Source organism: Dasypus novemcinctus, chromosome 4 (genome assembly GCF_030445035.2).
Source record: "Dasypus novemcinctus isolate mDasNov1 chromosome 4, mDasNov1.1.hap2, whole genome shotgun sequence".
NCBI lineage: Eukaryota > Metazoa > Chordata > Mammalia > Cingulata > Dasypodidae > Dasypus > Dasypus novemcinctus.
The window spans coordinates 99,397,380-99,469,468 of NC_080676.1; the positions used below are offsets into that span (position 1 = coordinate 99,397,380).

At 34.9% G+C, this 72,089-nt stretch overlaps 1 non-coding gene across 1 annotated transcript; it reads right to left on the reverse strand.

Moving 5' to 3' along the window:
• Window positions 1–39,829: 39,829 nt before the first annotated feature.
• On the reverse strand, window positions 39,830–39,992 carry LOC111766318 (U1 spliceosomal RNA). Its single transcript, XR_002798399.2, has one exon. It is a non-coding gene; the product is annotated as a U1 spliceosomal RNA (small nuclear RNA).
• Window positions 39,993–72,089: the final 32,097 nt, after the last annotated feature.

A 72,089-nucleotide genomic window follows, 5' to 3' on the forward strand; every position in this document is an offset into this window, starting at 1 on the left:
ATCCAGAAAAGATGTGGGCTCCACCAGAATCTTCCCGACAAAAATCGAGGGCAATGGAAGGTCTGAAGAGAAAGATTCTGGGAACGAAAAAGAACTCCGAACATGGAAGAAGGTAAGACTCCCCGGGTGAGCACAGTCTGGAAGGCCCTAGCTTTAATTGCTAGGAAGGAGAGGCTGATCACCTCCTGAGAGAACCCTAGTAGCCCCAGAAGGCTGGGGGGAAGCCATTCTCTCTAGGCTTGGGAAAAGGAGGAAAACCGGGGAAAAGCCCTGGTGTTTTGGGTTTGTCTAACTGCATGTTAGAATCTGGTACTGGTCTTATGTCCACTAAAGGAGTGGAGTCTCGATTCTAATAGGAAGGGCTATTTATAGGTTCAAGTCCTAATGTCCTGGAAATTGGTCTAGATTAAGGGAAACAAAACTTGGTTACAGGAAAATGGATCGGCTTTTCTGGTGGAGCTTGGTCTGGGTGTAAAGTTTAAACAGTGGAAAAGTCTAGCTGAAATCTTTTGTTATGGTGCTAATTTGTGAATGAATTCACTTTATACCAAATGTTAAGTGTTCTGAGGTTTGTGATGGCTGTGGGGGCAGCCATGGTGAAAATAAATATATAAACTTGTGGGTCAGATTAGTGACCTTTGTGCTTCTGTCTGTGTCAGCTCAAGGCTAGTGTTGGAGTTGTGTCCTTATGTAAAGTGGAATTACAGCTGAGCTGGAGCCCTCCCTTGCCATTGGCAAGGGAGTGAAATGATTCTGGGGCAAAAGCTGAGGAGTCTGGATGTTTGCGGAGTCTAGATGTTTGTGCATGCTCTGCTGTCTTGTCTCTGGTCTGGCCCTTTGCTGGGGCTTGGAGGCCATCTGTGTCCGTGCCACACACCCAAGTTTGTTGGGGATGTCCCAGTCAGGGTGGCTGGGTTCCTGGGAGAGTTGCCAAATTTGAGTAGGTTCTGTCTGCCCATTTTGGCTGAAAGCTGGAAAGGGGGGAGCGGCTTGCCCCTTTCCAGTAAGTCCACCCTTCTATTCATAAGCTGCATTCCTGTTTGTTGTGTGCCTGACTGCCTGGAAGGGGGGGGAAGTGAAGAGGGTGAAAAGCAGAATCAGAATAAATGTGGTAAAGTTCCCTCCTTAGGGTGTCAAAGCCAAAATACCTTTGCATTCTGCCCAGGTTCTTAGAAGGTATTGTAGTTAACTTTAAGTAAGAGAATGTGTTCTGTGAAGGTAAAATTTGTCTTAAGGGTATAAATAATTATAAAAGTTTTACAAAGCATTGTTTAAATTAAGGTATTTAAATGGCTAATTGCAGAAGGTCATTATTTAACAAAAACTGAATTAATAATAATAATAATAAAAGGCAATTTTATAACAAACTTATTCGGCAGCCAATCTCCCCTGCCAACTTGCTTCCAAAAAAACTGTTTCTGGTATTACATGCTACTAAGTATTTAAAGTGAAGAAAAGTTCATTATTTTAACAAGCTTGTTTAGTATTAATGGCAATTATATGTTGTAAGAAGTCTGCCTGGTAACTTAGTATGTGGGATATATGGAGTGTGTTTTTATTGTTAAGGAAACAGAAGATGATTTTGTCCTAAGATAAAATGATTGATTATTGGAAAGAGTAGAGTGTGGGACAGAACCTGAATGAATACTGAAAGTGTAGAAGGTTTGTGGAAGGAAAATTTTTATGATTAAAATTGAGTAAGATCAATATACAAAGAAAATCTTTACAAAATAGCTTCTTGTGCTTTAACCTCATCATTTCGTCAGTGTTTGAAGAAGAGTCTTACTTCTTTTAAAAGAACATTTTATGTTCTAGAAATCAAATCCTGAAAAGTAGCCTTTTATTTCAAACTAACTGCAAGAGATTTATTCTTTTACTTTAAAGGAAAAATTAAAGTAATGGTTAAGTTCATTTAATATGTTATAAGTTGAATGAAAGGTATTTAAAGATGTTATAAAATTAATAGGTTTAAAAAAATTAATAAAAACTGTAACTAAGAGTTAAAATCATTTATAAATGCATTTATATTATAAAACAGTGGAAAGACAATAACTGAGATTATAGCTGGGTGAATTTAGCCTGAAACTATTATTTAAGTGTAAATTCTACACTAACCTTTCCTTAGTTTATGGTTACTTCAAGTCTAACCTCACCCCTTGCCTTTGCCTATGGTTATTTCATAATAGCTTCTGCCCCTATAGGCCAGAGAAGAGCTGGGATATCACTGTCTCCTCTCCTGGTATTAGTAACCCTTTCTCTCATGAATTCAAGTGTAAACTAAATAAATTGCTGCCTGATAGAATAAGGTTAAATGGCCACTGGAGTTTTATTATCTCCAAAACCAAAAAGGGGGGCGGAGGGGGAGAAGTCTCCTGCCTTGACGGTCAGTGTTCCTAAGAGTGGCAATTCATGAGAGAAAGCAGTCTGTCTCCCTGAGGCTTCAAATAGCCTCAGTAAATATATATAAAATTAATCTTGTTGCTTATCCAAAATTCTGCTAATTTCAAAGTAAAATATAAAGTTCTAAAACAAAATGGTGCTAAGGCATTGAGAACATTTTGGTTATTACAATCCATTAAGTAAGAAAGAAAATTCTTGTGGTAAACTGCATGGTCATAGTGCAAATTAAGAAGAGTTTCAAAAGTCTTTGAAAAGTTTAAAGTAACTAAAGTCATGTTGTTGTGTCAAACTATTCATGTCTGCCTATTTGCTCAAATAGTTGAGGTTAAATATGCAGTTATATAAGTAATATGTATTTCTGGACCCCTAATTAATTAAGCTAAACAGTATATAAAATAATGCAAATTATAAGTAATATCAATGAGTTGTGTTTGTGTCTAACTCTTTGTGTCTGTCCATTTAAAAAAAAAAGCTCAATGTATGTCTTCATACATCAGGATAATATCAAATTAACAAATAAAAATTCTTAAAAGAGGTCTATTCAAATTGTTAAAAATTAAATATGCAATTATATTTATAAATATTCTTAAAGCCCAAATTAAACTAAGCAGGATGAAAAAGTCATAGAAATCTGATTATGGAAACAATTGGAAAAGGGCCTCCTCTTTGCAAGAGCTTTTAAGGCAAGGCTAGGTGTGGCAGATTAAACCTATCTACTAGGCTAGGGAATTAAGAATCAGTTTGCCTGGTAATTTCCCAGTTTAAACCTTTGTCAGCCATAAATTGCAAAAAAAAAAAAAAAAAAAAAACAAACAAACATTAGGTTAATTTTCACATAAGAAAAATGTTGATGTAACCCGGCGGCCTGCTGCCTCAGTCTCCCACTCCCGGGTTTGACAGCAGTGGAGGAGACCAGTTTAGGCCAGTCCTATGGGCAGTGGAAGGATGCCCAAGAAGGAGCTAAGTTGGTGCCATTTCAGCACTAAATTCTATTCCTTATTTGACAAAGGGGCGAGCAGGTAAAAACTAAAATGGTTGGAAAGTGATAGAAGAAGCAGTTAAATCAAACTTTTGCGTGGGAAAGTTAAATCTCAGATAAACTGTAACTTCTGAAGTATCCAATCTATGGAAAAACAGGAAGAGCTTGCATGCTGGACTTAGGGGTATAAATTGTGTCATTTTTCTTTGTTCGTGGCACCAGCCATATCTGGCTCTGCACCCCTTCTTGCAAGATTGAGAATAAATTATTTTCTTCTCCACAATCTGGTGAGCCTTAATTTCTTCCAGAAGATTTCTTTCCAACGAAATAAAGGTAATTAGTGGCTCTATTAACAAATTTCAGTAAGTAAAGGAAAGTCCATAAAAACTATGGAGAGATCTTTCCTGGGTTATGATTTTAAAAAAATTAAGTAATTGTGTAATGTGTTTTAAAACCTGGTAGTCAGTATGCTTTTAATTTAATAATTTTCATAACTTAAAGAAAAGTAGTTTTTAGCTTCCTATAAGGGAAAAAGAGAACATTCCTTGCATAAACTATTATGGTTTCAATTTTATTTAACTTGAGTGTAATCTTCCATAGTTAACTTATAAACTAAATTAACATTATGTACGAAATCTTTAGAGTAATGAAAATTGTAAGTTCACATTAGTGAAATTAGGCTAAAGGAAAAAGATTGTAGATATGCTCTCTTAAATAAAGAGTAAATTTCTTTCATTGGTAATTGTAATTTAGTAAGTTTATTTAAACATGAGGTGGCTAGTCAATGTGGTTATAGTCAATTATAAAGAGTTTGTAAAACATCTTCCAAACTGAAAATGTTTAAATAGTTCTAGTTGTAGAAGTCATTGTTAACTAAAGAAACTTAGATTGGTATTGGTAGCAGAAATAACTTCATGATAATAAACCTGTCTGAAGGCCACTGCAAAATACACATTTAAGTAAATGGTAATAAAAAGTTGTCTTGATTCTATTGGAAATATTCTGTTTTCATTCTAACAATGAAAAATAATATTTTTCTTCTATTACTAAAGTAAAGTACCTACTGTTATCTTCATAGTAAAATTGTGTAAGTAAATAGTCATTTGATATATGTATTGCATTAAGTTGTTTAAAATATATATAAAACAAGGAATAAACTTTAACATTGTCAAACTCTTGTGCATTCGAACCAGGCCTTGTATACATTACAGGTGGCCTCTCCATGTGAGTTATTGGCTAGGCTGGTCACTGACCCCTCAATTAAAAATATGTGCTATATCAGTCTCTGGTTCTGCTCCTAAAGTTGATGGAAACTATATTGCAGTTTCAAGCTCCTGCAGCCAATAATGACTCGGTACAGCCAAGTGTACAATGGATATCGCTTCCAGACTGGCACTGTTCCATGGTGCCAGAGAGCACTATGCACCAGGCTAGTAGAATACTGGAAAATCTCTCTAAGATGAAGGATGCTGCAACTTGCTCACTGCGTTGAAGAACATGCTAAGTGGAGCCATGATACCAGGATACTGTAAGTAAAACTTAAACACAATTGGCATTATGGCCTGCTCTCATGGAGAGATAACATGTAAAGTATTACAAACCTGAAACTCAAAACTAATAATTGCAACTCTGAATCCTTATGCATTAAGTAATACATTAGTTAATATTAAGTGCTGCACTTTTATCCTGTACTAAATATATGCCTAATAATTGTAATGTTATCTTTTCTATTTTGGATCAAGTGCAGAAGTATATTAGACATGTTAAATTCCTGGTAAAATCATTTTCTAAACAGTTAATAACATGTCTATAGAATAAGGTGGCAGTCTCAGCCAGTCTCAGTTAGCAAAAGTGAGGCTTGCTTGCTGATGGTGAGTCACCTATTGAACAAGTCAAAATTGCTAGAAATTGTACAATGAAAACCAAGGTGTAAAAATCTTTATTCTGTAGTTCTGATCACTCCCACAGGTGAAAACTAAGAGTATTTCCAAATTAGTGTTCTAATCCTGAGTGAAGCCAGTTGCCCAAGGAGTGCCAGTTCACCAGGAGCATCTGACAGAGCGAATGAGTGTCAATCATTGAACAGCTTGGAATGTGTCTTCAGACAAAGCTAAGTGTCTGTTGCAATTTCTCTCTAAAGATGGATAACTTAAAAAAGAATATATATGCTGTTCCCACCAGCTTTTAAGGAATGCCATCTTTATAGGCACCTAACCTTGTCTACCTCTGTAATCCAATGTGTCCTCTTTTAAAAACAGGTATTCCAAATTTTTAATTAAGTTTGTTTCTTTCAGAGTGAACATCTTATTAACCATATGAAAACTTCATCCAACTTCGTACAGAATGCCAGATCCATCTTCCTCCAGTTAGAATAAATTAAAGAGTTTTACACCTTATTAGGCAATGACTACAGCCCATGGCCAGCAGGAAGCAGTTACAGAAAAGAGATCGTCTCCCTTCAGCACCCCTTTTAAATTAAAGGTGTAAACTCTTTAAGAGTAAAATAAAAGTAATAGATGGATCTGGAACCTGACTGGAAATCCACGTGAGTGCCAGTGGCAGCAGAATAACTGCGGGAGGCCCCTGCCCAAGATTCTGCTGTCCAGAATGAAAAGTTCTAAACTTCTAAAAACAGTCCTGGATGCTAAACTAAAGACTGATAAATAATCAATCAAGACAACAAACAGCCATCCACCTCATAGCTCCAACAATAATTATGCCAAAGCTTCGCAAGTAAACTTTGGCAAAAGGGGGGGAATGATGTGGGCTATGGGTGGAAGGCTCTTTGTCTCTTCAGAGATAACTAAGTTGTTTGACTTGTGAGTTTTCGAACGGTAAGAGGCTGCAGTCCTGCCCTTAGGGAAAATGGCAACAGGCTCCAGTCCCAGGAAATGTTTAACAATGCAAGGGCTATAAACTTTAAGTATTTAGGGGAAATGCAAAAAGTAAATATGCTAAAAGCTTATCTAGAATATCTGGAGTCCATGCTAAAAGCTTACCTAAGATGTGGAAGATATATGCTAATTGAAGCCTATTGAGAACTGAAACAAAGGGACCATTTGGCCTTTCCTCTCTGTATAAAAGATGTTTGAAAATCTTGTTCAGGGCTCGGGATTCAAACTGAAAGCTCCCGAGTCCGGCCGGCCGTCAATAAACCATTTTTCCTTCTCAAAATCATTCCTGAGTCCTGGCCTCTCTATACTCAAATAATTGAACTTCTCTTAAATTCCACAACAATAATTAAGCTGTTGTTTTAATTATCATATTTATTAAAAATAGAATATATTACCTAGAGGATTAGACTTTCACTTTATTGCTCTCATTTGGTAGTTCTCAATACTATTCTTACTTATTTGGTTTTTCTTCATTTTCTTCTCATTGATTTATTTTAAATCAGTTATTGTTTTTGAATGTTGATTGATTTAGTCTTGTATGTTTATTCGGTTCAGGAAAAACAGACATTTTCCCGAAAGAGGAATTTCATAAATTTCAAAAGTAAAGCAAAACTTCTTTTATTACATTCATATTCAAACGGATGTAGCTAATTTCATATTCATGCCACTGTTGAACAGCCGTGATAACTATATATCTATAATAATACAAGTTATAATAATGGATTTTTGAGAGAAAATGAACAGGAGTGGATAAAAAATAGAGTATCTACTTACAATTTTGTAATACATAGAAATCTATGTGAGTTGCAAACTGATGTAATTTTTCTTTTTTTAAAAAATATTAAGCATTGCATGTCAGCCATTTCCTGTCCCCTGCTTCTTTCAGCTGTGTGCCTGATATGTCATTTAAAAATAATCATTCTGGTTTTTAGTGATATAGCTGTCTGGAATTGTAAGATGGTTATTCTTGTTATTAAGATTTGCTGTTTGTTTTCTTTAGGAGAAATGAATGAAGTAATCTGTAATTTGCTTAATGGATAAAACACTCTTCTCAAATTTGAATAATTCTCTAGGATTTGGAAGGTAGGCCTGCTTCCTATTAAAAGTTAATGTAAAGGCATCAAACAAATTATATTTGGTGCCTCGTCATTTTTGCCTAATCATAACTTTCTCTTTGAGTGACCACCCAGCTGGTCCTGCCCTGGGAGTGGCCATAACTAGCAGGGCTTTTACCTTCATAAGGTTTGGATGATAAGAGCCACACTTAGCTTCTCCAAATGCCTCCTGCTGCTGCTTCTCTGAATGGGTCACTACTGCTTCTTCTCTGAACCGGTCTTTGCCCTTTTGTGCTACATAATTTACTAGTGAAGCCTATATTTCCGCATGGCTTGGAAGATAAGAAGCTGGCTTCAGCTTCTCTAAATGGCCCTTGCCCCTTCTGCTTTTCATGCTGTATAGTTTGAAACTTCCAATCTCCTGTATTAGTGGGAAAGCCCTTCTCCTCCCATCTGGATCCATCTGGATCCTCCCATCTGGTCCCACATCTGCTCTCTCCTCAGACCCTTTCAAGAATCTAGTTTAGGTAAGCCCAGCAGGCCCGTCCAATGCCCTCGTTGCCCTTTCCCCCTCCAGGGCTTTTGATCTAACAAAGCTGTGCTTTCATGTGTTCTCAGCTGTGACTATCTGTGTTTGCATCTTATCACCCGAAAAACTTCCACAGAATATCTAAAACAGCACAGGAGCAGAGTGACTTGACACTGATCTTTAACAGCTAGATGGGACTGCCATTTTATTGCTCTTGGTTTACTAACGTGCAGTCACAAGTAGCTAGCACCACTTAGAAAGGCTCCATCGCTTGTTGGTGTTCATTAGTACTGTTTTGTGTTGCTGCATTTTGTGTTTGTTGCATGTTGCCCAAGTTACCAACCAATTCATTAAAGGTATGGGGACCTACAGAATGGCATGGGTCAGCTCCAAGAATATTGCTTATTTCAGCCACCTGCCTTAGTAGGGCAAGAGGAGGTTAGTGGGTACCTATTGCTCCCAAGAAAAGGAGCACAGAACTGGATGAGATCAGTGTAAATTTGGTATAAATTAATTGACTGTTGTCCTGTGAAGATATAGAGGTCCACATAAAATGCAGGAAGGGCCATTCCCAGACCTTTGTGCATTAGGTCACTCACAGAGTAAGAACTTGTGGACCTGCTGTTGGTTTGGTCGGCCAAATTGCCTGGAATCCTGAGCATGGCAATGTATCAAGAGGAAAGCCTCTGTTGCTCATCCTGTCTAAGCTGTGTTATCCAGATCTTGTCCAAGGGTAATTATGCTGTCTCTAGGCACATAGGGAGGGTAACATCCTAACCTGGATAAAATGGCACCCCGTTGACCAAAGAGATGCAAGGGTCTGTGAACTTGATGTTGGTGCTGAATTCCACTGCTTTTGCTTTTCATCACCTGACCACATAGGTAAAAGAGGGTCCAATTTTTGGCTGCAGACCCTAACCTCTCTGAAGTCAGTTGAGAATACCCTGGAGACACAGGCAGCAGAATATGAGACACAGTGGAGGGTTCCATCCACCCCCCCTCCCAACTAATGTTGTTTTCATACTTTCTAACACAACATCATTCTGCAGCCCGTAGAAAAAGGAGTCATTTTGACTTTCAAGTCTTATGATTCAGAAATACATTTCATAAGGCTATCACTGGCATAGGTAATGATTCCTTTAATAGATTTGGGCAAAGTCAATTGAAAGCCTTCTGGAAAAGATTCACTATTATAGATGCCATTAAGAATATTTATGATTGATGGGAAGAGGTCAAAATATCAAAAAAAACAGGAGTTTGGAAGAAGTTGATCCCAACCCTCATGGATGTCTTTGAGAGGTTCAAGACCTCACTGGAGGACGTAACTATGTAAGTGCTAGAAATAGCAAGAGAACTAGCATTAGAAGTGGACCCTGAAGATGCGTGTGAATTGCTGCAATCTCAGGATAAAATTTGAACAGATGAGTAGTTGCTTCTTATGGATGAGCAAAAAAAGTGGTTCCTTGAGATGGAATTTCTACTGAAGATGCTGTGATCATTGTTGAAAGGACAACAAAAGTATAGAATACTACATAAAGTTAGTTGATAAAGCAGTGGCAGGTTTGAGAAGAATGTCTCCAATTTTGAAAGAAGTTCTATTGTGGGTAAAATGCTATCAGACAGTATCATCTGCTACAGAGAAATCTTTCATGAAAGGAAGAATCAATCAATGTGGCAAATTTCATTGTTGTCTTATTTTTAAAAATTGCCATTGACACCCAAACTTTGGCAATCACCATGCTGATCAGTCAGAAGCCATCACCATCAAGGCAAGACACTCCACCAGAAAAAGATTATGACTTACTGAAGGCTCATATGACATTTAGCATTTTTTAGCAAAGAAACAATTTTAATTAAATTATGTACATTGTTTTATGGACATAATGCTATTGATTATTAATAGACTACAGCATAGTGCAAACATAATTTTTATTTGAACTGGGAAGCCAAAATATTTGTATGACCCACTTTATTGTGATATTCACTTTTTTGTGGTGATCTGGAACTGAACTTGCAATATCTCTGAAGTAAGTCTGCATAATCAAATCAAACCTGCTTGACTAATTGTCCTCTATCCCAGTCTGTTGGACATGCTATTCTAAGACATGTGTTTAGATTTCAAAGAAACCCTACAAAACATTACTGGTCAACTGGCATATAAGTTTGCACAAAACGTATTTTTCCTGTAGAGGGAAGTATAAGAGGCTGCACGGGAACACACAAACAAAGTCTTTGCTAATTGCATCCTAGACAACCCCTTAAAAGTCATGAAGCCCTGTGACTGCAACCGTTTTACAAAACCTACAGAGCTATTATGACCGGAGCTGCCCAATGTATTTAAAAGCCATGACCAAATTCCCCTTGCTTTACGGATTGATCCTTGGAAGTGATAACCACCACTGGACTACCCTCCCACCACCCCTGACCCACAATCACCACCTCACTTCAGATGACATTGTCCCAGCCCATGACCTCGTCACTAGAGAGGACTTTGTCTCCTGTTTGAATCCACCACAGGATTTGGAGTACACAACTTAAAGAACTGCTTGTAGCACTGGGACTCAGGCATGGTATTATACACCACAGAGCTTGCCAACTGACTGTCCAGCAGGCCTATGTCATGCCTTTAAATCTGCAAAACTGTAAGCCACCCCCTCCGCATTTGTCAACTGTACTGACTAAGGAAGGGTTAATCTATGCTATGACCAGCATGACCTGTTGTATATACATCAACAACTCAGGGCAAGTCCAATATAACTTAGAAGCAACACAACTACAGATACACATTACTAACATTATCTCTTACCCCTTTGTTTAAAATGTGTAATTCCTCATGGCTAAGGCCCTCTATCTTGGAAGCCTGGCTCTGCCAGGCCTTCCAGTTACTATTCAAAGGACTTGTTCTAACTATGAATAGAGTGCCCTTATTTTGGCTGATCATTTGAACTATAATGAGCAGCATAAATATCTCCATAAATACCTTGACTACTCAGGCTGTAGCTGTAAGGAAAGTCACAGACACCTATTAAGAAGCCATCACCCGGACCTCAGCTACCACCATCTTCTCTCTGAGAAAGGCATAAAGACTAAGTGCCCATCCTCTGACCTTGCTATCCCCACCTCCTTTTCTTTTGAGTGTTATTCCACAACCTGGGAGAGATATTAAGTTTAGTGCTCTGTGGCAGGGTGCCTTCTCCCCAAGAGGGATAAAAACCATGCTCAGACAGTGTAGATTGTTCTTTTCTCTAGTGCAAAAAGGGGCATGCAGAGCTGTTATCTTTCAACCCCGACCCAGAGCAGTTTTCAGCCACCCTCTAACACCAGCCAGAGGGGATTTCTTCCCTTGCTCTTTTGGACTTCTTGTGCTCTTTAGATGATAAGGAGATAATTTGCCCTTTCTGGATTCTTTATTCTGTGCAATTAAAGTATCATTTGCCTAAAGTTTTTATTGTGCCCTGAAACTTTGTTCCCATAATGTGCCATTGTACCAATTCACTCCACAAGAGCCATCTTTAAAAACTGATGCTGTGGTACAGGGTGTAATGCACAAAAGAAATTGTATTTGGTGCCTCATCATTTTTGCCTAGTTGTATCACTTAGAGCAATCACCCCAGTTAGTCTTGCCCTGGGCATAACCACTGCTAGCAGGACCTGTATTGCCATACAGTTTTGATGATAAAAACTGCCTTAAACTTCTCCAAATAACCTTTGCCACTTTTGCTTTGCGAACCCCTTAGTCTGAAACTTCCAATCCCCAGTGTCTGCTGGAAAACCTTATCCCTCCCTTCTGGGAAACAATAAAGGCAAGAGCCCAAGACCCACAAGTGTTTCTTCCTAATGCCCCTTTCCTCCATGGACCTTTGAAGGAACCTGGGTTACATAAGTCCAGTGGGCCCTGCCAATGTTTTCACTCTCCCCTCTAACCCTTCCAGGGCCTTTGATCTAAGAAAGCTGTCCTTTCATGCATTCTCAGCTGACTGGCTATTTATGTTTATGCCTCATCACCCACAGAACTTTCACATGACATCCAAAACAGTTAACTACAAAGAGTTTGATGCAGAGTGAGCTTATTGCTGTGTGTAGGTAGATATAACTATCACATGTCCTATATACTTTCAAGTGATTTGTTACATAAAAACAAAATCTAAGGTAAATCTTGTTTGAGAAATGGACTGAAGACAGAGTTTTTATTTTCAAGGAGATTTTTCTAATGAAAAATCTATTTTGAAAATGAAATAAATTTACTCAAAGATCAAACATTCAAATACTTTCCATATAACATGTAACTGAGCTGTCAACAAAAACCCAAATCAAAGATAGATGAAGCTCACAAAAATGTGGATTTTACAAGATTATTCATACAGAGACACACATTTACTATAAATCTGGCCAGTTAAAAATTCTGAAAGTTAACATGTCAGCAGAATATTTCTTTTCTCTGGCAAGGATACCCAGTTTCTTTCTGAAACTCACAGTTTTTCAGCTTGATATGATCTAATGAAATCCAGCTTTTTTTCCCTATCTCTCTAATAAAAACTGTATCCATTCCATATAAAGTGATATATTATGTTCAATATAAAGTCTGAAGGGACAAAATGTACACCATCAAAGAGTCAATGAACCAAATTGGTTTATGTAGCTATTACAAACCAATTTTACTGGCAAATTGTAAACCATATTGCATGGTGATTTTTTCCTGGTTCATAATATCTAGCCTTTGATTTTATTACATTTTTACATTTTCCATTTTGGTTCCTCTTTTACACCTTTCACACAGATATTTAGATGCACTTTCAGGACTTTAATTATACACGTAAAACACTCTGAGGGTAGCTTTTTTGCTTTTTTTGGTTGTTGTTTTGAAAGAAAATTTTGTCCTTACCATCTGTTGTATTGTCACAACCGTTTACATTCCACAGGTCCCTTTATTCAGTTCACTGAAATAGAAGTAAGATATTTGTTTTGCTCCAGTAGTCAACTAATTGGTTTTATGTAGTAATAATCCTGACAGGGGGTCTTAAGCATAAGAATATCTGATATTAAATGAAGTAAAATATCCTGGGCTCTGCTTCCTTAAACCCAATACCCAGTATAAAGAGCAAAGGAGAACTCTACTATAATCACTAGTGACTTTGGGTTCTGCTTTTTACTGGGCCATTCTGATAAGAGTGAGTTCTTATCAGAATAAGTTCAAGTTTAAGGCACCTTCCTTTTTTCTATTGATTAGGGCTAATGGGCAAGGTACCAGGTCCATCTTGTATCAAAACATATGACCTATTTTGGGTTGAATTGGGTTTTAGATGAGCTCCATTATCATTTGCATACTGAGTTAAACCCTCAATGGTGGATCCAACAGTGACTCCAAGGTCCAGGAAAAAAAACCTCCTAACTTGATAAAAATCAGCTTTTGTAAGGGCATGCCTTTTGCCATTGTGGGAAGGGTATGGTCAAAAATACAGTCTACCTTCCATTAACAAGTAAGGCCAGTTCTACTAGGTTTAATAGTACACCACAGGGTCAGAGCCAGTGTATTGTGCTGATATACATCATGAGGGATTTAAGTAATCTGGAAATTGTGAAGGAAATATCCTGAGCAAAGGCAGCTTATATTCATTCACAGCTACTTTGATCTTGTCTCAAGTTGTGTGCCTCCAGAATACCCAATCTGTCAGAGAAGCCTCTATCAGAGCACTTACGTCATTTTCCAATCTGAATCCCTGCCAGGTTTGGTGACCATCATACGTGAATCAATATTTTGATTTTGTTAGATGTCAGATGGGAGAATCTATAGAATTGCCCAATTAAATATCATTAGATGATAGTGGTCATAGCAGTCAGCTAAACCCCTTACTAAAGCCAAGGAATGTACCTAAATCAAGTTTGTCTTCTCTTGTAATTCTAGAGATAAAGAAGTACAGTGCAAGTTGACTTTATGCTGTTATCTGGTAGAATTTTCTTTGGGACCAATTGAGTGCCTTGCACCCATTTCTGACGTTAGAAATGTTGATACCAGAGCCTCCAGCAATTATTGTACATGGAAGTCAGACTACATAATAGAAGGTGAATTTTCAGTATGCCACAATGTCTCTTCTTCCAAAATAGTACACCCATTTTTCAAAATCTACAATTACTGATCAATATTTATTTAAATATATTTGGAGAGTATAATCAGTCATTTTATCACATTATCTCCATTTCTGAATTACTTTTTAGGTTTATCTTTCTGTTTAATATATTTTTTTAGCAGTTTTTCCAGGAAGGAATCATGGTTGCTCTCTTCCCTGGATTATTTTCTTACATGAAAATGACCTTTCCCTTGTACTTGAAGGGCAAATTTTCCAGAAATACATTTCTTGCTATATACCTTTCCTTAGACCTTGGTAGAAAATACTCCACTCTTCTCTGGATTGATATGGACAATTGAAGCAATATTGGGTTTTCTTCCTTCTGCAGGCCTCCCTTTTTCTGCCGCAAGTCATATCACTTTAGTCATCCTCTGAATTCACTAAATTTCTCCAGACAGGTTCCATATATATGTATATATATATACATATATATACTCTATACCCTTTCTATCCACAAATGTACTCTCAATTTTTTTTCCTTTCTGGAAATTCTTATCCTATTCTATTTTGGATATTTCTCTTATATTCTACTTGTTCTCCTATTTTAGGATCATCATGAGTAAGCTAGATCTTCTTTGAGTGTCTTCCATACATATCTCTTCATAATCATTTTTAAAACCCCTCTTATTTCTCATTTAATTTTCTGTAATTTATTCAAAACTGCTCCCATGGCATTTGCTCTTTTTACTTTTTTTTCCCTATATTGTTGCTTTACTGTGTTTTCATAACTATGTATATATTTTTTTCTCTTCTATCTTTCCTCAAATATTCTAGTTTATAGGTCTCTTCTTGTCTTATAATTTCTCTATGAATGCTTAACCTTTCATTAGGGAGAACAGGTTGCTTGAGTTTTCTTTGAGACTAAACATAACTGTTTGTTTCATCTCTTCTATTTTTATATAATCTCTCTGATGACTCATCTTACACTTCTGTTTCTTTATCCCCTTATCTGGGAGTGCATAGGTAAGGTTTCTTTCTTATCCTTAGTGATACAGAAAAAGACAAACAACAGTTTGTTAAGGAAATGTTTGTGGAGGAAAGAAGAGTTGACATAGTTTAGACATAAATGTGACTGTTAAAATAGTTTTTCAAAAATCTACTGTTCCTCTGAGGGCTTGTCCTCTCCATCTTTGGTATTCAGGATATTGGTAAGACTGATGGCAGAGCACTTTTTGTTATAGCTCCTTTCATTAAGCTCTATCGGCTTCAGGATTTTATAAACCAGGATCACTTTCACTAGGTAATTGCATTGCAAACTAGAAAATACAAATTTTATTTTATTTTTAATTTTTATCTACACAATAATAAATTGTACTTTCTAGTTTTTAATTATTGCACTCATATTGCCTCTCTCACTGGATCCAATGTCTCATGATGCCATAGCATCTTTGGTATACTAGGACGTTTTATAGAAATTTAACAGCAACATTATGAAATTGAAATCATTACAAGGTCCAGTAAGGCCTCCACCGTCTGTCCCCCATTCTTCTTTGTTCTTGTTTCTTACTACTCCAGCCCTCGTTCACTCTGCTTCAGCCACATTAAGTTTCTTATGTATTGTTTTTCAAATACCTGGAGCAAGCTTCTAACTGAGGTATTTTCTTTCTGCTCTCTTCCCTGCTATCCACATGACTCACTTCTTACTTCTTTCCAGTCCTTAATTTAATGTCACTTTCTCAGTGAGGTTCTCCCTGAGCCTCCTATTTAAAACTGCTACTCATCATCTTTTATTCCCACCAACAGCACCACACACACTCTCCCTTTCTCCTTCCTGGTTTTATTCTTCTACATAGGATTTCAATCTTTAATTTTTTAATTGTATAATCCCCCCAAACAGAATATGCTCTTTGTTTCATTGCTGCAGTCTAGAACAGTTCCTGGCACATAATAGACATTCAAGAAATATTTTTGAATTAATGAATAAACAAAAAGGAAGTAACAAACTCATTTTTTAACTACCAGCACTTTGTTATATATTGCAGTTTACTCGTGTGCTCAGTTAATTGGATTTACGTATTATGCTATCTAATTTTCACTTAGTTCACTCACACCATGTAGATTTACTTAGATACCTTCAAAGCATCTGAAGAGTAAAGATAGTGATAATATTGAAAAGAAAAACAAGGAAACAAGAGTGCAAATGTTTTACTTCAAGGATAAACACATTATTAGCCTTGTTGTGAAGCAATATCAATAATAATCTAAATAAATCTGATGAGATGGCCCCCTAAAATTATTAAAATGGCTAGTAGAAGTTATACATATTCTCTTTAACAGAATATCATATTCTACACTGGTCCTTGAGATTAAATCATAGATTCATGTATAAAAAGTGTTAATAGGAAGATGAAACATATATTGTTATATAATGTTTTCTTTTTAGTTACGTGCAAGCAATTAACAAAATGTTGGCTTTCATTGATATATATATGTGTGTGTGTATATATATATAGATAGATAGATAGTAGATCATCAGGAGGACTTGTAAATATGCTTGCAGTATATATTCTTTTTTTAAATATACTTTTTATTTTTTTTAATGATACTTAAATTTCATAAATGTTACATACAAAAATAGATTTCCCATATGCCCTGCTCCCCACACCTCCCACATTTTCCTACATTAATAACTTCCTTCGTTAGCATTGTACATTCGTGGCAATTGATGAACATATTTTTGGAGCATTGCCACTAAGTATGGATTAGAGTTTACATTGTGGTTTACACTCTCTCCCACACAATTTTGTAGGTTATGGAAAGATATATAATGGCCTGTATCTGTCATTGCAATGTCATTCATAACAATTCCCAAGTCCTGAAAATGCCCCCACATTGCAACTGTTTTTCCCTTTCCCTGCCCTCTGAACCTCCAGTGGCCACTGCCTCCACATCAATGATAAAAGTTCTTCCATTGCTAGAGTCACAATAAGTCTATAGTATAATAACAGTAAGTCTACTTTAGTTCATAGTTCATTCCTCAGTCCTGGGGATTCTGGAATGATGATGCCCACTCCAACTCTAATTGAGAGGGACTTCGATCCCATAGAGCAGACGAATGAGACTCTCTTGCTTGCACTTGTAGACTCTTTCAGTTCTTTGGGATGGTTGCTGTCCATTATCATCTCCTTGTAGTACATAATCTTAAAGATAATAATCTACTATTTTAACAACAGTAACAAAGTTAATATTTGGTGATCATTTTATATGTGGGAGACAAATTATCTAGATTTTACATACATTAACCCATTTAAACCTTCTACAACTCTTTATGTTTGTATCATCTATCCCTATTGTACAGATGAAGAAATTGAAACTAAGGGAAGTGAAATTATTATTTCAAGTTTAAGTAACTAGCAAATAGTAAAGCCAAAATTTAAATCCTAGGAATTCTTATTACAAAAATCCAAACTTTTTTTTAAGACTTATTTATTTATTCCCCCCGCCCCCCTCCAGTTTTCTGTTCTTTGTGTCTATTTGCTGCGTCTTCTTTGTCCACTTCTGTTGTCGTCAGCAGCATGGGAATTTGTGTTTCTTTTCGTTGTGTCACCTTGTTGTGTCAGCTCTCCGTGTGTGCGGCGCCATTCCTGGGCAGGCTGTACTTTCTTTCGCGCTGGGCGGCTCTCCTTACAGGGCACACTCCTTGAGCGTGGGGCTCCCCTATGAGGGGACACCCCTGCGTGGCAGGGCACTCCTTGCGTGCATCAGCACTGCGCATGGGCCAGCTCCACATGGGTCAAGGAAGACCAGGGTTTGAACCGTGGACCTCCCATGTGGTAGACGAGTGCCTTAACCACTGGGCCAAGTCCGCCACCCCCAAACCCAAACTTTTAAACACTTAAAATTTATTTTACAAATATAGTAATAGTAAAGACAAAATGCATCCATATTGATAGCCATACATGCATTGATATAAAATTTAGATACTTGGTAAATTATTAAATGAATGAATAAATTATTTTAAAAGGAGATTTAATAGCAGACACAGTATTCTAATATTTAAGTACATCTAATATCAGCTGGCATTATTTTACTAAGTTTTCTTATTGCTAATCAAGATAATAAATGCAATATTTATATATTTTTCCCCTTGTTCATATACAGCAAACATGTCCTATGAATTGCTTTTTGATCAAATATTAGGAGATGAGTCTTGAAAAATATTTTATTAGCCACCGCAGGCATCTACATAACTGTCAGAGCATATTTGTAAATTCCTATTAAATGTGTTTCCAATTACTGCCAACATTTGCTTTCTTCATTAGTTTTCTATTTCTGCTTCAGTATCTTTATTTGAGAAAAATACCCATTACTAGATGTCAGTTTCTACTGTCAAATGCCAAATTTTGTGTTTTCAATTGCAAAAACAAGCACCTTAAAAATTTTTGTGCTTTCAAATTGTAACTTACAAGTTATGTCAACATATCTTCTTTTCCAAACTCATATCTCTTAAAGTTTCCCCCTTATCTATATATCAAGCAATGCAGAATGACTTTATTTCACCTAATCTGACATACTGTCTTGTCTATGTGTATTTTTATATTTCCTTGCCCAGAAATACCCCTATTATTCAGTTCTCAGAGGAAAATTCATTTCACTCTTTTGTATGCAATCCACACAACTACAAGAGAATGACTACCACTTTGTATTGCCTTGGAAAGTTATATATACTTCCATCATTACAATCATGAAATTAATAAACTATTTGGCACACTTGAAAAATGTCTGACTCATTTTTGCATCACCAGTGCCTCACCTAGTTCTTGGGTTGTACTAGGTGTTTAATAAATATTTATTAAATTAAAATTTAGTTTCCAGAGCCTTAATATATATATTTTTTAAGTTATATAAACTTCCTCTTTTAGGACATTTATACTATAGGAAAATTTAATTTATTGCAAAAGAGTTGGACAAGCTATTACTGATAAATTAATGTTTTTACTTTATCATAGTCCAACTTTTTGTAACTGGATGTTAGAAACAACAAATATAATCAAAATAGAACATATAATTTAATTTTTAATACTATTTTCCATGCCTCCATAAGCAAAACAGAGGACAGAGTCATAGTTTTCAATAATGTTTTCATTAGGGAAAATAATTTTATTGGGATTTATAATGACCTGTAACAATTCAACTGAATTTGATTTATTGTATCTCATTGCTACATTTCTCTAACAACATTTATGTCCATTTTGAAAGCAAAAATGCAATTTTGGAAGAAAAAAATGGCGGTATGATATGTCAGCTTCCCTTCAATTCATTTAGAAGATTTAGTGATACAACAAAAATATCAGAAGCATTGGAAAGTGTCAAACTATATATTTAAAATTAAAACCATTAGTATATTTCCTAATGTATTTCCTAAGAAGCAAACTCACTGATTGCTTCTTATACAATGCTCATAATCAGAATCCAACTTAATTAAGGAGGAAGAGTTGCTTAGTAATTGTGATGGACATTCTACACATAATGTGGATTTTGTTATTTGGACGAATTTAATTTAACTTAACATTAATTAAGTTTAATTTCTATATAAAGTACTTTACTGGATATCACAGAGAATCTAAATATGAGTAAGGAGTCTAAGAGCACAAGAAAGTTCAAAAACAAATATCAATAGGTGTCATTTAATCTAAAAGATTCAAAAATAAAAATGCGGTATAAAAGAAGTATTGAAAATAATTGGTGTAAGTGATATGGGAAGTTAAAGGACAAAAATAATATATGCATCATCCAATAAACTATTAAAATGCAAACATACTATGTACTTGATCTATAAGCATTCAAATTAATTATATCCACCTAGTTTTTAATTTAGGATCATATGTGACAAAGACTTTTTTTTTTACTATTTCAATTTCCTTATGTGGGCTAAGGACTCTTTAGTGTCATATGTGAATGTAGGATGAGATTAGTAAAAACAGTCACATATCTAATATAGTGCTTACAGAAAATTGTAAAGAGTTCTAAAAAAAATTGATTTGGTAGAGGATATTGTTGTTTGTTTATTGTTGTTTGGTATTTCAGTGAGATAATTTAATGAAAAATATGAAAAAAAGTAATAATAAAAATGTCATATGTTCATGATGACATAAATCCTGAAGGTAGTAGGCAAATGACTACAATATACCTCTAATTTTCTCTTAAAGAAATACCTAATATTCTAGAATAGATTTAACCTCTAACATCCTCATTTATTAACTTTCTTAAGATATTTTATAGCAAGAGAATTCTGGTTACAGGCAAGTTGGTGAAAAAAAAATGTGGAAGAAAAAAATACAAACAAAAACACTTTGTTCCAAGTATAATATTTAGAAATACTGCAAAAAAAGTAACAACAATAACGGAAAGCAACCATAAAAGATATCATTGAGCTTGCCAATAATAGGAAAGATAAGTTGCACTTAATGGAAAAAATGAAGCTAGTAATCAGAGGGATGAAGCAGAGAGAGTTAGAAAAACAGAGATGAGAGGAAAAAGAAGAGAGGAGAGAAAAAGAAGGGAGGGAGAGAAAGAGGTAGGCTGGGGAAGGAGGTGAGGAATCAGGAAAAAAGACATAACATTGGGGAACCCATACAATTATGTGACTTTAGGAGGTCAACAAATATTTAAAAAATGGTAAAAAAGCAATCAGAAAGTTAAGAGAATATAGACAAGATAATTATAACAACATTATAATATAATGTAAGATCAACAGCCATCAATTATGGAGGTACACCATGGACTGTGCTAGTTACTGCACATAATTAATTTTCCTAAGAACCTCTAAGACCAGTTAACCAGTGTTCAGAGATATGGTATTGATTTGTTCAATTGTGGCTACAGCAATAGGGTCACATATTACAAAATTACCTCTGTGAGTGTGTTGAGACGTCTCAGGGAAGAGGAGTCAGACTATATGCCTCAAGGAGAGAAAAGTGAGGTATCAAAGTTAAGAACTGGATCAAAATTTTAAGAATTTAATTGTTAGTGAAGTTTCTATATGTTCATAAATGAACACTGACATAGCTGTTAAAGGAATTTCTTGAAAATAGTGATCTATAATTTAAGACCCTGCTGACCTCTGAAGAAATATGATCAAACTCTTCCACTGTCAATGTCCATTACTCCTCTCTCTCTCACTCTATGTCTAGCTGTAGCTCTAGCTCTCTAGCTCTCTAGGCCCATTTAACCTCCTCTCTCTCCCTCTCCCCTCTATCCTCAGTCCCTTCTTTTTGACTTACATTCAGGAATAACTAAAAATAGTTATTGTCAACATCACATTTTTCTTTCTTTTATTTATTAACTTTTCAATCAACTCTAATAGAAGAAGTATTTTCATAAGCGGCCAGGCACTGACTATGCTAATTTTTTTAAGTTCTCATTAATCAGAAGTTATTAGATCATTTATTTCCTTTGACGCAGTTTCCATTGTGATCTTTAATTCCTTTGAAAAGTCAAAATCCCATGATTATGGTGTCATAAATTGCCCTGGCATTTTGCCAATGTAAGGCTATAGTTCTCATGTATCAAATTATAATGGAGTTATGGGATGGGGTAGAAAAAAAGCAAATGTTTCCTCTCAGATTCTTAAGCGGTTGTGTGCAATTAAAGAGAATATGAATTTTCAACAGATAATAAATTACTGTAATCTAAAATTTCTTTTAACATGACCCACACTTGTGAGAACCCTAAACTGATATATTTTTTGTTGCTAAAACTTTCAAATTCTTGGTGCATTTTGAATTCTCAGAATACTGTGCTTGTCAGCCAGTTAATACTCTAAATGTATTATATAAATCAAAGATGGTTTCGTGTTTTCCTCTTTCAGGTTGAGAGAGAAAGAAGTGAAGTAAGTAGAGTTATTAACTCTCTCAGTTAATTTATATTCTCTCTATTAACAGTTGCCTGTGAAGATCATCTAGTGCCTATGACAATGAAGTGGGAATATTGCTTCAGGGCCCTGTAATGCATTTGCCTGCACAGCTGTCTTCACCAAAAACTCGGCTGCCCTTGCCACCACAGGGTCTTCATTTTCTGTAACTCCATGATTACCAGAAAGGATTCCCTTTGGTCCTGCTGTTACTGTCATTAGTCCTCAATTTAACATCTGGGGTTGATGTATCCAATTGGGAAAGCCTATCTACCTGAACCTCATATTAGCATCTACGATAGGTGGCGGTGGGCTGTTACCTACCAAAACTCATAAAATCAGGACTTCCTGGAGCACAAAAGAAGGATCCAATGGTGACAGGCAATAATAATAATAATAATAAAGAAAAGGAAGAAAAGAAAAGAAAAGAAAACGAAACAAAAGAAAACAAAAGAAAAAAGGAGGAGTGGGGAAATTTATTAGAGTAACAATTTAATGAACATAAGAACAGTCTCTGATGTAACCTATTCCTCCCACCCTTGTTTTTTAAAGATCTGCTGAGTATAGTTTGTGTGTTCTAATAATTTGTGATAAAGATCTATACTAAAATAGCTTTTTGTTATTTTTGTTTAGGAATTGAGTTATTAGTAACAGAAAATATCCAGGCTCATATACTTGCTTCAAATTTATTTTAAGAAAACCTTTTATTGGGAAGTGGACTTAGTCCAATGGATAGGGCATCAGCCTACCACATGGGAGGTCCGCGGTTCAAACCCTGGGCCTCCTTGACTTGTGTGCAGCTGGCCCACACGCAGTGCTGATGCACACAAGGAATGCCCTGCCATGCAGGGTTTCCCCCACGTAGGGGAGCCCCACGCACAAGGAGTGCGCCCTGTAAGCAGAGCAGCCCAGCGCAAAAGAAAGTGCAGCCTGCCCAAGAATGGTGCCCCACACACCGAGAGCTGATGCAGCAAGATGACGCAACAAAAAGAAACACAGATTTCCTGTCCCGCTGATAAGGAGAGAAGCAGTCACAGAAGAACACACAGCAAATGGACACAGAAAGCAGACAACTGAGGGTGGGGGGAGGGGGAAGAGAGAAATAAATAAAGAATTCTGACATCTTTAAAAAAAAAAAGAAAACCTTTTATCTATTAATGATTATTGAGGTTTACTCATGCCAATATGCTCCACAAAATGATGGCTGCATAATTTGCCTATCAACCTAGGAATGATGATATTTTCAGGCTTTGTTTTATTGTTTTATTTGATGTGGTCAAAATTCATATCCTTTGGCTTATTCATAAAAATTCTGGTTTAATAGATGTCTAGGTGATTCTCATGCAGTCAAGCATCCTAAGTAATTTGAGTAATACCGCTCAATTTTGAGTCCTTTATAATCTATATCTGTATGTACTTCTCAAATCAAGGAGAAAGCCTTATTTCTTCATCGGGGTTGAAGCTGCAAATGTATTCTTCATTGAGTGAAGAAGTATAAAGTCCGTTGGTTTCTTTATAACTTCACCGAATTCCTTCCACTTCAACATAAAATGTAGGAGTTTATAACTTCCATGAATAATACTGACTAGACTACTAAAAAACATGTTTTATAGTAAAAAATTAGATATCAAATGTTTATATCATATTACATTTAAATATAACTTTTAATAAAAACAGACCATCCCATTTTTATATAAGGCACAATATTCATGCAGTTTATGGTTGCACTTTAGAGTTATATAGCAAATAAATCTAGCATGTTTTACCTCATCGTCTCCTGCAAAAGTGGTATAACATTTAAGCTTTAAAGAAACAATAATATGAAGGTGGAAGTTTTCAAAGATTCAGCCACATTTTGGGTTTGGATTTTTTTTTAATCTTAATATGCATGTTTCTATATTCTAATATGTCTGTTTTATTGCTTCTCATAAAAACATGAAGTTGAAATAATAAGCCATTTATAGGAAAAAGAAGCAATAATCCAGTGACATGTCCCTTTTTCTATTTAGTGAAGTAATTTAGTTCCATTGTTTCTTTGTTTTCAAAGTATTTCTTCAACAAATCCTTTTTAAAACAACGATTTTCAAAGGTTTTTCAGAGTCTAAACTGTGAATTTTTATCTTATACCTGTCTGAATCTCTCAAGTCACCTGACAATATGTAGGAATACCAGCAAGAGAGAATTTATCTAAAACATTCTGGCACTTCCACTTTCATGAGTTTATGTAAAATGCTGATGGGAATGGAGAAGTTTGGAAGGACTGCTTATAAGAGAATATGTCTTTAGAAAATAACTGTCATGATTGTAGTTGATTAGCCACTAATATCCACCAGATTGATAGAAATCTTATTGGGAGTCCTTATATAAAATACGTTTATTCATTTAATCATATCTTAACACACCAACACTATGAATGCCTCCTGTGCCTTAGTGTAGCCCTAAGTAGTTCATATTCTTCATCATGATAAAAGAAAAAAAATTCAACAGGGACAAAGGCATGATCAGGAAAAAAATAACCATTTGTTACTAGGTGAGATCCCGTGGAGATTATCTTCTATTTCTCAAATGTATAAAACAATATATTCTTTGAAAGAAATGGAATTTTCTTAGTCTCTTTAACCTTTTCAAACTCCTAGCATAGCTTCTGAATTCCTCAAGAAAATAAAAAGTGATTCTACTTTAATCAGTTTTATTTGTTCTGCAGCTCCTGTCTTGCTATAAGATAAATATTTTACCCTTTGAAGCAGAACTCTATTTCAAATAGATAGAATGTCTTTCCTTTGGTATCACAACAGAAACCATAGCTCTGTCCATAGGAAGCAGAGGAGAAAACAGTATAAAAAGGGGGGATTACAATTCTGACAATGAACACAAAACCTTTCTTAGGAGAAGGGAAAATAAACATTTTGTAAAGGCAAAATACAGTCATGACTAAATTTGAATTTGATAGTGCTAAGAAGTTAAATATCCAGCTATTTAGATTTCATTGTATTTCATTCCCTGTTATTTCTTTCTCCAGTTCAACCCAGATTCAGAGGGCACACAGCTGGAAAGAAAATAAAAATACGTGACTATGGAGTAAATGCCCAACAGATGTGAAGGTTACACAATTGTTCCACTGATCTTCAAGAGAACTCAGAAGGAATTTAAAACAACTCTACCCAACAAGTACTCAGACACAAAAAAGAGAAGTGAGAGTTCTAGGAGTTATTAACAGAGTAATACATACCAAACAGGTAGCTCAGATCCTATAGGAGATTTTTCTCTTTGTATGGTGATCTTTACATTCTCACTGTAGTTGTTTGTGTTTTGTCTTTTTATTTATTAAATTTTATTTACTTGTTAAAGTTAGCCATGGAGATATATATAGATATTCACACATATATATGAATTCCTACATTTATTGGATTTTCAGAATATTTCTTTGGCTTTTGTTATTTTATACTTATTTGGTTGACAATATGATTGCTGAATCAGAACCTTACTCAGTTTTGATTCTTTTGCCCTGGCACTGGAAACAGTAAATGAAATCCTTTCAGAATTTAAAAGTTTAATATTTATAATCTGCCAACCCATCAACCAATAATAGAAGTCTTTTCTCTTTTTTATGCATCTGTGATCTGATACCCAAAATATTTTCCAAATCAAATTATTTGCAAAGGCCAAAAAATTAATGGAATGAAATAAAAAGAGAACTATCATATTAATAATGTCTACTCCACGCATACAATGCTATAATATTTCATTTCAAGTGATATTTCTTTCCTGGTACAACTTGAATTATTTAGGAAATTCAGAGTTTTTGCAATATACCTGTAAAAATGATTAATAAAAAATTAATAATAAAGCAAAAAGGTCTTGGCTAGAATTATCTTTCCCTCATTTCAACAGATCTTGGCAGTCTGGTGGCAATACTAAGAAAAGCTGGGCCTTTGGGAAAACACCCAAAACCAGAGGTAAGCATTGGGTGAAGAAAATTAATAAGTATGGAGTAGGATTTGATCATTTCTGAGAGGAGAGGTAAATTTGTATTTATATGCAGAAACTTAATATGGCCCTCAGAATCAACACCAATAGGGGAATAAAGAAATTGGACTGGACAGAGGAGGTGCTGAGTTGCAATGCAGCCACAAAAACCTCAGTTGATAGTATGGAAGTTCTAGGTCTGAGATGGTGGCTTTTCAGAATTATTCTACCTGAAGCAAGGGAGCCTAGTATTTTTCCTTCTGAATCAACCATCACTGAGTGTGTGCTGTCAAAGGGAGATTACATCAAGTGATGTGGCTGTCTTGGAATAAGGGCAATAGGGGGATAGCAACTTAGGTAAGAGCCATTAGATGTCAAAACTAGCAGTTTAGGAGTTTCTCAATTTTGAAAGTAAGATATAGATAGCAAACCACAACATCCACTATAGTCTACACATATGCTACTTGGATCTAATTCCTTCATATAATATGTTTAAAGTAACTACACTATCAAAGTCTGATTGCCCTCTTTGCTTGGGGAAAATTACAGGGAAAGGAAAGTGGGGCAAATTGTAGCCACCGAAGTTGCAGCTGATCTTAAGGGCACAATTGGTACTTACTTTCCCTGCTATTCTAGAATCCATTGTAGATTCATCTGAATCTCAACTAGCACCTCTGCTAGTCTAGGAAGCTTACTGAATGGGGTAACACAACCCTTTTCTCAGAAGCACCTGATTCATGGTTCTCATGTCTTTCTCAGGTCATGCACCTTCATTTGTTCATTGTCCATTAAATTTAGGAGAAGCATATCAGAAGATATCCCAGGGGATCAACTCGTGACGAAAGTATTCTGCATAGTCCAATTGAGTAATTGTAGTCCTACCTCTTCCTGATGATCTAGTCAATTAATTTCCACTGGGTATTATCTCCAAACTGGCATATCAGTTGTTATGTTTCAAAGTTTGTTCCCTCAACAGAAAGCTAGTATCTTCAGGGAAGGTGATTCAATATGTGATAGGATTAATGTAGCTCATGGTCATTTATCCATTACTTCATCTCTTTTTTTTTTGCATAAACAATGGGAATTTATTAGTATACTGTTTTGAAAGTCCAAACCAAGTCGTTACCAAGGTGAAGACTGGCATTCTAGGGCAGGCTGCCAGCGTTTCTTGGCTCCTTTGACATGTGGAAAAACACATAGAGGTGTCTTCTGGTCTCACTCTTTTCTTCTGGGTTCTGTTGCTGTAGCTTCTTGCTTCCTGTAGCTTTCTCTCCCTCTACTTGATAAATAAATTTCACTGTACTTATAAAGGACTCCAATCCTGATTGGGCTGGGCCATATCTTCTTACTAACGTAATCTCAACAGAAGGTCCTAATTACAGTGGGTCCACATCCACAGGAATGTATTAAATTTAAGAACTTATTTTTTGGGGTACATACAGCTTCAAACCACCACACTACCTTTGTAAATAAAATGAAAAATTTAACTGAGAAAATAATGATTGGTGTTTGGAAAGTAATAAAAGTCCTAGTGTGTTTATGTGTGCATGTGTTTATACAAGTATATTGCATAGAGATATCTGGTGGGATAGAAATCAAATGAGAGATACCATGAACCCCTCATCCTATACAGCATGATGCTTCCAAACCTTTGACTTTGGTTTTTTTTTTAACTGTGGAAGCTGTGGCATAACCTCTGCAATTAGACAGACCTGGGCTTGAACCCTCACTTTGTTGCTCACTCCTATTGAGTAGCCTAACCCCTCTGAGTCTCAGTTTTCTCATCTGAAAATAGTGATAACAAGAGCCATATCTTAAGGTTTTTGTTGTGGGAATTAGAATGATACCATGTCTATTAGTTGATATTGTCGGTTGGAGTATTATATCATTATTTCGTTTGGATTTGTGAAATCACCAAGACTGTTATTCCAGGAAAAGAAAGAAACAAAAAATGGAATGAATGAAGGTCAAGCCATAAAACATTTAAAGAAACACTTTGAATTATATAAGGAATATGCTGAGGGGAATGGGGAAGGAATTTCTATTCAAGATGTAGGTATCAGGTTTTAGCCATGAGGAACAGAATGGATTGTTAAACTCATTCTGCAAACACTTCTTGAACTCATACCACATGCAAGTCTCTGTGGTGATGTTGTGAAATTATCTCTTAATTTACAGGGCTAAATTTAGACGTAGTCCTAATCCCTGCCCTCAGGAGTACATAGTCTAGTGGGGAAGATAAAAAGTGTTATCATGCAAGGAGAAGACTGTTCTAAATGCAATATTTTCAAAGAGCTTTGGGAGCACAGAGGTCTGTCTGAGGGAGCTGGAGAAGGTTTGGACCCATTCCCATTTAGGCTGGGTCTTGAGAATGAGTAGGAGTTCACTAGGAGGGGAAAAATAGCTCCGGAAGGATAGATGACATGTACAAAGAGAAAGAGATACAAAAGAACAATGACATTTTGTTCGTGGTGGCTAGAATAATATATTTCAGGGGTCGGGGATATGGGGAGGGAGTATGTAGGACATGAAGCTAGAGACATATCCTTGATGCTGCTGGGTTATAGAAGTTGGGTTGCATCTTTTTAGTTTGGGGGAGGCCATGGGCCTTTTTAAGGAAGGGGATGATGTGGGCAGTTCTCATGATGCTTGTGCTTCTCTCTCCCTGTTCTTTTTTTAATTTTGGAAATTTTTTATTTAAAAAATGTTACATAAGTAGTATCAAAGTTCTGTATCCTGGGACTAGGTTTTTTTCACTCAGCATAATTCCTTGGAGAGTCTTCTAATTTGTTGCTTGTATCAGTAGTCCCTTATAAAAAAAATTATTTGAAGTATATCACTTATACATAAATATATAAAAACAATAAGTGTATAGTAATAGTTGTGAACTTACAAAACAGACATATATAGCATCATACAGGACTCTCATAACTCACCCTACCACCAATACCTTGCATTGTTGTTAAACATTTTTAATTAATGATTAAAGAGCATGTCAAAATATTACTTCTTACCAAAGTATTTCCCCTAACCCACCCTATTATTACTATCTTTATATATGAACATACATAAACAATAAGTATATAGTAAAATTGTGGACCTACAAAGCAAACATGTATAACATTATACAGGGGTCTGATATATCAACTCTCCACCAACACCTTGCACTGTCATGAGACATTTGTTGCAGATTGTGAAAAAATATTGTCAAAATCTTACTATTAATTATAGTCCCTATCTTACATTTGGTATATTTTCCCCCCAACCTACCCTATTATTATATTTTAAATATATTTGTTTATGACAAAGTTGTAAATATATAAAACAATCATACACATGTGCAGAATTCCCAAACAACATCCATGTATCAACACACCACACTGTGGTGGAACATTTGTTACAGATAAAAGAATACCATCTGATTGCTACCACATCCATAGTGTACATTTGGCACACATTCTCTATACCGCCTCATTATCAACACAGTACATCTGTGGCATAGATGCAAGAATATTATACTAATATTGCTAACCACATTCCATAGGTCACTGCAGTTGTATTTTTCCCAAACTTCTCCACATTACCAGCACCCTGCAATAGTGATGTACATTTGCTCTAGCTCACAAACACTCTTACATCATAATATCAATGACAATTCTTATCCACCTCTTGGTTTACTGTGCTATTCAGTTCCTAGATTATTCTCTAGCATTCTGTCAATTGGTATTTACATCCCTAGATTACCATTTTCAGCCACATTCCCATTTATAAACTAGCTGTTACTCACTATTTGTTACCATCCACTCTATACATTTCCACACTTTTACATTAAAGCTAATTAAAACTTCTACAAGCATTAAACATCAGTAGTCCCTCTCAGTCCTCTTCTTATCTCCTTTAAGAATCCACCATCTACCATCAGGTCTTGAAGATAGTTTCCTACAATTCTAGAAGCTTTATGGTTCTTGTTTTTATTTTAGTTTTTTTAATCCACTTTGAGTTAATTTTTGGATAAGGTGTGAGACAGGGGTCCTCTTTCCTTCTTTTGGCTATGGATACCCAGTTGTTTCAGCATCATTTGTTGAATGGACTGTTCTACTCGAACTGTGTGGTTTTGACAGCATAGTCAAAATCACTTGACCATACATGTGAGAGTCTGTTTCTGAACCATAAATTTGGTTCCATTGGTCTGTGTGTCTGTCTTTATGTCAGCACCATGCTGTTTTTAGGTAATATAATTTAAATCTGGAGATGAGTGTTTGCTTTTCCTTTTTAAATTGTTTAGAGCTATTCAGAACCCCTTGCCCTTTCCAATAAATTTGATAATCATGTTTTCAATTTTTTAGAAAAAATCTTGGTGGAATTTTTATCAGGATTGCATTGAATATCAATTTAAGCAGAATTGATGTGTTAATGATATTTGGTCTTCCAATCCATGAGCATGGAATGTTCTTTCTGTTATTTAGACCTCTTTTGATTTCTTTTAGCACTGAGGTGCAGTTTTCTGAATACAAGTGCTTTACATCATTGGTTAAATTAATTCCTGTTTAAGTTTTATCTGTAATATTTTATTTTCCCCACACTTTTGATACTTTTGTTTACTTTTATTGATATAATCTTCATTTCTAGACTCTCTTCCAGGCCTTTCTCTCCTGTCTTTTCTTTTCAGGCTCTAGCACACACTTTAGCATTTCCTGAAGATCTGCTCTCTTGGTTAGAAATTCTCTGTTTTTGTTTATCTGTCAATATTCTAATCTCACCTTTATGTCTGAAAGACAATCTTGCTGGATATAAGATTCTTAGCTTATAATTCTTTCTGTTGTAGTATCTTAAATACGTTGGATCACTGTCTTCTTGCCTCCATGGTTTCTGGTGAGAAATCAGCACTTAATTTTATTGTGTATCCCTTATATGCTATGCATTGTTTTTCTCTTGCTGTTCTCATAATTTTCTCTTTGTCTTTGGCATTTGACATTCTGATGAGTCTGTGTTTCAGAGGTGGTCTATTCAGATTTTTTTGGATGGGAGTTTGTTGTATTTCTTGAACATGGATATCTATGTCCTTCAATAGGGTTGGGAAATTTTCTACCATTATTTCTTCAAATATTCCTTCTGCCCCTTTTCCCTTCTCTTCTCCTTCTGGGACACCCATAACACATATATTTGCAGATCTTTTGCTGTCATTTAGTTCCCTGAGACCGTGTTCACTTTTTCCATTCTTTTCTTCATCTGTTCTTTTGTATGTTCACTTTCAGAGGCCATTTCTTCAAGCTCACCAATCCTTTCTTCTGCCTCTTCAAATCTGCTATTATATGATTCCAGTGATTTTTAAATCTCATTTATTGTACCTTTCATTCCCATAAGGTCTGCTATTTTTCTATGTATACTTTCAAATTTTTCTTTGTGCTACTCCAATTCTTCTTAATATCCTTAATCTCTTTAGCCATCTCATTGAATTTATTAAGGAGATTTGTTTGAACATCTATGATTAGTTGTGACAACTCCTTTATGTCATCTGGAGGTTTATCTTGCTCCTTTAACTGGGCCATAGCCTCCTGTTTCTTGATGTGGATTGTAATTTTTTGTTGGTGTCTTGGCATCTGGCTTGCTAGAGTATTTATTCTGGGTACAGTTTTTCTCTTTAGTTTCAGAACTTCCTGCCATTTCTCTCTTGCTTGTTGTGCAGTAGGAGCCAAGAATGTAGTTGGTGATATAAGCTGTGGAGGCTCAAGCTGCCTTCATTGCCCCAGGGACCAATGAAGCTTCTTCCAACTTTCTCCTTTGCCCGGGATAGGACAGAGCCAGCTGTGTGGAATAAATCAAGTTGTGCAGGCCTAGACTGTACTTGTCCAGAGAGACTGATGAGGCCTCATGTCCCTTTCTCCCCTGCCTGGGGTGTGGATTGAGCTACAGGTGTGGGTAGCAATGTATGCAGTGCAGGTCCAAGATGACCTCAGTTTCCCCAGTAGACTACTGATTATTCAGTCTGTGCCATCCAAATGTACCTGCGGTTACCTGGATAGGCTGAAACAGGGCCTGCCAGCCTCCTCCCTGCCAGAGATCAGGCTGAAGCCTAGGCCAGGGCTGTAGGCCAAACTGGGTGAAAGAAACTGGTTTCTACTATCACTGTGATTTTAATCAGCCGGGCTTCCCCTCTGGTTATGGGTGGAGTCAAAATGGAGACCAGACTCTTTCCAACTTGGACACATTCACACCCTAGCTGTTCCTAGGGTTATACCTTAACCAGCCAAGTCTACTAATCAGTAGCCAAAATCAATGGCCAATTGTCTCCTCCTCCCCTGTTTTTGGGAAATGGAGCTTCCAATTCCAGCCACAGAATAGCTCTGGGGAGTTTGCCCTGCAAAGTAGGACAATCACCAACCTCCTCAGATTGGCCAGTAATTTCCCAGAGAGGCTGGTATAAGTCCCCCCAACTTCTTTCCAGAGGTGGAACCTGGTCTTAGGTAGGACCTGCAATCTGATCTGGATGGAAAGAAGCTCATCCTTGCCAGCACTGTGATTTTCAGTCCACCCCACATCCCCTTATGCCAGGTATGGAGTTAAGATGGCAGCTACTGTCCTATTTCTGACTTTCACAGGCTCAAAGTTTCACTGTTCTCAGGATTATACTTTAGCCCACTGAATTTACTCATCAGTAGCTGAAGTTGTTACACAGTTGTCTCTTCCTCCCCCATTTTTGAGAAGTGGAGCTTTCAGCTCCGCTGCAGAACAACTCCTGAGGCAGCTTGTGCCTCCAGTGGAGGATGGGCACTGGCCTCCATGGCGTGGAATACTTTACTTATGAATCTTCTCTGCAGATGGGCAGTCTCCTCCTTCCATTCTTTTAAAGATGTGGCAGGATGCTCTTCTGATCTCCTGGAGTCCCCCAAACATGTCCTTCAGCTAGCTCCAGAGAGCTCTAGGTGTTTACTAACTTCCTTGTAGCAGGAGCTGACCCTAGGAATTCCTTACTCCTCCATTGTCTTGCTGGTTGTTCTTTCTCTCTCTCTTTTTTTATTTTAATAACTCCCTTGATTTGTTGTGACGTTATAGATGACCCCATGAAGGTAGTTCAAACACCAACTTGGGTAGGAGTGTTTCTTGAGGGAGTGTGATCAGGATACGTAAATGTTCTATAAACATATTCATCCCAATCAAGATGAATTGCTGTCCCTTTTCAGAATGGAAGGTATCCAGTGTAGTCACATTATCATCAAGTGACTAGCTGATGTCCTCAAGGAAACACTTTATGTTAGGAAGTCATATTTGGTTTCTGTGCCTCAAGGAGAGCAGTTTGGATATTTATATCAACATATTTGGTCTCTGTGCCTCAAGGAGAGCAGTTTGGATATTTATATCAACATTGGAGCCTAAGAACCATGGGGTTAAGCTAATACAGGCCCTCCTCTGTGCCATGAAGGCTACTTCATCCAGGCACCTATTTTATCAGCTCTGGAATAGCTGATGGCAGGTTTTTAGTTTCCTAGCTGATAAAAGAATTACCATACAATGGATTGGCAAAACAATAAGTAGTTATGGTTTCAGAGACTTCCTTCTTCTCAGGTTTGGTTTCTTTAAGCTGGCCAGCAATCTTTGGGTTCCTTGGCTTTTCTGTCACAGGGCAATGTACATGGCAATGTCTTCTCTGTTTTCTTTCCAGTTCTATTGATTTCCAGCTTCTGGCTGCTCACAGTGGCATCTCTCTGCATCTGACATTGACTCTGTTTGTAACAGACTAGAGTAATCTGGATGAAAACCCATTCTGATTCAGATGGACTACACCTTAACTGAAGTAATATCTTGATGAGATCTTATTTTAAATGGGCCTATACCCACAAAATCAGGGACTGGGACCTGAATACTCCATTTGTGGGAGACACGATTCACTACTCAACAATAGGTGAAGAGTTTAATCAATTTGATGAATCATTATTTTTACTTAGTGGATTAATGCCTTTTTCCTGTGGATTATTTTTGCTGGATGTTAACATGATAAAAAGATCTTTATGTTTTATATCTACTCCCATATGTCTTTCTACCTTCCCCTTGTCCAGACATTTTAATCACTGAACTTTTGATTGTTTTCCTTCTTAGCCCCGAAACCATGTACCCAAGCCAATTACTGCTGCTCATATATTTTCTTATTTTTAGGCTTTTCTCATCCCTTATAAAGTGGACATCCAAGTGAACCACTTGTTTATTTTCAAGATAGTAACTAAGAATTTCCCTTCATGACTGTCTTTTAGGGCCATCCTTAATGTCATACAGAAGTAGACCACTTTTGGTTTACAGCCATATTCTCAGCCTCTCCATTCATTCTTTTCTGAAATGGTTACGTGAATACAATCTATATACAACATGAATATGACCTAAGGAGAGGCACCAATTTAATCATGGTGGGTGCCATTGGAGCAGGGTTTGAACCACAGCATCATGAGGTTTAATCGTGATTCCTGCCCAGTTTTGGATGCATCAATTTCATCCCCAGCTTATAATAAATTACTAATAAAATATACTGATCTTGACTTTATGAGTTTTGACAGAACCCAGGTCATGATAGGCAATGAAGATCATGTGGTTACTTATTAGTCCATGGTCAGGCACTCTGCTTCTACCAAGGCCCAGTAGCACAAAAAGAGAATTTTTGTTTTGTTTTATCTTGTTTTGTTTTAATGGCTTGTAATTTCTTGCACTGATGACATGGCCTTGCTTTAGAACTCTATGTATCTATTTTATATACTACTTCTATTGGTGTCCATATTTTCCATCATTGATTAATCTAGTAAAATTGGTTCTGCTGAGTCACATGGTCCAAAAGGCAGTGCTAATTTTATTGAAGACCCAACCTGCTACCGAGAAGTTTTCTGCTTCTGTTTGTACTCAAAGCTTCCTCCTTACAGTTCATCCAGTAAGTGGATTGAAGCACTTTTGCCTAATGAGGAAAATAGTTCCTCTGAACATAAATTGGCTTACCAGTGATTTTATTGGGAAGAAGAACATGCAATTATTTGATCTTTATGTCAAAGTGCATGTCCCAGCATGTCCCAGGCCATTAGACCTTAAAACTTTAACATATGGGAAAGATTCTTGAATCTTCTAAGGGTTTTGCTCACTCTCTGGAGCACCTGGATTTTACCAGCCTACTTGAAATTTCTTGTTTATCTTGTATGATTAAGATCATGTAATCAACTAACTGTTACATTTGGCAAATTATCCAGATGGTCAAGTTCACTTTAGATTATATTATGAATGATGAATAGAGAATTAACATAACTTTTAGGTACCAGCATAAATGTATATTGTTGTCTATTCCAAGTTAATACCAATTTGTTAATTTTTTTATTATGGAATTTTTTTATTATGAAATTTTTATCTTTATTGATCTGTTCTATAAAAGGTACCGTATCTGGCATATCAGCTGCAATTACAGTGATTACTTGGTTTAGTTTAAGGTAGTCCACTGATATCTTCCATGATAAATTTGTTATTTTAATCTTGTGACCAGATGTGTAAATTTATTGGGAATGTGTTGGGGATCATTACACTTATGTCTTCTAGAATTTAAGGCATCACTAATCTGAGATGTATTCTGGCACATTTCCTGGAATGCAGTTATTATTTTAAATTTATTATCTTTGTTGGGGAGTTCATTGAGTTTTAGGAGCTTCTACATGACATTTCAGAGGAAACAAACAAAGTAAATAATAAAACATCAAACTTAAGCACTCACATATCAATAGTTACTTTAAATTGAAATGCTTTAAATAAACCAATCAAAAGACAGGCAAAATGAAGAAACTACACACACCCCAAAATATTTTAACTACAAAAATTTGCTTCAAATCCAATGACATAGGTTGAAAATAACAGAAGGAAAAATATCACATACAAATATTAATCTAAAAAAGGAAAGCAGGAGTGGTTATATTAATATCTGATAATGTAGACTTCAGAGCAAAAGATATTACTTTAGATAAAGAGGTACATTGCATAATGAAAAGTGTATCAATCCCAAACACATACCAATCTTAAATACATATTCACCAAAGAACAGATCCTCAAAGACATGAAGCAAAAACTGATAGAACTGAAACAAGAAAATCCATAATCATAGTTGGAACTTCAACATTGTCTTCTCACTAACTGGTAAAACTACTAAACTGAAAATGAACAAGGATTTATAGGATCTGAAGTACAAAATCATCTAATAGGATCTAAATGATTATTTATTTATTTATATACACATATATACAACCAAAGCAGAATAAAATCTTTAAAATATCTATGGAACATTCATGAAGATAGTTCATATCCTCAGCCATATCAAATCCTGAGCAAATTAAAAAATAACAAAACCATAAGGATATATTCTCTAAAGATAATGAACTCAAACTAGTCAATAAAAAAAGACAATAGGAAAACATCTAAATATGTGAAATTAAACAACACATTTAAATAATTTATAGGATGTCTCAAATAAGGAAATTTAAAAAAATACATATAGCTGAAAGGAAATGAAAATACAACATATCAAATGGTGCTGAAAGGAAAATTCATAAGATTACAGGTTTACATTAAAATGAAGAAAGGGAACTCTGGTTTCAGCTCCAAAATGTACTGTTTAATCCTTACAACAAGAAAATTCTGATATGAAACATACGAACAATATGAAAACTTTTCTTGGACCCATCAGGGTATCCAAATTGATATATAGAGAAATGATTTAACAAATATATAAATGGGGAGTTGAAAACAAAATCTGTCTAGAAGAATTCAAAATAATATATGTAGATACCCTTCCCTTAAGGAGGTAGAGAAAAACTCCCCATATAGGAAGGACTAGAAGACAAAGAATCATTTTTTAAAAAGGGGGAAGCTAAGTTTAAAAGGTATAAAAAAAAATCTCAAGACAAGTAAATTGGCATAAATGTTCAGAAAGTTCATTATAAATGGAATGGAAAATGAGAAGTCATATAAAGTAGCCACTAAAAGTTTAATAGACCACGAGTAAGGATTAGGTGGTCTAGTTGTTCCATCAATTCTTCAAACTGTAAAATGACCATGGCAATTAACTAGATACTAATTAAGTATAATTCTTTATCTTTAAGTATATATTCTTGCTAATCATCAAGAAAAATATCTTGCAGAGGTTTTAATACAATCTCCAAATGTAGTTGGTAATTAATATATATTATTTTGATATATTTTGTTATAATTAAATTAATCTTATTTCTTACTCCAGGTTTAATAAAATTATTTTGAAAAAAACCCGTTGACACTTTGCATTAACATCAAATTTAATGGGTAAAATGAGGTAAAGGAGGTTAATAACCATACAAAAGTTTGACATCTTACCAAACTGAAATGTTACTTTAAAGCAATGGTTTGTTTTTCTTTACAAAGTAACAGAGTAAATATTTTGGACTTTTATAGCCAACTATGATCTGTCTTCATTATTCATCTTTGTTTGTTTGCTTGTTTAATAACCCCTTTAAAATGTTAAACTATTCTTTTCTTCAGGGCTACACAAAAAAGGCCTTTGCACCATATTTGATCTGAGGATAATAATTTACCAACCCCTTCTTTAAAGCAATATCTTCAATGGCTGATCCATTATTGTTCTGGTATTTAATCCTTTTTCTTTCTTTGTCCTAGGCATGTTGTAAAAGATGCAGGAAGAAGAATGATGACAAGTATTATGTTTAAGAATGCTTAGCTAGGGGTTATATGGAGTGGTTGAACTCTCTAAAAATAGACTTAGCTTGCATCTAGTCTGAGGTAGCTCTATGCTTCTCCTCAGGAATACCTGGAGCCATGTTCATGACCCTGGCCAAGATTTATAAAGTATTGTTTAAATAAAGTTCAAACATCCCACTAGATGTAACCTGAACAATCTTGTCTACATTGTTCAATGAAAATGAATAGGCTGATATTTTGCACTTGATTTAATGAGTTACTCAGCCTGACTTTAGTGTGGCATAAAAGTCTCCTAAAGACACTTGTACATTGGGATCCCTGAGACCAAGGTATCTCATGTGCATCTTGACAGTTCCTGATCTGAAGATGGATCACATCTTGTATGACTGAAGAAAGGGCCCAGGCAGATACAACTGCAAGTCTGAGATCTCTCTGTTGTTTTATTGGTGCTTTCCTTCTCCTGCTGTACTGTATCTTCTACTTTTCTTATATGTGTGTGCACCCTGTGGTGTCTTATGAGTCCTTCGAGTCATCAAATCCTGTGTAATTTTTGCAATGTTGACCAGATACTGAAGCTCATTAAAGTGTAGTCCCTTTCCTTTATTAGTAAGTCTCCTTCTCTCCTTCCCATATTAAGTGACTTAATTCTATTATTGATTTAGTGACCAGAAGGAGAAGTGGGAATAAATCCTAAGGGTGGGGGGGTGCATTCTATTTTGCAAGTTAAAGTCCTCTGCTTCCTTGTAAGGGCTAACATCAGTGTTTAGCAGAGAAGAGTGGGCCATGCCTGTGCGCCCAGAGGGTTCAGGCTCAGGGGCACCATGGATTCAAGATTTTCAAGTCTATCAACCCAGATGACACACCTCATATCTCAAGGCCACACAGCCCCCCAATTAGGGCCTTGACTGTGGCAAAACAGACTTGCTGACTTTGAGAAATAAAACTTCTCTCATATAAATAAGTCCAAGACTTGATATTCAGCAACTTTTGTCTTTGATTTTGGAAATTAGGATCCTTTTATATACCACTAAGTGTTAGCAAGCAATTCTTCATGGGTCTCTCATATTTCTGAATGTCTTGGGAGTAAATCAATGATTAAACTTTGATCTGGACTATATCATGTTTTTGAGTAGCCTTTAAGGCAGAAGTAACCATCTCCCTCCCAAATAAAGGACAGGCGTGGCTAATGCCCATTATAAAAGATCTGAGTTCCCTAAACACAGGTTCCTCTCCTGAAATACAACCCACTGCATGCACTCATGACATTTGGTTTTCATCATGCATGTCACCCTGTGGGAGCTAGGACTCAAGGAGCTGGTGCAAAAATGTCAATACTCATGCTACTTCTATTACTTTGAGTAAAAATATTCCTGTCTTTGACCCAGGAGTCTTCTGGCTTCTATCAGCATACATGAAACTGTGACAAACCAATTTATTATCTTACAAGTAAGGTAAAATCTCAGATTTCTCACAGTTCTTGATATTAAGGAATTCTTCTTGCTCTCATATTTAGCCTTTAATTTTTAATCACTCTAAGGCTTGCATAATCTTTTATCAGTACATATATTGTCCATAGCATCTGTCATTCCAATCCATTCAATTCCTTATAATAGCTATTTCTTTTGAACCTGATATTATTATACGCATTTTTGAATTTGTATATTTTTCACCTCCTCCTATTAGAACATGGGCTCTTTGAGTGCAGGAACAATTTTTGGTGTTGTTTATCTCTGTATTCTGATTATGTAGAAGGACACCTGACACAGGAGATATTCAAAAAACTTTATATATGGATTCATTCTGGCGCTAAGAATCCTTCTTGCATCCACAGTAGAGTATTAAAAGCAGTACTTCCTTTTTTCTATATAGATCCTTATAAAAATGAGCAAGAAATGGACAATCCAAGCAAAGATTTGGAACTTAAAGAACATTGGCATCCTATTGTGACTACTCCACCCACCCCCCATCCCCTCTTTGCAGTGTCTGCAGGTGTGAATGATAATAACAATAAAGTTAACTTGCTTGGCTACCTGGTGATTCTGGAGAACAAAGTTGAGCATAAATAAAGAGAAAACCTCACCCTGTATAATTACAGCCCTCCTGTTCAAACTTTAACAAGGCAAAGCTTAGAAACAAAGGTCACCTCTTAGAAGAAGAGTTTCCTAACCACAACCAAATGAAGTTACCTCTTCCTCCTCTGAAGTGAGTTTACATGTAGGATTAATAGAGTATTTAGATAAAATCTGACTCTATGAAAATCCTTTGTAAATTCTTTCATCTTTTACCTTATTTGGTGATAAAAATATGAAACAGAATTTTGTTTTTTTAAGCAGTGGAAAGTGCAAACAGAGGTCTCCCACTACCACAAATTATGCAATTCAGTTTCCCACATTTGGGGCAATCACAGGGGCCAGCACAACTGGAGTATAGTGAACAAGTCTTGTCCTGGGAACACCACCTTCATGGTTATGGTATCTCCCCTACCAGGTAAGTATGAGACTGAATTTTAAAATCCTTTTTTATTTTATATTCTTTATTTTCTGGCATATAGTAGTGCATCCTGAACATAGCAGTCTATCAATAAATACTTTTTGACTGGACGAAAATATGATTCTCACCAAATACTCTTGTACAGAGACAGAGAATCAGGTAAAAGAGACAGAAGTGTTACTTCATCTTACAGTGGGAGAGGGTACTGCCGAAGATGTCAGCATTTAATAGTAAAATAATAATCTAGAATAATTATAAGTTCTTTTCAAGTCAGCTTTCACTTTGATTCTGGAATAAAACTGAAATAGTATATGGCAGCTGGATATGTCAAAGCTACTGTTTCTGTTTAAACTTACCCTTGTTCCCAGTAAGTTGGCAGTCTGCTTTTGAAAAATATCTCTTTGAAGATACATCATTCAAAAGAATGACTAAAAAATCTAAGCAGGGTAGAAAATATAAGAAGTCTTATTTCAGAAGCTTTCAAAAGTACTCACTGAGTGAGGAGCACTGTGCAGTTTGTGTTTTTCAAAGATACAGGCCATCCAGGGGTTACTTTTGCATGGTGTGGAACTCTGAAGCAACACTGACTTCACGTGACTGAAATCAGAGTAAGAGTGCTGTGGGCTTATCAGTTAGGGTGGCTGAGTGGAATAAAATAAATAAATAAAGATTGCAGATAAAGTGATAGCTCTTAAAACATATTCCATATTTGATAAGCTTTTAACAGAACAGAGCAGAGGCATAGAAACTAACATTTCAAAAATAAAACATTCACGACTCAGAGGGAAAAAAACACAAACTACTGCTTAGTTATGGTCAAAGTTGTCTTTTCACTCAAAGCATTGTTTTGACATGTACATTCTCTTTTCGCCTCTTTATAGCCAATAAGAAAATGAATGTTTAAAATGTGAACAATATTTGAAAATATATCCATTTATGTGACAAATAAACACCATATGAAATGCCCATACTATAGAGTTAAACATAAAATTCTCTGATGTTGACACTAAATAGTCTACAAATACTTTCAAGTACTTTTTTGATATTTGATTTGTAGTTTGTTTTTTTCTTTCTTTCTCATTTTCCCTCAGGTACCTAAACATGTATATGATACAGGCAATCTAGTTGCTTTGTTCAACTCTAAAAGGATTTTGTTGTTGAATTAATGACTAAAGAAAGCTTGTTTTCATTCTCATTTTTATTTTACTTTTTCTATTTTTGTACAAAAATTATACTTAAATTAACACACTGAACATTATTGTGCTATGATAAAGCATTTTAAAATTGGGACTTATATTTTCTTTGAAAGAATTTTGGAAGTTATGAACACCCCATAATGTTAAAGTTAGTAATCACTAATTCACTGCATATGATTTTATTAACTTTAGAAGTTCCACTTTTTAAATGAAATCTTAATGAATTGGCTGCTACTTTTCATTTACAAATTTTCCAGTTAGTGGCTAACAGAAATGTGTGGAATGTCTTTTTATATTACCCAATCACTCTGAAAAGGATTGGAAGCTTTCAATAGTTTAAACCAACACAGTAGTTCCATATGTTTAAACAAAACTTCTCTTTTTTGTTTCTGCCAAAGAAAGTGGGATATCAGGAAGTGGAGGGACATGTGAAAGAAGAGGAGGTGATGAAAAATATGAAAGGATACCAAATCTGTGCCCGTCAGCTGATCTGGGATCTCTTTACCCCAACACAAACGGGCTTCATAGATACTAAGTAAACCACCTCTTCCATTCTCAGTGGCTAAGCAGTCAACTTTTCTTTGACCAAGATTTACAGTATATGGTTTTCAATAAAGTTGGCCTGGAAAAATCCAAAGTATAATTAAGCCTCTGTAAACAGAAAGAAAAAAATCATTACATAAATATATACATACATAAATATATATCCACACATTTGAATTTCAAATATAGATACATATACATAATTAATACAAATATGTATCAACCAAGGAGAGAAACATTCAAGCCAAGATTTAAAAACTATGCCCATGTGATATGTGCTTCTAGCTCCCCAAAATAAGAGATTCAATAATCAATTCTTCCCTTCAACAGGTGATTTTAATCAATGTTCTAGAATAAATTAGGTGATGAGATATTTTTGGAAAAATAAAAGTTTTTTGTTTTTTTTAAATCTATTGCTGCTTCTCTTTGGATATCCAGGCATCTTGGATTCATTCTCACTAAAAGTGATACATGGAGTGTGTCCATATTTTTATGGATTGTAACATGGAAAATGGCAGGTAACTGCTCATTTCGGTTGAAACATTAGTCAGAACACACCACAGCAAACTAAGGAAATTCACTTTTAGAGTGCTTTTAAGTTTGTTTAGGTTACAAGCATCTTCCTAGGTACTCAAAAATTTTCACTGGTAATGCCACTCTAATTGCCCAAAAGCTTTTAAAAGCCTTTTTTAGATAGTCTTACATTGACTTCAGGGTATTTCTTGATTTCTTGTTAATCACAAGCTCTAAAACAGTTTTTTTTTTTTGTCTTTGTTCTTCTTTTTTAAATAATAATAAACAAAAAACAAACAAAACTCATTGCCTCTCGATCTCTCTACACTTCCCCTGCTGTGCATACCCACTATTCTTTTTTCTTTTCTCTAGTATATTTGTACTTATATTTTGCAAAAATAGTCTTATATATGCAATATCACCATGTTCATATTTTACATGAGGTTTTACTGTCATATACCACACCATGTTGTATTTTTAGCTTTCCTTCTAGTAATATACATGACTTTATGCTTTCCCTTTCAACAACTGTCATTCCCATATAATAGCACTGCTAGTTACAAACACCATGATATGCTTTCACCATTTCTATTCATTTCTAAAGATTTACAACCAACCTTTTTAACAATGCTGCGCGGATTAAACCTCAGCTTTCCATTCTCTTTCCTTGTTGTATTTTCTGGTGACCAACAATATATATTCTAATTATTAACTCCATGAGTTTACACAATATATTTAGTTCATAATAGTGCAATCATAAAGTATTTGTCTTTTTGTGTCTGGATTACCTCTCTCGACATAATGTCCTCCAGGTTGACCCATGTTGTCATATGCTTCAAGACTTCATTTCTTCTCACAGCTGCATAATGTTCCATCTTGTATATACACCACAATTTGTTTATCCATTCATCAGTTGATGGACACCTGGATTGTTTATAACTTTTGGCAATCATGAATAATGCCTCTATGAACATCCTTGTGCATATATCTGTTCATGTCTCCACTCTCAGTTTTTCTGGCAAGCAATATTACCTAGCAATGGTATTGCCACATCCATGGCAAGTCTATATTCAACTTCCTGAGGAACTGCCAAATAGTCCTCTATAGTGGCTGTACTATCCTACATTCCCACCAAGAGTGAATAGGCATTCCTATCTCTCCACATCCTCTCTAACATTTATAGTTTTCCAATTTTTTCATAGTGGCTAGTCTAATAGGTGTGAAATGATATCACACTGTAGTTTTGATTTGCATTTCCCTAATTGCTAGTGATGTTAAACATTTTTTCATGTGTTTCTTTGCCATTTGTATTTCTTCTTTGAACAATTGTCTTTTCAAGTATTTTCCTCATTTTTAATAGGGTATTTTGTCTTTTTATTGTTGCATTGTATGATCTCTTTGTATGTGGTGGATATTAAACACATCAGACATGTGACTGCCAAATATTTTCTCCCACTGATTTGGCTGGCTTTGCACCCTTTCGACAAAGTCTTTGTGGTGCAAAAGGGTTCAGTTTTGAGGAGGTTCCATTTATCTATTTTTCTTTTGTTCCTCATGCTTAGGGTAGAAGGTTTAAGAAACTACTACCTACCAGAAGATCTTGAGATGTTTTCTACATTTTCTTCTAGGAATTTTATGATTGTCACTTTCATATTTAGGCCCTTGATTCATTTTGCATTAATTTTTATATTAAGTGTGAGATAGGGGTTTCCTTTCTTTCTTTTGGATATAGATATCCAGTTCTCCCAGCACCACTTGTTGAAAAGAATGTTCTGGTCCAGCTGGTAGGGCTTGACCACTTCGTCAAAAATCAGTATAGCAAACTGCAATGTAAAACATAATCCATGTTTAGTGTCAGTGCTCCAAACTGTGCTTATCAATTGCACTGAATATACCACAGTGATGAAAGATATTGCTAATGTGGAAAAATGTGAGAGGTGTGGGGAGCAGGACATATGAGAATCCCCTGTACATTCTCTGTAATATTTATGTAATTAAAGTACCTTTTAAAATTAAAAAAAAATGGAAAAAAATATCAGTTAACTGTAGATGTAAGGATCTATTTCTGAGTCCTTGATTCAATTCCATTGGTTAATGTGTCTGTCTTTATGCCAGTACCATGCTGTTTTTACCACTATAGCTAAGTAATGTACATCAAAGTCTAGAAGTGAGAGTCCTCCAACTTCATTCTTTTTGTAAAGGACTCTTTGGCTATTCAGGTACCCTTACCCTTCCAAATATATTTGATAACTGGATTTTTTTCACTACTGCAAAAAAGGCTGTTGGGATTTTTATTGAGATTGTGCTGAATCTGTAAATCAATTAGGTAGAATTGACATCTTAAGGATAATAAGTCTTTCAATCCAAAACAATTAATGTCCTTACATTTATTTAAGTCTTCAGTTTCTTTTGGCAAAATTCTGTAACTTTCTGGATACAGGTCCTTTATGTCCTTGATTAAATTTATTCCTAAATATTGAATTGTTTTAGTTGCTATTATAGATGGAAATTTTTTTCTAATTTCTTCCTTAGATTGTATATCAGTAGTGTATAGAAATACTATTGATTATTGCATATTAATACTGTATCCTGCCAATTTGCTGAACTTGTCTATTTGTTCTAGTAGCTTTTTTGTGGAATTTTCAGAAGATTCTAGATATAGGATCATATCATCAGCAAATAGTGAAAGTTTTACTTCTCCCTTTCCTATTTGGGTGCCTTTTATTTATCTAGCCTAATTGCTCTTGCTAGAATCTTTAGCACAACATTGAATAACAGTGGCAACAGTGGGTACCCTTGTCTTTTTCCTGATCTCATCAGGAAAGCTTTCAGTTTTTGCCATTGAGTACAATGCTAGCTGTAGGTTTTTCATATTCGCATTTTACCATATTGAGAAAGCTTCTTCCTATTCCTATCTTTTTGAGTTTTTTTTTTTTTTTTATGAAAAAAGGGTATTGCATTTTCAAATGACTTTTCTGCATCACTTAGGAGGATCGTGTAATTTTTCTTCTTCAGTTTATCAATGTGGTTTTTCTCGTGTTGAACCACCGTTGCATAACTGGGATAAAACCAATTTGATCATTGTGTGAAATTCTTTTAATGTGATTTTGGATCGTGTTTGCAAGTATTTTGGTGAGGATTTTCGCATCTGTATTCATTAGAGATATTGGTCTGTGATTTTTCTTTTTTTGTAGTATCTTTATCTGGTATTGGTATTAGGGTGATGATGGCTTCTTAGAATGAGTTTGGTAGTGTTCTTTCCTGTTCAGTTTTTTGGAAGAGCTTGAACAAGACTGGTAATAGATTGTCTTTGAATGATTGGTAAAATACCTGTAGAGCAATCAGTCCCTGGGATTTTCATTTTTGGGAGGTGTTTGATGACTATTTCAATCTCTTCATTTGTGATTGCTTGGTTGGAGTCTTCTATTTCTTTTTGGGCCAGTATAGGTGGTTTGTGTGTTTCTAAGAATTTGTCCATCTCTTCTACCTTGTTTAGTATTTTTGTTATAGTATCCTCTTATGACGTCTCTTATTTGTGCAGGGTAAGTGATAATGCCTCCCCTCCCCCATTTCTGATTTTATTTATTTGTGTCTTCTCTCTTCTTTTCTTTGTCAGTCTAGCTAAGAGTTTGTCAATTTTATTGATCTTCTCAAAGAAACAGCTTTTGATTTTTGTGACTCTATTTGTTTTGTTGTTCTCAATTTCATTTAGTTCTGCTCTGATCTTTATCATTTCTTTCCTTTGGCTTGGTTTAGGACTAGATTACTGTTCTTCTTCTAGTCCCTCCAGGTGTGCAGTTTGATATTCAATTTTAGCTTTTCTTCATTAATGTAAGCATTGAGGGCTATAAATTTCCATCTCAGCACTGCATTTTCAGTTTTCTATAGGTATTAAAATGTGTGTTCTCATTTCCATTCATCTTAAGATATTTGCTGAATTATCTTGCAATCTTTTCTTTGACCTACTGATTAAGAATGTGTTGTTTAATCTCCTTATATTTATGGATTTTCCCTTTTTCTCTCCATTATTGATTTACAGTTTCATACCATTATGATCAGAGAAAGTGTTTTGTATAATTTCAGGCTTTTTAAATGTATTAAGACTTGTCTTGTGACACAAGGTATGATCTATCTTGGAGAAGAATCCATGAGCACTTGAAAAGAAAGTATATCCTGCTGTTTTGGGGTACAATGCTCTATAGATGTCTAAGTCAGTTCACTTATCATATTATTCATGCTAGCTGTTTATTTATCCACTGTCCAGATGTTCTCTCCAATACTGACAATGCTGTATTAAAGTCTCCAACTATTATTGTAGAGACATCTATTTCTCCCTTCAGCTTTTCCAGTTTGTGTCCCATGTGTCTGGAGGCATTCAGGTTAGGTGCATAAATATTTGTGTAGTCATTTCTTCTTGTTGCATTGCCCTTTTTATTAATACGCAATGACATTCTTTATGCCTTATAACAGTTTTACATTTGAACTCTCTTTTATCTGATGTTAGTATTGCTACCCCAGTTATTTGTTGGTTACTTTTGAATGGAATACCTTTTTCCAACCCTTTACTTTTAACCTGGTTGGTCCTTGTGTCGAAGGTGGGTCCCTTGTAGACAACATATAGCTGGCTCACATTTTTTCATTCATTCTATCAGCTTATATCTTGTTGTTGGGAAGTTCAAGGCATTAACATTCAATGTTATTTGAATGTTACAGTAATTTACTGTAAAGGCATTACTTACTTCATCCATTTTTTCCTCAGCTCTCTGTCATCATATTGTTCTATTGTCTTCTTACCCTTTAGTTTACACTTGCTAATAATCTTCATTTTTAAATTATTTTCCAAATCCCTTGCCCATATTTTTTCTTTCAGTCTGCTGTACCCCTTCAGTATATCTTGTAAATCTAGTCTTTTGGTAAAATTTTCTGTTAGTTTTTGTTTGTCTGTGAAGTCTTTGAACTCACCCTCATTTTTGAAAGACAGTTTTGCTGGATACAGAAATCTTGTCTGGCAGTTTTTCTTTCCCAGTACCTTAAATATATCATACCACTTTCTTCTTTGCTCCACAGTTTCTGATGAGAGATCAGCACTTAATTTTATCAAGTTTTTCTCTTACATAATGCCTTGCTTTTCTCTTGCTGCTTTCAGAATCCTGTCTTTACCTCCATTATTTGTCATTCTCTTTACCTCTGAATAATAGATGTCTCTGGATAAGTCTATTCAGATTTACTCTATTTGGGGTGTGTTGATCTTATATATTGATATTTATGTCTTTCATTAGGGCTGGGAAGTTTTTGTTCTTTATCTCTTCAAATATTCTTGCTGCCATTTTTCCATTCTCTTCTCTTTCCAGGATGCCAATAATGTGAACCATTGTGTGTTTCACATTGTCATTCATTTTCCTGAGATTCTGTTCCATTTGTCCTAATCTCTTCTCTTTCTGTTCTTCTGTCTTTTCCAGTTCAGATGTTCTGTTTTCCAAATCACTAATTCTGTCTTCAAGCATTTCAAATCCGCTCTTATGTGCCTCTAATGCATTCTTAATCTCACCCATCATTATTTCACTTTTAAGCTCTGTTACTTTTCTCTACAGGCTTTCAAATTGTTCTTTATGCTCTCCCAGTATCTTAACATACTTTACTTCTTTAGTCATAGTTTCTTTAAATTCTTTTAAGTGATTTATGATAGTTGTGTGATTATCACTGATTAACTGTCTTAAATCATGTATCTCTTCAGGATATTTGGTTTGTTCTTTTGGCTGGGTCATCTCTTCCTGGATTGTAATTTTTTTGCTAATGTCTAGGCATCAGAATATGTTGGTGAATTTACTCTGATGGTCAATTTCCCTCTTCCCTAATTTTTTGTACAACTCTTCTTTGATATTTGGTTCAACTTATTCTAAGTCTTTATAATTTCCCAGTTTAATTTATCAAAATCAGGCTAAAGACTCACTAGGGTGGTGCAGATTTTCTCTCAGGGGTTAGGATACAAATAGAAGAGTTTTGTCCATGCAATTTCCAGAGCAGCCAGCAGATGGCGCTTGCTAGTGCACCTTTTCACGGAGGTGTTTCAGTCTGGGTTTTCCTGTGTTCCTGTGCTGAATCTCCAGATTGGAGATTCAAAGCAGGCTTTGCTGGCAGAATTCACAGAAGAAAAGCCCCATGACTCCCCCTTTACCCTTGAAAGAGCTGACTGGGAGGAAGGTGTCTGTTCCTCTCTGAGTCAGCTGCAATGAACCAGGAATTTTACCCTAGTTTAATATTTTGGTGGGGGGGAAGCAGGGAACCCCTTCTTGAGTGCCACAGGAGCTTGGTAACTCATATTTGTTGTTTCTACTTCTTTGTCTTTCCCCTTACCCTCCTGGGAGTTGTGTAACTCTGTCCTGGTCTCTTGGCCCCAAAAGTGAATCCCTCAGACAGCTTTTGACTCTTTCTGTATTGTTTTTGTGAGAGCATTGAACTCTGTCTGTTAGTGTAATGCATCTTCACACAACTCCCCTCTAAAGCAGTTTCACTGGACATTTATCTCTCTCTTCCTCTCCTTTCTCTTTATAGGCTTTCTCCTTTTCTCAGTATTTTTTCATGTGTGTAATGCAATTTTACAAGGTATGTTTTATAAAACATTTGCATTTTTGCATTTGATATATTTAATGGCATAGCATTTTGCCTGTTTCTCTTGCCTTACTGCTATATGATGGAAAAGAAAATGTTCATTATCCAGATTTATAATTTTACTTTGCATTTGCAAGTGCTCTTTTCTATGATGCACTGATTTAAAAAAATACTGTGTATGAACTTATGTATTTTAAATTGTATGGTAATTATCTGGTAATATCTTCTTTGACTCTTTTCAATCAATGTTTTCTTCCAGTATGTGGCTATTGTTGGAGTCTGTCTATTAAAATTCAAATTAGGTAACAAGGTGCAAATTGCTTCATGAATGTTTTTCTTCCTCTTTCACAAATTCTCCCTCATGTTTATAGCTCTCTTCCTAGCAATACTTTCCATGATGCTGAGTTATACAGAATTACTGTACAAATCCAAGTGTTGTGGTTCTTAAATGAGATGTGTGCACATTTCTATCAAGGTGTCTTTGAAATGGAAACTCGACTGGTTAGCACATTAACTAGAGCATGAGAAGCTAATTAAGAATTCCCCAAATTCCCCAGGATGGGCTTAGTAGAGAAGCATAAATCAGTTTTCAAAGTTCTTAAACTCACATAGAAGTTTTTGATAGAGGCAATGTGGTAATCTCACTCCTGCGGCTGGTAGATGTAGCCTCGCTAAGTTGCTTATGAAAATGTGATTTCTCAGGGCTTTTGGCAAATTTGATATCAGGGAAGGAGCCAAGGAATTTTTGGCACAGCTCTGGAGTGACAGTTTAATATTATTGGGAGAAGAGAGTGGAATTGTACATTTTTCCATTTCAGCCTTTCAATATTGTCAATAGGATTGGTACTATAATTATCTCTGGGTTTGTCACAGGCCTGTATTCTCGTTAGAAGTGAATATAAAGTAAACTGTAATTTGACATGAAGTTTGTTTTAAAAGATGTGAGAGTATACAGTGGAAAGGTTCAAGTCTAGAAAGGAGTCAAGCATTTTAAAACTTAACTGCTGAAACTTTGTATTATTTTTGGATGGATGTTATAGATGTTGCTGTTAAAAACAGCTGCAGGGAGTCTCCACTTGTTCGCTTGGTCAGAATGTTGTAAATCACAGAACCAGGCACCATCAAAAAGTGAATCTATCACCAGTATGAGTGCATTAGCCCAGGCAATTCCCAGATACTCCCAGTCCTGGGGTCAACCCCACCTTCCATCGGCCTTCTCACATTTGACTGCTTCTAACACATGGATACTGGAGGACATCTGTTAAATGCAAAGATACAGGAAGATTTCCCGCTTCATTCTTCTATTTATTGATCTATTGCTTTTCTTACTGATTCATTCCATAACAATCCACTGAGCATATTCAATTCTTTAGGAGGGTGAAAAGAGTTTGCTCTGTCTTGTTTTTCCTTTTGCTTTTCTTTCAATCTAATTTTATTCCTCAACAACAAAAATCACATGTACAGATTTCAATGGGAAAACAAAAACAAAACAAAACAAAAAGCTAGGCAAGAAGAACAGCCCTGTAACTAAAAAAAGAACCTTCTACAATTTTGGAAATAAAATGTAGTTCCTTAATTTTTCTTACTCATACCATATATCCATTTGCAATATTCTACATATTCAGCATAAAAGATGCTGGAGAGAAATGTAATCACTGTGAAGGCAAAGTAGACTGCATAGCTGAAGTATAGGAAGGAATTGCTTTAGGAATGTTTAATTTGTAGCAGTCACAGATAGGCCATGTATGGGTATGAAAACTTTGGAACACATGCACATATACCACAACACACACACAAAAAAAATTCTAAGAAAATTTTATGAAGTGATCAACTTAATGATCATTTACTCAAGCTGTATACAGGAAATTAAGTATAAGGGTTATTTTAACAATGTTGCAGTATCAAATTCTGAGTAAACATTAAATGATCAACAGTATAAGATACACTGAATAAATGAAGATACATCCACAGAACACTAAAAATGAAATATTAGAACACTTACTACTGACCTAGAAAGACATTCATAGTATATTGCTGTGTTAAAAATTCAGGTTACAAAAGAGTATTTTGGTAGGATCCCATTTTTATCAAAATATTTATATGAAGTGCTGGTTAACTTCACATATCAAATTGGCTAAATTGTCCAGTTGTTTGGTCTAGTAAGCACTAGCCTGATTGGTACCATGAGGGTGTTTTGTAAGTAAATTTGTATCTATAATCAGTTGACTTCAGCTAGGGCTGATTGAATCTAAAATAAGAAAAGGAAATTTCCCTCAGCAATGACAGGTGTTTCCTCCTCCTATCAGTTGAAGGTCTTAAAAACTAGAATTGAGTGCTTCAGTTACCAAAAAGAATTTCTGCCTCAACTTCAATCAGTCAACTTATCCTGGGGAGTTTGGACTTGCCAGACTTCAGAACCCCCTTTAATAGAATTTTGAGCTCATGGCCTGCCCTACAGAATTTGGTCTCAGTCAGCCAGAAGAAATCTGAAGTCAAAAATGTCAGACCTAAGCAGAAATCCATTGTAGAGCTAGAGACTGCCATGTGTCAGAGGCTTGCCAGAATGCTATCAACTCTGGGAGAAAGCAAATCCTGCCAATACCTTGCTGTTGGACTTGCAGCCTCCAGTACCATGAGACAATAAATTTCTGCCTATTTAGTTAACTTATTGTGTAGTATTTGTTAAAGTAGTCCTGGCAAACAAAGGTACTGTAAGGTGATTAGTGTATTTATATTTTCTAATTTCATAACCATGCTGTCTTCCTTTAAATATATATACATATTCCAATTTAAACTTGACTCAGAATATAAAAATCTTTGTTATCAAAGTGAAGTAGCATTGACATAATGATGCCATCTCATCAGGAAGATAAAAGGCAAACAGTGACAGCCATAGTAGACAAAGTTCCAAAGTAACTTGGACAAATTGTCTCTCTGAGCCCCAGTATTCTCATTTATAAATAGAGGTCCTGACCACCTACCCTATAATATTATAGTGAAAATTTAATGTGATTATGTAGATGTCAGGTACCTCATGCTATTGATATGTTTGGAACATGGTAAGTCCTAAAGCTATAATAGGCTCAACAAATGGCAGTCTGAAATATTTTTTTTCTTCTTACATTATGTTTCTTTTAACAAAAAATAAGGTTTTATATATCACTTTCATTCAGATTAATATGATTACATGGTCAAAAAAGATTACTTTTAATCTATGTTGGGAAATTCTTTGCTTTCATCTGCTTATACACTGTCTATACTGAGATTTAATTACATTCAACCAAATTATTGAACACCTATAATTTGTCATGCACTCTGCTAGGTGTTAGATAACAGAGATAAATATGACAAGGATTCTGCCCTCAAGCCAAGATAAGGCATTCAAATAATTATACTGTAGTGAAAAGTGTAATTATAGAAATAGGCGTAAGATACAAGGACATCACAGGAAGACTTAACTAGCTGTCTGTAGGGAAAGCAGAACAGGCTTCCCAAAAGATAGGACTCCTGAGCTGGGTTTTGATGACTGATTACCATTTGCTGGGTAGATAAGGAGGCTGCAAATTCTAGTGAAATGAAACAGCACAGGCTAAAGCACAGAGAAAACCAGCAGATGTCCTTGAGGAATTTCAAGCATATTCCTTGTTGAAGAGTGATATGGATGGAGAAGAGAGAATCCAGTTAAGATCATTGTTAATGGGAGAATCTCAGGAAAACCCCAAAACCCTCTGACATAACACATAATATTTTTTCTTTATCTTGAGAAGCAGATGGATTTAAAATGTCTATTTTTTATGAAGTGTGTTATATTAAGATCTGAGTGCCTTTTTCCCAGTCAATATACTGTACTGAGATTGTAGAAAATGTAACATCTGTATAATCCCTGGTTCAAAGTCTCCTTATTTGGAAATGGACCTGGCTTGGTATCTACGATTCTATTAGAAAAGATAAATTTGCCTTCAGTTTAAAAGATTGATGGTCAGATAGTCAGGTACCATTGCAGACCCACAAGTCTGACCTAAGGAAAATAATCAAAGGGGTCAAAACATCGCTGTTCTCCCCTAAACAGTCACTTGGTAGTAATGAAGAACTTGTCTATGGAAGGGGTCAAACTCCTCAATGTCCGCTATGAGCCAAACCACCTCAGGATTTTTTGTATATTACCATTGGCAAAGGGTTGGACTCTGTGTGGCTCATAATCTGCATGGTAAATAGATTGCCATGCTTGCAAGGCAAATGAAAGAGAGTGAAAACTATCCCTTGATATTTAAAAACTTTTTGTCTCACTATCATTTAAGAATAAATATGATGTCATCCACAGAGGGGAATAATCTCTAAGTTTGGAAAGTCCTAAAACTGATACCTTATGAAAGCATGAAAGCACTTACATATTTTGCTTTAGTGATGCTAGATGCCTTTGAAGTTTGTTTATAGATGCACTGTAAAACCATCAGAATCATTTTAGAATAGTTTTTCTTTCTTTTTAAAGAAAGGAATTTCCTAATCTCTTCCATTTTTATCAGTCAATTTAGGTTTTACTCTTTGGGAGTCAACTTTGGTAATTGGGGGTTGTTTCACCCAAAAGGCATGAGTTAAAAGCACTTATTATTTCTATGCTTGTTGATCTTATAATTCTTGAAGTTTGTGATTTAAAGCTGCAGCCCTCTCTCTCCAAGTGCGTATTTACCTATCAAGGGCAAAAACCCTAATTCAAGTATCCTTCCATAACCATCAGTCAGTCACCCATCTGCTGCTGTACAGAGGAGTGAACTACAAGCCAGCATCCATGAAGATGCACAAATAACCAGTCCCCATAAGAAGGCACACAGGTTTGTTTTACTTTGAATAAGAATATAGAGAGGTTAATTCAAATTAATGTTTCTATTGTTTATATGTATATATATTTAAATCGTTTATTGACTGTATTGCTATTCATCCATCTACTCATTCTATATTATTTAACATACATTCAGAAGAAAATATTTCATTAGATATTATCAAAAGATGAGAGTACTAGTGAGATAATTTAAAATACTGGTAATGTTGTAGACTTTGAGAAAGTTTCAATTATTTGCGTATAGAAAGGCCAGGACTCGGGAATGATTTTGAGAAGGAAGAATGGTTTATTGATGGCCAGCTGGACTCGGGAGCTTTCTGTTGCAAACCCAAGCCCTGAACAAGATTTTTGAGTCCCTTTTATACATAGAGAAAGGCCAAATGGTCCTTTTGTTTCAGTTCTCAATAGGCTTGAATTAGCATATATCTTCCACATCCTAGGTAAGCTTTTAGCATGGACTTCATACATTCTAGATAAGCTTTTAGCACATTTGGTTTTCATTTCCCCTGAATATGTAAAGTTTATAGACTTTGCATTGTTAAACTGTTTCCTGGGACTGGAGTCGTAGCCATGGTTACCAAGGGCAGGACTGCAGCCTCTTGCTGTTCCACACCCATGAGTTAGGAGAGACAGTTTAGGTTAAGGTTATCTCTGAAGAGAACAAAGAGCCTCCCATCCATCGCCCACATCAGTAATGGAAACATCTCCAAACAAAAGAAAATCGCCCATACTACCACATAACATATCACAAAAGGCTTAAGTAAGCTACTTCAGAAGACCAAAATAACTCACACTGTATTTGACAGGATTATTGCTAGCATATCAATCTATCCACCAACAATTATTGATAAAAAAGCTGTGGATCATTTATGAGGTAATTAGCCCTGGCACTTTGATTGTTTCAGCCTACTATGGTTTTGTAAAGGGCAGGAACATGTTAAAACTTAAGTCCAAGGGGAAAAAAAAGTAGGAGCCTTAAACCTAGCTTGAAGGAATTTTATCCCTGTGGCACTTGGCTAGGACCAAAGGCATAAAGACAAGGAACCCTCCACTAGAAACCTACTAAACCTAGATTTTTAATAAGAACTGATAAGACAGGTCACTTACAAATGGACTTTATTTTCCCTTGTTCCCACTGCAATTGCCATACTCCCTCACACTCCACATTTTTAAGGGTTTTGTTTTATTTTATTATGGATTCATCCTATCACAAATTCAGTCCAGTATCATTGCTTATAATCTTTCTTTTATATGATGATTGCTAATTGTTTCTAATTGAATGTTTTCCAACTTTAATTCATTGTTATTAAAATGTTGGTATCATATTGCAACCTTATCTTTATTTACCCATACATTATGCTTTTATTTCAATGAGGGAAGTCAAATGGAATCCAATGAATTATGAAACTTTTTCAAATTCAACCTCCTACTAAAGAATCTAATACACTCTAAAACAAGGAATAAACAATTTGAAAGCTATCCATCTCTCTATAAATAGGACCCATAGGCAATTTAACAAAGATGTCTGATAACAAATAGGTTTTAACATGGAAAACAAAGTGCATATAGACAAAGTTTCCCATTGGCTTCTACCTCCTAATTCAATCAATTCTTACTTGCCACAAGCAATTGCGTGACTGAGCAAGTATTGGGAAACCATTGCCATTCAAGTATTCCTTTATGGGTCAAAGAAGACTCAAATTATGCTCAGGTAAACAAGGAGGGGACCAATGAAGAATCTACCTAAAAATATTTTTTGCATGTGAAACATGCCAATGTTAATGAAAAGTAAGGAAAATAAAATATATGCCACTATGCAAATATTTGTGACAAATAACAAAAATACGTGTTTGAAGGGGAAATTCTAAGAATAGAAGACACATTTGTATAATTTTATATTCTTGAGTATGTTTTAATCACCTCCATAAAATAAGAGATAAAAAAGGAATTGGAAGGGTTTCAGAACTCATTTCAAGGGCAAGTATATCAGTACTGCAAGCAGAGAACACAAACAATGTAGGAGAGAAAGAGGAAAACAACTAGAACTGAATGCAATGCAATGAAAGATAAATTAGTTTAAATAGGATGATTTACTTGGAAGACAAATGAGGCTGATCAATCAGATTGGTTACTGGTGTGACTGAAGAAATGAACTAACAAATAAATAAGAAAAAATGCATTTTATAATATGTAAGTTGCTTTGTTGAAGTAAAGGAAAATCTAAAACTATGGATCATAGTGTCAACCTAAAACAGGTACAATTATTTAAAAATTCCACCAGAAACATCCTGGTGACAGTATTGTATTTAAAAGTTAAAGAACAATTCTAATACAAATCTGAGCCAATAAAACTGGTTACTTCCAAATACTAAAGCAAATATTAGTCTCATTTTGGATACCTCTGCCTAGATGGTATTTTAATAAGGTAAATTCTATGGACTACTTTAGCACAGTCCTTTTTTCATTCCTCTGTTGACAGAGATGTTCCAATTTAACTTAGTGTTTATATATTTTTTAAAATTTAGACAGATTTATTGAGATAAAATTCACATACCAGGCAATTCACCATGTAAGGTGTAAAATTAAATGATATTTGGCATATTCTTAGATATGTGAAACCATGACCACAAAGAATTTTAGAATATTTTTATCATCTCAAAAAAACCTCCTACTCTTTAGCTCTCAGCACGCTCTTCCCCACTCCCAAGCCTTAGGCAACCACTAATTTACTTTCAATCTCCTTAGATTTCCCTACTCTGGATTTTCAAATGAATGAAATCATATATGTGTTTTTGTGACTGGCTCTTTTCACTTTGCACAATGTTTTCAAGGTTCATCCCAGTTATAAAGTGTATTACAGTATTTCTTTTACTTTTTATGACTAAATAATAATCCACTGTATGGATATATCACATTTGCTTATCTCTTTGTCTGTTAATAAACATTGAAGTTATTTCTACCTTTTTACTACTGTCAGTAATGCTGCTACAAACATTTGTGTACTCATTTTTGTGTGCACATATAAAATATTCACCTCTTGTGTATATAACTAGAAGTGGAATTGCTAGATCTTAAGATTACTCTATCTTTAATAGGCTATTTTCCATTTTGCATTCCTACCAGCAATATACAAAGATTCAGATTTCTCCATATCATTACAAAACTTGTTCTTTTCTGTTCTTTGAATAGTAGCCATTCTAGTGGGTGTGAAATAGTATCTCATAGTGATTTTGATTTGAATTTCCTTGGTGACCAATAACGTCAAGCATCTTTTCATGTGTTCATTGATCATTTGTACATCTGCTTGGACATATGTCTAGTCATATTCTTCACCTAATTTTGAATTGCATTATTTGCCTTTTTTTTTAATTAATTGAGTTGTAGTGTTAGTTATATATTCTAGATACAAGTCCCCTGTGAGACATGATTTGCAAATATTTTCTCCCATTCTGTGGGTTGTCTTTTCACATTCTTGATGCTGCCCTTTGATGCACAAAGATTTTAATTTTGATTAAGATGCATTTATCTACTTTTTCTTTTGTTGGTCATGCTTTTGGTATCATAAAAGAATTGATTGAAAAATCCAAGAGCATGAAGATTTATCCCCATATTTTCTTCTAAGAGTTTTATGTTTAGTTGTTACATTTAGGCCATTGATACATTTTGGGTTAATATTTGTATATGGTACTTGTATATTTTTTATTTGTGATGATCCAGTTGTCCTGGTGCCATTTTTGAAAAACCTATTATTTCTTCTATTGAGTGGTCTTGGCATTCTTGTAGAAAATCATTTAATCATATTTGCACTAAATTTTGGACTTTCAATTACATTCCATTGTTCTATTTGTACAACTTTGTGTCAGTACCAAATGTCTTGATTATCATGGCTTTGAAATCTGAAAATGGGATTCCTTCTATTTTGTTCTTCTTTTTCAGGATCACTTTGGCTATCCTTAAGTGTTTAATTGCCAGATAACATGTTTAACAAACAACTTACTTTGCCTCAAAACAGTATCATATCACTGTCTCTGCTTCAAGCTATATTTGTGAGTCATTAAGATTCTCTAGCTTTTTCTCCTTGATATAAAAAAAGTGAGTGGTTTAATGATCTTTCATGTATTTTGTGTGTTTTTAATTTGTCCTTATATTTTTAATCAGGCTTTTCTATATATATTGTATTGTTTCTTTGTCACAAACAATTCATCGTATTTATATTTTAATTGGATCATTCCCTTAAGCAATTAAAAAAAACTTAAAAAATTTTTTTTAGAAATTTTTAGATTTAGAAAAAAAATACTTCTTTTGTGCCATTTGATACTTTCCACAATAAATTCTAAGTGTGTATGATAGTAATATCTTAACTTAGGTTTTTATTATCTTTGAACAGAATTTTATTTTCAACCCTCTTAACAAATTTGATTTCTGTACCTCTCTTATAATTTCATGTTTTAAAAACAAATTCAAATTTTTTATTTTAATAGATATAATTATGAAATATTATATCTATCATCCTATTCTAGTTTTTCTTTGTTTGGCTTTTTAAAACAAAACATATTTCCTACTTCCTTTCTTTTCTATCTTTTGCTACAGGTTTGCTTCTTTTATTACGTTTTTTCACATTCAACCCTGCAAATGGAAAATAATAATTCCTTTTTATCCTATTTTAAGCTTTATTTTTAGAGAAGTTTTAGATTTACATTTACAGAAAAATTATACCAATGGTATAGGGAATTAACATATAGACCCTACACACATATGCACACATAGTTACCCCTAATATTGACATCTTTGACATCTTAGATTAGTAAGATACATGTATTAGTTAATGAACAAAGATAAAAGCATTGCTATTAACTAAAGGCTATAATTTACATTATGCTTTACTCTTTATGCTGAACAGTTCCATAGCCCTTTACAAATGGGTAATGTCATGTGTCTCTCATTGCGTTATTATGAAAAAGAATTTCACCACCCCTAGTATGCTCTATTCCAAACAGTCATTTCACCCTTCCCTTCTGAACCCCTGGAAACCACTATCTTTATATAAAAAATGTTACAAGTTCTTCCATCAACACAAGATAACATCGCTGTTAACAACTAACCTACTTTGTTCCATGGCCACTTGTACCCCCAAGACTGTTCATTCATTGATCCTGAAGGAACCAGGATGAGGTCACTCTGACAGCCCCAGGCTGACAGGGGAACCACATACCATAGGGCAGATGAAAGTAATTATTCTGCCTGCAACTGCAAGGCAGTTGGGAAAGAATTTGTCCATCTTTATCATTTTGTTGGTGGTCCAGGGCAAGTCTAAAAATTGAAGAGTAAGTACTGTCCACTATTCTCCTGGGGTTCAGGTCTCAACCAGCATTTAAAAGAAAGAGAATAATTTTAAGATTTGTTGTTGCTATTTTTGTTTTTCTTTTTGTTTGTTTTTTAGCTGTTTTGAACCCTGACTATGGATACAGCTACTATATTTATCACTTTAAAAATAAAACAATATATAATACCCAAATTTCTGCTCATCTTTTTCCCCTAAATATCAGTTTTATTCATATGCTCAGAGTTTTTACTCAATTTTTTAGATAGGAAAGATTGTTGCTGTTGCCACTGTACCATATAAATTTTGTTTCAAAATTTATAAACTTTAATAACTTTTCAACACAATTTAAATTGTATTTATAGTTATTTCAATTTATAAATGTAGTAATTATACACCCCATTTCTCTCACAAAATTTCCTTTCCAAACAAGAAGTACATTTTTTCCTGGAATAAAGACCATTAACAAATTATGTAAGGTTAAATATCATGGGAATCACAGAAACTATAAATTTATCACCATCAAATTGTTATATAAAATTCCTAAAATTATGAAATTTAGAGAAGATATGTATCCCATAGTCTCTAGATAATCTAAAGTGGTTATATGGACTAACTAAGCTTAAATAAAGAGCTGCACATGCAGAACATATTTAATCATGGTGTAATATTATTTATCGAAGAATATTTTGATATGATTTCATTATCTTGAAAAACATATAAAAAACAGCTCTTACTCATTGCTGTATTTCACATTATTGAGTATGTTATTTATTCTATTATATATCACACACTGTATGAGGATGCATAGGAATCATTTCTTTGTCTGGTTTGAATAACAGAGTACCATGAGTCATAAAATTCTCTTATGAAATTCATGAAATTGGAGTATGTAGCCAAATTTATGGCAATATTGTTATATTTTCTTGTTCCAATACATGTTTTAACCTTATATCTTTTGCAACTTTATTTACATGAGATATAAATATTTCATGTATTAAGTTGTACTCATCTTGATTGTCATCTGTTTTTATATACTGTGTGAGTCAACCCCATTTAGGAATTAAGGTATAATATAAACTAATACTAATATTGAGGATCTATGAAGCATGAATCATTTTATCAGAGGCAAGATTATAGATACATATCCAAACAATTTCTTATCAAGTATATAATAAGGGTGTTTACTGATATTAAATTACAAGAGAAAGAGAGTTCAGACTATGTGGACTTCATGAAGCAAGTAGTACTTAAGTTTTGCTCTGAGTGAAGGATAAAATTCAGATAGAAAGAGAGGTGGGAAAACATTTTTGCACATGAAAAGATGCAACGGAGAAAAGTGGGAAAGCACATTTGAGGATTCATTAAAGAGTCTATCTTATTGGAATAAAGTTTCCTGTAAGTTAAAGTTAAAGCTAAAGTCAAAATGGCCAATTGGACAATAAAAGGCCAAGATATTTCACTTAACTAATGACTCTGAACTTTGCCCTGTTGCACATTGGTATCATTGATAGTTTATGGGAATAAAATTAACATTGATGAAACTGGTTTAAAAGAAAAAAAAATGTTTGCAATAATGTGTAAAAAGAATTGCAAGGTTATTAGAGATTAAGAGACCTATTAGAAAATAAATTTGTTAATATAATTCAGGAATACTACCTAACTCAGAATACAGATCAATTTAAATATAGTTTGGTAAATGTTATTTCAATATGTCTAATAGCAAAGGAATGGAAAAGTAGGGAAAGAAAATACCATTTTTTAAAATAAATATGGAAATAATTACAAATGATGAACTGACAGAATTGGAAACCAGTTGTGGAAAAAAGTTGTAGAATAGATTACAGATTCAGTTTTGGTGGTTATAAGGTTTACAAAATTAGGAAAGCAAAAATAATATCCTTATAGAAGATGACTAATTTTATATTATTTATGCAGACTTTGATGTTAAAAAATATCTAGGTAAAAATATTTAAGACACATTTAGTATGCAAGATTGTAAAGCAGAAACTTTTTGTTTGTTTGTTTGTTTCATTTAATAATTTATCCCAAACACCTAGAAAGAATCTAGCACATACTAGGCACACTATATATATATATTTCTTAAGTTGAATTGAAATGACTTCATATTTGAAATTTTGCATGACAGAAGGATTACAACTGTGTCAGGGGAGGATCATTGCTATGGGGTATCAGTGATGGGGCATACATGGGAGGAAGCTTGGCATAAATATAAAGTACATAAATGTGTTCAAATATTCATGGGGCATTTTCACAGTGGGTGGAATTTCACACAATAACCAAAAGAATATTGAATTCCCATCCTGGGAACTCAGTGAAGAAGTGAAGAAGGATGGTCCATTAATGGGCCTTTGATATTGACTATTATGCTTATGAGCCTTTGTTCTTGAAATTGCAACTTAGTCTAGTGCTCTAGGATGTCTAAGAGTTACCTCCTGAGAGCTTCTTTGTTGCTCAAATGTGACCTCTCTCTAAGTCAAACTCAACATGTAAATGCATTACCTCCCCCTAGCATGGGACATGACTCTTGGGGATGAGTCTCCTTGGTCCTGAGGGATTATTGCTAAGCACCAACCAGCAATTGCAACTAGGAAAAGATCTTGAATAAAAGGGGGAAAGACAAATGAATTTATATGGCTAAGAGACTTCAAAATCAGTCAGTCAGGAGGTCATCCCAGAGGTAACACTTACACATGTCTCAGCAGGATCTCATAGGCTGCCAAAGAAGATACTGCTCCAAATAGTGAGGCTCCTGAGGGCTCTGGAGACACCCAGATCCTACGGTCATGGCAGATAGCTCTGGAGTCTGGTGCCTTGCCAGTAGGCCCTACTTTGGAGTTTGTGCTCCATAGTGTGACAGAGTTGGACTCAGTTGTGACTTCTTTACACGTGCCTCTTTTGTCCCTTCTGTTTGAACCTATAGTTGGTGCTGGAGTTGGTCAGTGTACATCCAAGAGACTTGAATCTCTCGACTTTCCATGTGCCAGCTGAGCCCTGAGCCTCAGCGGAGTTGGAATACCTACTCTCCAATTCATTGGATTCACCCAGGACAGCTAACAAGGAGGTGAGGATGAGCAAACACCATACCAAGGAACCAAGAGAGTCTACAACTTCAAGCAAGAGAGTCCCATGTATCAGCACTATGGGATCAATTACAGATGGAATGGGCATCACCATCCCAGAATTCTCAGGACTGGAGAATAAAATATGCACTAGAGTGGACTTACTGATATTCTACTAAAGACTTATGATTCTAGCAATGGAAGAAATTATACCATTGATGTGGAGACAGTGGCCACTGGAGATGATGAAGGCAAGGAGAAGAAAAAAGAGGTGTTATATGAAGCCTTTTGGGGGACTTGGAATTGTCCTGAATGTCATTGCAATGGCAGATATAGGCCATTATATATCCTGCCATAATATACAGAATTGAGTGGGAGAATGTAAATTACAATATAAAGTATAATCCATGTTTAGCGGCAATGTTCCAAATGTGTTCATTAATTGCAGGGAATATACCAGACGTTGTTAATGTGGGAAGGGTGGAAGGTATGGGGAGTGGATCATATGGGAATCTCTTATATTTTTTATATGTAACATTTTATGTAAGCTAAGTATGTTTTAAAAAATAATATATATATTAAAAAATATGTATTTAGGCAAATGTGATGAAGGTTATGAGACACTATGCCCAGCATTAATTTTGTACATTACTTATATAAGGGAATAAAAATATTAACCAGTTCTCTGAATATATTCATAATATAATATAATATAATAAATAGAAAATATTTTAATAGCATCCATTTGCTATAAAATAGCTATGAAATTGCTTTATACCAGAAATTATGTCTTACTGGATTATCTTTTTAAATAGTATCAGTAACACTTTGAGAAATTTACTATTATTATCTCCATTTTACAATAAGAAAATGAGGTTACAATGTTAATTAGCTTGTTCAAGTTTACTCAAATAGCAAGAAGACTAAGAAATGTGACCCACATGTGTTTGAGTCTAGAGAACATGCTCTTAATCACCATACATGTGTACCTGCTAATAATGCCAGTATATGGGGTTTCCATGATTACGCCTCAGAACATTTATAGACTTAAGGGCAAGAGAAGACAGACAGAAGGAAAATATACAGAAACAAGTTAAAGGAAGATATAACAGGGAAAAGTCAACAAAATAATATTTTCCTCAACATTCTATACATATGCATCCACCTTTCTCTTTCTGCAGCTCAGTGACCTAGATACACTAGATACAATAAAAAAGATAAAATGATGCCTGCCTTTATAGAAGGAGAAGAGAAGAGAATAGGGCAGAAGAAATATTTGAAGACACAATGGTAGTAAGTATCCTAACAGTACTGAAGGATATAGATATCCATAATCAAGAAGCATAAAGTATTTCCATCTGAAAAAATCCAAATAGCCCAACTCCAAGACACATACTAATCAGAATGTCAAATGCCAAAGACAAAGAGAGAATTCTGAGCAACAGAAAAGCAATTCATAACATATAAGGGATACCCAATAGGATTAAGTGCTGATTTCTCACCAGAAAACATAGAGGCACGAAGACAGTATGATATATTTAAGATACTACAAGAGAAAAACTCCCAGCCAAGATAATAATCTTATATCCAGCAAGACTGTCTTTCAAAAGTGAGGAAGAGTTTAGAACATTCACAGATAAACAGAAACTAAGAGTTGTAACCAAGAGAATGGCTTTTCAGGAAATACTAAAGGGTGTGCTACAACCTGAAAAGACAGGAGAGAGAGACCCAGAAAAGAGTCTAGAAAAGAAGATTATATTAATAAAATTAACTGAAAGTGTCAAAAAAGTCATAAAAATAAAATAAAATATGGCAGATAAAACCCAAATATTCAGGAATAAACTTTTTTAAAAAGATTTATTTCTCTCCCTTTCTCCTCCCTACCCGAGTTGTCTGTTCTCTGTGTCTATTTGCTGCATGTTCTTTGTCCACTTCTGTTGTTGTCAGCGGCATGGGAATCTGTGTTTCTTTTTGTTGCATCATCTTGTGCCAGCTCTCCATGTTTGCAGCACCATTCTTGGGCAGGCTGCACTTTCTTTCATGCTGAGCGGCTCTCCTTATGGGGTGCACTCCTTACGTGTGGGGGTCCTCTGCACAGGGACACCTCTGCATGGCACGGCACTCCTTGTGGTCATTAGCACTGCATGTGGCCCAGCTCCACACGGGTCAAGGAGGCCCTGGGTTTGAACCGCGGACCTCCCATGTGGTAGACAGACACCCTAACCACTGAGCCAAGTCTGCTTCCCATCAGGAATAAACTTAACCAAAGCTGCAAAGCACTTGTATTCAGAAAACTACAACTCAGAGTTAAAAGATATCAATAAGGCCTAAATAAATGGAAATATAGTCCAAGCTCACAGATTGGAAGATTAAATATCATTAAGATGAGGGAAAGTGTGGGCTATGGTGTGGAACACGGGACATGGGATGCAGCGATGCCTGGAGATGTACTCACCAGATGCAATGGATGTGACATGATGATGGGGGAGAGTGTTATTGGGGGTGGAGTGGTGGGGTGGGGGCGGTGGGGGCAAACGGGGACCTCATATTTTTTTAACGTAATATCTTTTTAAAAAAATGAATAAATTGAGTAGAATTTGAAAAATAAATAAATAAATAAAATGAGATAAATAATGGCATCTAGCTTTTAGGGTCATTGAGAAGATAAAGTGACTTAAAAGAGGAAATGTGTTATAATTTATAAAGGGCTCAGAAAAGTGCCTAGAAAATATTATGTACTATATTGGTGTTTCTTAAAAAGAAATTCATTTGAGTATTTGTATAGAACAGTCTAGGTAGGTATTCAACAAAGTATTAACAATGTGATTTAAAAATTTTTCTTCTTTTCACTTAGCCACTTCTTCTAATTTTTCTACAACAAACATGTATTTCTTGTGTAATTAAAAATTTCAATTCAAAAACTCAAAAAAAAATCAAAGTGTTAAGATCAAAGAAAAAAAAGATGTCAATTCTACTCAAATTGGTATACAGATTCAATGCAATCCCAATAAATATTCCACCAGGTTTTTAAAAATAAATATAAAACACAATTATCAAATTTATTTGGAAGGGTAAGGGGTACTGAATGACTAGAAACATCTTAAAAAGGAAAATCCAAGTTGGAGGACTCCCATTTCTTGACTTTAAATCATATTATCTAGCTACAATGGTACTGTAAACAGCATGGTACTGTCATAAAGACAGACACATAGACCAATGGAACAAAACTGATGGTTTATAAACAGACCTTCACATGTATGGGTCAAGTGAATTTTGACTACCCTGTCAAACCCATCTGCTCAGGCAGAATAGTCCATTCATCAAATGATGCTGAGAGAACTGGATATCTATTGACAAAAGAAGGAAAAAGGACCCCTATCTCACACCTTCTCCAAAAATTAACTCAAAATGAATCAAAAACCTAAATATAAAAACAAGAACCATAAGACTTCTAGAAGAAAATGTAGGAAAATATCTTCAAGGCCTGCTAGTAGGTGGATTCTTAAAGGAGATAAAAGGAGGACTGAGATGAACTATTGATGTTTAAAGTATGGAGAAGTTTTAGTTAGCCTTACTGTAAAAGTGTGGAAATGTACAGAGTTGATGATAACACATTATAGTTAGTAACAGCTGGTTCATAAATGGGGATGTGGCTGAAAATGGTAGTCTAAGTGTGTAAATGCCAAATGACAGAATGCTAGAGAATAATCTAGGGACTAAATAGCACAGTAAACCCAGAGGTGGATGAGAATTGTGGTTGATAATACAATTTCAAGGGTGTCATTTGTTAGCTAGATCAAATGTACATCGCTACTTCAGGGTGGTGGGAATGTGGAGAAGCAGGGGAAAAACACAACTGGAATCACCTATGGACTTTGGTCAGCAATAATAATGTAATATTCTTGCATCTATGCCAAAGATGTACTGTGTTGATTATGGGGGAGTATGGAAAATGTGTGCCAAAAGAACACTATGGCCTTGGTAATAATCAGATGATAATGTATCAAATCTGTAATAAATATTCCACCATAGTGTGGTATGTTGTTAGAGGGGTATTGTTTGGGAATTCTTCACATGTGTATGATTGTTCTATAAGTTTGCAACTTCTGTCATAAAAATATATTTTAAAAATAAAAGGAGAAAAATACACCAAATGTAAGATAAGGACTATAATTAGTAGTAAGATTTTTACAATGTTATTTCATAATTTGTAACAAATGTCTCATGACAACACAGGGTGTTTGTGGAGGATTGATGTATGGGGCCCCTATATGATGTTAAGCATGTTTGCTTTGTAAGTTCACAACTTTTACTATACACTTATTATTTATTTATGTTCATATATAAATGATATAAAAATAATAATAGGGTGGTTGGGGAAAATATTTGGTTAGTAGTGATATTTTGAGGATGCTCTTTAATCATTAGTTAAAAATGTTTAACAACAATGCAAGTTATTGGTGGTAGGGTGAAGAATGATAGCCTTGTATAATGTTATATATGTTTCTTTTGTAAGTTCACAACTATTACTATACACTTATTGCTTATGCATGTTCATAAATGAGTGATATTCTTTAATAATTTTTTTAAAAAATGCATGAGAAGTCTGATAAATAAATGGTTTTGGACACAATGTCTAAAGATGTAATTTGTGAAAAATACAACATAAGGGTGGACCGAAGGGGTATAAGAACATAGTTTGTGTATACTATTTAAGTTAAGTTCAAATCAAATAAAATGAAGTTTTTATATACATTGAATGGTATATTTAAACTCCATGGTAGTTACAAAGAAAATACCTGTAAAAATTTGCACAGAAGGATATGAGAAGAGATTCAAAGGTTTCACTACAAAAGATCAACTAAATACAAACATAAGCAGTAATGGATTTTATTGAAGGACAGACAAAATATAAGTCATATGACATCAAATGCAAAAAAAAAAAGAGGAAAGTCTGCATTATCAGGAGTTAATTTAAATATTAATAGGTTAAACTGTCCCATCAGAAGGCAAATATTGTGTAGTACATAATAAAGGATCATCAACTATTATCCTATTTATAAGAGATTAATCTTAAATTCAAAGACACTATGGTTGAGTGAAAAGTTGAACGAAATATTCTATGCTCAAGGTGACTAAAGAGAGCAGAGATGGCTTTATTAATATCAGATAAAAAAGACAATAAGTAAAAACTACTAAAAGGGACAATAAAGGAAACTATATATGGATTAAAGGGTAAATTCCTCAAGAAGATACAGCAATTATATGTGTACAAGCACTGAAAATAGTCTCAAAATATAGGAAGCAAACATTGACAGATTTAAAGGGAGCAGTAGATAGTTTTACATTAATAGGATACTTCAATATACCACCAGCAATAATGTAGGAAATATCTAGAAATGCAATCAAAGATGAAATTGAGAACTTGAACTGTATTAAGAATCAACTAAACCTAACAGACATATATGAGAACACTATCCAGCAACAGGAGAGTACAATTTCTTCTTAGTGCATATTAATCACCCTTAAGTATAGACCACATATTAGGTCACAAACCAAGCATTGAAAAACTTTTTAAACAATGAAATCATAAGAAGCATCTTTTTTTAAAACAATGGGAAGAAGGTAAAAATATAATAGAGGAATGATTGGATAAATATGTGGTAATTAAATAACACACTATTAAACAACCAATGGGTCAAAAAAGAACTCAGAAAGGAATTAAGAATTGCATAATGTGAGTGAAAATGAAATTCCAAAACTTATATAATGCTGAGAGGGAAATTTATAGCTTGAAATTCTTTCATTACAAAAGAAGAAAGATCTCAGATCAATGACCTGACTTTACAACTGGAGGAACCAGAAGAAGAAGAGCAAAGGAAATCCAAAGTGAGTAGGAGCAAAGTTTAGAAAAGAGATAAATAAAATTGAGAACAGAAAAAATAAACAGAATGAACCAAACTAAAAGTATTTCTAAAATTGACATACTGTAAGCATATTGAAAAAGAGAAAAGGGAGAAAACACAAATAACAATAATTATAAATAAAAAAGGAGCAATACCACAGATCTTATGGGCATAAAAAGGATATTTTAAGAGCATATGAACAACAGTGCACCAGCAAATTAGTTAAGAGAGATGAAATTGAAATTTTTCTAGAAACATTCAGGTTATCTAAACAAACTCAGTAATAAACAGAATGCCCTAACCAGGAAACAGATTGAATTCAGAAGCAAAAAATTTCCAGCAAAGAAAAATCTAGGATCATATGGCTTGCTGGTGAATTTTAACAGACATTCAAAGAGGAATTAACACTAACCCTTCTCAAACTATCCAAAAAGGTGAAAATGAGGGAATACTTCTCAATTTATTCTAAGATATTGGGATTACTCTAACACCAAAGTCAGATAAAGATACTAAAAGAAAACAATTATAGACCAATATCTCTTATGAATATAAATGCATAATCCTCCAGAAAAACCTAGCAGAGCTTATCCAACAACACATTAAATGTAGTGTATGCCATGTTCAATTGAATAGAAGTGATGAAAGCACATCATAGTGTTTGTAACTGGCAGAGCTATTGTATGGGTAATACAGTATTTGAAAGGGTGAGTCTAGGGTCCTGAATATTATTAAAAAATGTAACATGGATCTATATAACATAGTGAAGCCTTGTGTAAAATACAAATATGGGTGATATTGTAAATATAAAACTGTTTTTACAAAATATAAATACAAATAAATTAAAGAGACAGAAACAGAGTAGTAGCTATATACAGCAGGGGATGCACAGAGCAATTGAGAGATGATGAGGTTCACTATTGTTGGAATAATGAAAAGTGTCTAAAAATGATTGATGATTGAAATGATGAATGCAAAATGATGTGATTATACCAAATACCTTCGATTGTATACTTTGGATGGATTTATGCTTTATTAAGATATATCAATAAAATTGATTTGTTAAAAAAGTTAAATACACCATGTATACTATAAATGAGGTTTATATAAGTGGGACTTATCCAAGGAATGCAAGGGCAGTTCAAAATAATAAACTAAATGAAGAAATATTAGGAATAAGATTGCCATGGGTGTAAAGGACTATTACATGGGAAACTACAAATCATTACTGAAAGAAATTAAAGGTATGAAAGAATGGAAATGTAGTCCATGTTCATACATTAGAAGATAATGTCATTAAGATGTGAATACTTCTCAAAATGATCTACACAGTCATCACAATCCCAGTCAAAATTCTAAAAAAAACAAGGCAAGAATGCCCACTGTTACCATTGTTATTTAATATTATGCTAGTTCCAGCTAGAGCAATTATGCAAGAAAAAGAAATAAAAGGCACCCAAATAGAAAATTAAGAAGTAAAACTTTTGTATTCATTGGAGATATGATCCTATATCTAGAAAATCATTAAAAACCTACAATAAAGTTACTAGAACTAATAATCAAGGTCATCAGAGTGGCAGGAAACAAGACTAATATGCAAAAATCAGTAGCATATCTACACACTACTGAAGAGCAATCTGAGTAGGAAGTAAAAAAATCCATTTATAATACTGACTAAAAGAAGTAAATATTTAAAAATAAACTTAACCATGGACGTAAAGAACCTGTATTCAGAAAACTATAAAACATTGCAAAAAGAAATAAAAGGAGACATAAATAAATGGAAGGAAATTCCATGTTCATGGACTGAAAGAATAAATATGGTTAGGATGTCAGTTCTACCCAAACTGAATTACAGATTCAATACAATCCCAATAAAAAACCCAACAGCTTTTTTCCACCCAGAAGTGTAAAAGCAAATTATCAAATTTATTTGGAAGAGTAAAGGGGCCCAAAACAGCCAAAATGTTTTTAAAAAGAAGAATGAAGTTGGGAGTCTCTCTTGTCATGAATTTAAAACATATTGCTTAGCAACAGTGGTAAAAACAGCATAGTACTGGCATAAAGACCTAAATCATTGGAAGAATATTCCATGCTCATGGATTGGAAGACTGAATATCATTAAGATATCAATTCTACCAAAATTGATATACAGATTCAATGCAATTCCAATAAAAATTCCACCAGCAATTTTTAAGCTAATGGAAAACAGAATTACCAAATTTATCTGGAAGGGTAAGTGACCCCGAATAGCCAGAAACATCCTTGAAAGGAAAGTGAAGTTGGAGGACTCTCACTTCCAGACTTCAAATCTTACTACCTAGCTACAGTGGTCAAAACAGCATGGTAAAGATAGACACATAGACCAATGGAACTGAACTGATGATTCAGAAACAGACCCTCACATCTATGACCAAGTGATTTTTGACAAGCCTGTCAAGCTCACCCAGTTGGGGCAGAACAGTTTATTCAACAAATGGTGTTGGGAGAACTGGATATCCATAGCCAAGAGAAAGAAAGAAGACCCCTATCTCACACCTTATACAAAAATTAACTCAAAATGGATCAAAGACCTAAATATAAAAGGAAGTAAAATAAAGCCCCTAGAAGAAAATATATGGAAACATCTTCAAGACTTGGTGGTAGGTGGTGGATTCTTAAAACCTTATACCAAAATCATGATCAATGAAAGAAAATATGGATAAATGGGACTCCTCAAACTTAAACACTTCTATGATTCAAAGGACTTCACCAAGAAGGTGAAAAGGCTGCCCAGTCAATGGGGGAAAATATTTGGAAACCATTTATCCAATGTGGGTTTGATTTCCATTCTACATAAAGAGATCATACAACTCAACAATAAAAGAGCAAGCAACCCAATTAAAAAATGGGCAAAAGATTTAAATAGACATTTCTCCAAAGAGGAAATACAAATGACCAAAAAGCACATGAAAAAATGTTCTGTATCACTAGATTTTAGGGAAATGCAAATTAAAACAACGAGATAGCATCTAACACCACATAGAATGGCCATTATTAAAAAACAGACAACATTAAGTGCTGGAGAGGATGTGGAGAATAGGAACACTCCTTCACTGTTGGTTGGAGTGTAAAATGGTGCAGCCTTTGTGGAAGACAGTTGGTGGTTCCTCAAGAAGCTAAATATAGATCTGCCATATGATCCAGTAATTCCTCTACTAGGAATATATCCAGAAGAACTGAAAACTATGACATGAACAGACATCTGCACACCAATGTACACAGTGGCATTATTCACAATTGCCCAAAGATGGAAACAACCCAAGTGTCCATCCAACAATGAATGGATAAACAAAATGTAGTATATACATATGATGGAATACTATGCTGCAGTAAGAAGAAATGAAATTGGGGCATATGTAATAACATGGATGAGTCTTGAAGACTTATATTAAGTGAAGCAAACCAGACACAAAAGGACAAATATTGCATAGTCTCATAAATATGACCTAAATACAAATAATAAGCACATGGAATTAAAACCCACTGTATAGGTTATTAAGAGATAACAGGAGGGTTGAGAAGAACTACTGATGCTTAATGTACGTAAAAGTTTTTATTAACTTGACTATAAACATGTAGAAGTGGATAGAGTTGATAGTAACACATTATAGTGTGTAGCAACTGATTTATAAATGTGATTGCAGCTGAAAAAGTTAGTCTGGGGAAGGAGATATCAATAGAAAGAAAGCTAAAGAATAATCTAGGGACTGAATAACACAGTGAACCCAGAGATGGATGAAGATAGTGGTTAAGGGTACAAATGCAAGAGAGTCCTTTTGTGAACTAGAGCAGGTGTACATCACTATTGCAGGGTGATGGGAATACGGAGAAGCATGGGAAAACTACAAATGGTGTGACCTATAGACTGTGGCTCACAGCAATACTAGAATATTCTTGCATCAATGCCAAAGGTGTACTGTGTTGATAAGAGAGGTGTATGGAAAAAGTTTGCCAAATGTATGCTATGGACCATGATTGGTAATAATATCTGATGATATTATCTCATAATCTGTAACAAATATTCCACCATGGTGTGGTGTTTTTGGGAATGCTAAA